The sequence below is a fragment of the Schistocerca gregaria genome, chromosome 2 (assembly GCF_023897955.1).
Source record: "Schistocerca gregaria isolate iqSchGreg1 chromosome 2, iqSchGreg1.2, whole genome shotgun sequence".
NCBI lineage: Eukaryota > Metazoa > Arthropoda > Insecta > Orthoptera > Acrididae > Schistocerca > Schistocerca gregaria.
In genome coordinates this window covers 657360693-657419525 of record NC_064921.1, presented here as the reverse complement: position 1 = coordinate 657419525, position 58833 = coordinate 657360693, and the positions used below count along the sequence as shown (strand labels likewise).

The window sequence follows — 58833 nt, the reverse complement described above, 5'->3', positions numbered from 1 at the left end:
GTGAACGCACTGCTAGGTGAAACTGGCTGTAAATCGTAGATCACGTCGGCTCGGCTTCAGAGGCCACCTTCCGCTCCTATCAGCGGTTTGCTGACATGGTGGAAGCACCCATCGTCGCATAAGGGGGAACAGGTTAAATAATTTGTAACATCGTACCCAGATGGGATCGTGCTCTTCTGGTTTGGAGCAAAGTGAAACGTTCAGTACAGATTCTGCGACGACATCAGACGCTAATTTCTCGACTACTGCTATCGTGTGAAAAGTCGTACAACCCTCCACCCTTATAAAATAGGTCAGTGGTGCACTACACGCAAGACGCGGTTAATAAGGTACCAGATTAGGTATGGCGCACATGAGGGTCTATTAGGTTAGAGAATCTCCCTTGGGATTAGTGATGAAATGCTTGCTGAAATCGCAGAGAGATCAGCCACATTATTCTCAGAGAATGTGTGTCCTCGCAGATCGGAAACAGAAATGGGTAATATGACTTTAATATACCGGAGATGCATTCGTGGTAGAGTCGTAGAGTTATTATTGCTTAATAAATGTAATAATTCTCAGTTGTTATCAAGAAGAGAAAGATTTTCAGTAACAGGAAGTACTGGCAAGAACATTTATCGCATGAACTGGTTAAACGTCAATGGCGACGCTGTATTTATTGTAGTGAAGAGTTCGATAATATCTAGTGAGATTCTCGGTGTAGTTAAGAACCAAAGGTGACTTAAAAATGACACCCTGGTGCTTTTACAAACCACTTGCGGCTGGAGCTGTACTGCTAGAGCGCTTCATGGAATACTTACGGAATTTCGTGAATAATTTCCCTGATCAAGCTGTTATAATACGGGGTACATCAACTTAACAGCTACAGAATAGGAGAGGCATGTGACAGAAATGGATGCTAGAGACAACTATTCGTGTAACATTATTCTGAATGTCTTGTGCAAAAATTACTTCGAGCAGCCAGAGAAGGAAATCTTGAGGAGACAGACTTAGGCTTCCTAGCATTAAACAGACCTAAAGTTTTTAAATCAGTACACTTAGAGAAGGGAATCAGAATCATAAGGCTGTTATAACATTAATGATGAAAGATTTTACACAGTCCTGTCTCATTAATATAACCATCTATAAAAAGCCGGAATAGCTGGCTTTGGCAGTGCAGACGTCCAGGAGAACAGACAATGAGGTTCTTGAAGGTACCGACTGCGATGTGTGTCATACTGACTGGAGTGACGTCGCCAGCTGCGCTAGGTTTTACGGATCCTTGGCGCGAACGGCCTAAAGCAAGCAAGCCATTACTTACTACATGTTCAGTAGCACAATGACCGTGGCTATTGGACTAAAATGTTCAAACAAATCGAACTCTAGGCTCTAAGTAATTATAACAAAAACTAGAGTTCATTACTAAAGATTCACATCATACAAGATAACGAGTAATAACTGCTTTAATGATTACGCACCACAGAGAAATATTTACTTAAATATTTAACTCATTCACAACTGAGAATTCCTATATTTCATAAATAATTGATTCTTTAGGATAAGCCGGCCGGGGTGGCCGAGTGGTTCTAGGCGCAGGTTCGAATCCTTCCTCGGGCATGGATGTGTGTGATGTCCTTAGGTTAGTTAGGTTTAAGTAGGTCTAAGTTCTAGGGGACTGATGACCTCAGAAGTTAAGTCCCATAGTGCTCAGAGCCATTTAAACTATCTTTAGGATATGATCCAAGGAGGTTTCTATGGTCGACACCAATTAGAGGAAGAAATCAGTAATACTTTATTTATTAAAGTATGAGATTACATGATACATTTCTTCATGAGCATCAGAACGATAGTAAGTCTGTTTCAAACAGGTCTTGATAGTATATCTCACAAGATTCAATATACTCCGAAAAGTTAACGTAGGGCCACAACAGTACATTCCATGAGTGTTGTATGTACGCGGCAAAGATTGTAACTACGTACTGTGTAACACTTTGCATTGCCTTTCAAGTAGATACCACCGTGTTGAGGGCAAACAAACTGCATGCAGGGGTAGAAAGGGTCCTCAACGATACATGCATACTTGTGGTGATGCACTGTGCCTCCCACATACCGAGACACCCAGGAAAAGCCACTAAGACATTCCCAAGGCCATACAAGTTCATACGATCATTGCAGGGCCGTACACTGAAACGGCCATCTGTGCGATGGAGCATAAAACCTTATTTATCTGTAAAGGCCACATTTCACCCCTCAGTGGATGTCAGGCTGCGGGACAGGCGTGCAAATTCCAGCCCTTGTTGTTGATGGACAGCACTCAGCACGGGTGCATAGACCATGCGTATGCCGCGGAGTCCCGTACACAGCAACCTCCGCTGTAGGTCGCTGAGAACACGCTGTTGGTAGTCACTTGGTTCATCTGGGCAATCAGTTGCTCAATACTTGCTCGTCTATTTGTCCGTACACATCATTCACTCCTGGCATCTACGGCCCTTGGTTCACCACCATTGCCTTAGCGCCGGTTTTGTAATAGCGTCATTTAGTCATGCAGGGTGTATTTTTACCACGGTTCCACGCAAACAGTTTACAAACTTGGCCCATTACCACATTACAAGTGCGACAGCACTGTTTACTGCGTCCCACGAGACGGTTTATAGAACCGCACTCCCTCCCCCCCCCCCCCCCCCCTCTCCCCCCTCCCTCACCCACTGCTAGTGTTACCACCTGCTGTCTGTGCGTTCGTGGTTATTGTATGTTTACGTCGAACACTGGCAGTGATCACATTAATGTGATTGGACCACGTATATGGACCGTTAAGAAAGGTAGGAAACTAGTCCTGCTTAGCAAAGGTGGCAGGATACAAATTGCAGGGTATCTGACAAGCCAGCACCAAAGTTTCAGTGCGGATGACACAGATGTGGAGCACAAACAGAAACAGATGAAAAGCATCTTTCAATAACGAGTAGACATGTATGTTCCGACCATAGTTTTAAGGGATAGGCAAGACCCACCGTCGTCTCACAGTCGTTTTAGAAGGGTAATACGTAAACAAAGAGAAGTTCATCCCGAACTTAAGGGAAGTCAAGAGATAGATGACAAAATAACAAACTGAAAAAGAGCGTAAAGGAGAGAACTATTCAATGACGTTGAAAACAAATTTTGACAACTGATCCGACGAAAAACCCTAAGAAATTTCCGTCTTATGTAAAATCACTAAGGGGATCGAAATAATCTATTCGGTGAAACTTCTGGCATAAGACCGGAAGATAACAGAAGGCCGAAACATGGTCCTCTGAAAAACGGCAGATACTGAGATAATTGATCGTGGAATAGAGAAGCAAATACAATGGCTTTGTAGTGGGAAGCTAATTGAACCAAATGAAGTACCAGTAAAATTGTACAATGAAATATGCGAAAGAAATTTTCTCCTTTCCAGGAGCAAATTGTCGTAGATCGCTAGATCAATGAAGCGTACTTAGTGTGTGGAAAAAAGCGCAGGCTATTCCCTTTCAAGAAGAGTAAGAGGACAGGTGCAGGTAATTATAGACTTATACCGCTGACGTCAATCAGATGTAGAATTATGGAGCACGTTTAATGCTCAGGCAGGCCTATTACAACGTTTTTTTGGAGAACGAAAATCTCTTCTGTGAAAATCAATATATATTCAGGAAACAGAGATTTTACGACATTCAAATCGTTCTATTACTTCACGAGAATCACACCATTGTAAACATTCGCTATCATACTGCTGCCGTGTTCCTTGACTCCACGAAGACATTTGTTATAATCCGGTACAGTCGTTTAGTGAAAGAAAGTACGAGCATGCCGAGTATCGGATAGGATTAAGGACGGGATTCATTTTTTTCCTGGAACTTGCGCGATAGTGTGCTAACTGTACTATTAATATTTGAAAAAAGCAAGTTTTTATGTGTTATGTCGGCAGGCGGCAGCATTCTCTTACCAGCAGGTTGGTAGTAATGTTCTCTTTTAAAGACACTCTTTGCCTTTCGCATAGCGAACGGTGGAGTTGAGGCGAGAGGAGCTGTACGGCGCAATAAAATTCTGTGTTCGCTTAAACCATACTGTTAAAAATGGTGGGCCAGATGCCTCGGCTTCTGCTATAACTGAAGTCAACGTAAACACAGTTGCTGTAATTTTTCGTGTGGAACGTCGGATAACATTACATAACCTCAGTGAAGGGTCTGTTGACTCCGAACAAAAGGCTGTGTGAATGGAGACAAGTCGTGCGGTGGTCCGTCTCTTTGCTGATGGAGGAGATGTGCTTCTGGAAACGATTATTACAGGGGATCAGTCATTGCTGCATAATTACGATCCCGGAGGAAAACGAGCCAGCACTGTGTGGAAGTCCCCAGGTTTTGCAACACCAATAAATGAGGAAGTAGTTGCATATGCAGTATGTCTGTTTCTCCATGTCAGTGCCTCATACGTTCAGATAGGATGGCTGCAGCCAGACAAGTTACTTAACCGGATACATTCTTCTCGGTTTCTAAGCCGCGTCAATTCCAATAAAATTCTCGAGTTTTCGATGGCTTGTTCCGCAGTCAAAAGCTTGAGAATTTTATTGGGACTGACACGGCTTGAAAACCGAAAACAATTTATTCAGTCATACCGCCGCGAAAGACTGCGACGACACAAGTCACTTAACCACCATAAGCTACGTCTACTTAACGGCTCCTTAGTGCGCATGCGTCACAATACCCCACAACAGATGTGCCCGTGGCCTTGCTCCGTTGAATACAACGGTTCTCTTCGTATCACCGAATTTAAGCAACGTCTGACCTAGTTATTACTTGAATGGGTAACCGCCTTCCATTTCTTGAGTACAATAACATAGATCGTTATGGTTTAATGCGTCTAAATGATGTACATCAAAACCCGAAGGTCTTCCTGAACATGCGAGTCACTAATGAGGCAACTACCCTCCTTAAAGCGATAAAATCATTTTCTTGCCTTGCTCTCTCCACTGGGATTATTCTCATACACGGTGAAAATGTTGTTAGCTGCCTCCATTGCTGTCACCCTTCTATTGATGTCAGGCTGAAGAATGTGTCGGAACTATACCGATTTCTCAACTTGGCAAAAAGCAATACTGCACTACAAATAAAAAATGACAATCGATAAACAAACCTGTAACAATCGGAATGGCAACATCCAAAACAAAAACACCACCAACTTATTCACCAACCTAATAACATAAATTTAATTATTTAATTCTGCATGCTGTGGTGCCCTGTGGTGTACCTTAAATAGCTGCACGACAGGGCATACAGTAGTTTTAATGACCCAGTACTTGGCTGTACAACATATGACGTGTTACACGTTAGAACGATGTGGTATATTCTGTCTGTTTCTTTTCTTCTTCGTGTGTGAATATCGTCTATAGATTGAAAGTTTTATGAACAATATTTTTTCTGTCTATTTTTAGATCTGAAGAGGACTGCATACATAGTCTAAACCGATCGTAACATTTGATATAGAGGGTGGGCCAAATGAAAGTGGGCCAGAGAACAGAGTTCCAGGATACAAATAAACACAGCAGAGGAAATGGAATACGGTACTAACTTGACTACAGCAGATGTTGAAAATGACAACATTTCACCTCCTTTCACTTTTGGAGCCTGGACTGCAAGTTGCTGAATGCGGATCGGGGCTGGACTGCTGGAATTCCTACAGTCTCATCCGAAACGTTCTGCTACTTTCATTGAAGACTATGAGGGTTGTTGCGCTACATCTGAAATTTGAGGGATCCCCACATAAAGCAGACGCACACTGACAGATATCAGGTGATATGGTGATCAGCTAGGACCGCGATCACACAGACCTCTACTAACAGCTCTGTCACGGGGCGAAGATTGTGTAGATGTCATCTAGGAGTCGGCCAGTTGTATGGGCAGTTTCTCACTCGTGTTGGAAGTAACTGTAGGTCTTTGTCTCCCCCGTTAATCCTGCCACAAGAGGTTTGAAAACGTCTGGGACACTTTATTTGCCCTACTCTGTACTTGAGATGGAGATAAGTTAAATTTATATCATACAACTCGCTTAAACTGTCCCCAGAAGAGCTCAAGCTGTCATAAAAGCTATGGGTGGACACTACCCACATTAACACTATCCATTAACAGGTGCACAGATTCTTCTAATCAGATAGTGTATAGCCAGGCGATTGAGCTGTAGATGGACCTCTGGAGCTTCCTGCAGGATTTCATGAGGTGAGAAAAAAAAACGAAGCAATACAGGGAGGATGCTTGAGCTTAGAAAACTTAAAAAACATGGAATAGAAACACCGATGCATATGCAACTGGGGACCACAGTGCCAGGGATTGTCTAGAGAATATTATAGCTTTATTTAATGTTTCCGGTCTCAGTTATTTCTGCAGTTGTGAACGATAATATAATGTCGTAAAATTTCTTTGATTGAGGATATATTTTTGGGTTGGCTGTTTATGGTATTTTTCAGAAAGGAGAATCAGCTTCACAATTAATTGAAATTGTGCTATGTTCGCAGGACGCATATGCCACATTCATGAAATTTTCTCTTCATATAATGGTGCTATATAAATATGTCTGCAATTTCAAACCAAATTAGTCACTTTCTCCCACAGTTTTGAAAACGTAATACTAATAATAAACTTTGGGTCTTTTGGTCGTTGACACAATTAAACAATTTTCATATAATTTTAATATGTATTACGTCGTAGAAATTATTGCCGTAGCATTAAATGCTAATAATATACTTACCATAGTTTTCTAAAACTGAGTTGTAAAGTTTTTCCTTCGTTGTTGTGCATGTACAGGGATCGGCACTACAGTCCTTTCCTTTGAAACTTCTCTGTTATATGACAAGTATCCAAAAAAAAGTCACCCCAATGCATCAAGACTTCCAATTTTGGTTTTGTTTGTATGTATTTCTTATGGTGACAGCTATATGCGTAAAATGGAGATGATATCTCGCCTGACAACATCTCATGCGGGTCTTACAGAATGGGAACTGATTAGACACTGTCATCGTTTGTATCATTAACCCATTTATTAAGTTACGGATGAAAAATTGTGAGATTTTTTATCTTACGTAAAGCGATTCTTCGTTTACTTGTTAGCTACAGACTGTATCGTGACATCGTAGTTCACTTTTGTTTGGAGCTATAACACTTCACTTTGATATTTTACATTCATGGGTCTCGGTATTCATAAGAAGAGTGCACTCTCTTCTGGCAAATGAAGACACGGACACACATGTAGATATAATTGATTACGTCATTAATTTTTTAATTATGTGCTTTTAAAATGCTGGAGGAGAGAATCCGATACATCTCAAAGCCTGACCTAAATATGAGATAGTTGAATGATAAAGAATATATCCACGCTGAATATCAATAACTGGAAGCATCAACAAAGAACGAAGAAGCAGGGAGCTAAAGCGGAACGGATTTTGTTGTTGTTCCAGAAATGGAACAGCATCCATCATAAGGAAAGTTTATGACTGTAACCAGTTGTTAATCAATTGGTAGTCATTCAGTATTTTGCCAGCAGAAGTCAAGTATTGAATGTTATATCGTGTAGAAGTTATACACAGTATTATACACTACGTAATCAAAAGTATCCGGACACCTAGTTGAAAATGATTTACAAGTTAGTGGCGCCCCCCAGCTGTTATGCTGGAATTCAATATGATGCTGGCAAAGCCTTAGCCTTGATGACAGCTTCCACTCTCGCAGGCACACGTTCAATCAAGTGCTGGAAGGTTTCTTGGGGAATGGCAGCCCTTTCTTCACGGAGTGCTGCTCTGAGGAGAGGTACCGATGTCGGTCGGGGAGGCCTGGCACGAAGTCGGCGTTCCAAAATATCCCAAAGATGTGCAATAGGATTGAAGTCAGGACTCTATGTAAGCCAGTCAATGAAAGGGGTGTTATTGTCGTGTAACCACTCCCCCACAGGCCGTGTATTATGGACAGGTGCTCGATCGTGTTGAGAGATGCAAACGCCATCCCCGAATTGCTCTTCAACAGTGGTAAGCAAGAAGGTGCTTGAAACATCAATGTAGGCCTGTGCTGTGATAGTACCACGCTAAACAACAAGGCGTGCAAGCCCCCTCCATGAAAAAGACTACCACACCATAACACCACCGCCTCCGAATTTTACTGTTGGCATTACACACGCTGGAAAATGACATTCACCGGGCATTCGCCATACTCGCACCCTGCCATCGGATCGCCACATTGTGTACCGTGATTCGTCACTTCACATGTTTTTCCACTGTTCAATCGACCATGTTTCAGCTCCTTACACCAAGCCAGGCGTCGTTTGGCATTTACCGACGTGCTGTGTGACTTATAGGCAGCTGCTCGACCATGAAATCCAAGTTTTCTCACCTCCCGCCTAACTGTCATAGTACTTTCAGTGGAGCCTGGTCCAGTTTAGAATTCCTGTATGATGTTCTCGATAGATGACTGCCCATTACGCATTACGACCCTCTTAAACTGTCGGCAGTCTCTGTCAGTCAACAGACGAGGTCGGCCTGTACGCTTTTGTGTTGTACGTGTCCAAACAGTGGACCTTGGGATGTTTAGGAGTGAGGAAATCTCTCGTACAGACGTGTGACACAATTTCGAAGTCCGTGAGTTCCGTGGAGCTAGCCATTCTGCTCTTTCACGACGTCTAATGACTACTGAGGTCGCTGATGTGGAGTACTCGGCAGTAGGTGGCAGCACAATGAACTTAATATGAAAAACGTATGCTTTAAGGGGTGTTCGGATACTTTCGATCACATAATGCATATTTTGCCCCAGTATAAAACAATGGAACTATTAGAAAACACGTAGGCCATAAGGTGCAAATATGTTTCACATTTCAGGCTCTATGACTTAAAATGTGGCAATGGCTTCTGTTTTGTTAGCAGATGGGAGATAGACTTTCCTCTACAACATTGTTATTAAAGTTAGGAGAAGAAGTATTGGCGAAAGCAACGCTGTGACGACGGGTCTCGAGTCGTGCTTGGGTATCTCAGTCGGTAGAGCACTTGTCCGAGGAAGACAAAGATCCTCAGTTCAAAATGGCTCTAAGAACTATGGGATTTAACATCTGAAGTCATCAGTCCCCTAGTCTTAGAGCTGCTTGAACCTAACTAACCTAAGGACATCACATATATCCATGCCTGAGGCAGGATTCGAACCTGCGACCGTAGCAGCAGCGCTGTTCCGGACTGAAGCGCCTAGAATCACTTGGCCACAGCGGCCGGCTCGAATCTCGGTCCGGCAAGCAAGCAGAAAGTAGTTTCATATGAGAGCACAGATTGCCGCTGATTGGAGCTGTCCTTCTAGGAACATCGTTTTTGTAGATAGGCTTTGAAGGAACTCCAAAGCAATGTATTAATACTTGTATCACAAATACTCCTGGAAATTGAAATAAGAACACCATGAATTCATTGTCCCAGGAAGGGGAAACTTTATTGACACATTCCTGGGGTCAGATACATCACATGATCACACTGACAGAACCACAGGCACATAGACACAGGCAACAGAGCATGCACAATGTCGGCACTAGTACAGTGTATATCCACCTTTCGCAGCAATGCAGGCTGCTATTCTCCCATGGAGACGATCGTAGATATGCTGGATGTAGTCCTGTGGAACGGCTTGCCATGCCATTTCCACCTGGCGCCTCAGCTGGACCAGCGTTCGTGCTGCACGTGCAGACCGCGTGAGACGACGCTTCATCCAGTCCCAAACATGCTCAATGGGGGACAGATCCGGAGATCTTGCTACCCAGGGTAGTTGACTTACACCTTCTAGAGCACGTTGGGTGGCACGGGATACATGCGGACGTGCATTGTCCTGTTGGAACAGCAAGTTCCCTTGCCGGTCTAGGAATGGTAGAACGATGGGTTCGATGACGGTTTGGATGTACCGTGCACTATTCAGTGTCCCCTCGACGATCACCAGAGGTGTACGGCCAGAGTAGGAGATCGCCCCGCACACCATGATGCCGGGTGTTGGCCCTGTGTGCCTCGGTCGTATGCAGTCCTGATTATGGCGCTCACCTGCACGGCGCCAAACACGCATACGACCATCATTGGCACCAAGGCAGAATCGACTCTCATCGCTGAAGACGACACGTCTCCATTCGTCCCTCCATTCACGCCTGTCGCGACACCACTGTAGGCGGGCTGCACGATGTTGGGGCGTGAGCGGAAGACGGCCTAACGGTGTGCGGGACCGTAGCCCAGCTTCATGGAGACGGTTGCGAATGGTCCTCGCCGATACCCCAGGAGCAACAGTGTCCCTAATTTGCTGGGAAGTGGCGGTGCGGTCCCCTACGGCACTGCGTAGAATCCTACGGTCTTGGCGTGCATCCGTGCGTCGCTGCGGTCCGGTCCCAGGTCGACGGGCACGTGCACCTTCCGCCGACCACTGGCGACAACATCGATGTACTGTTGAGACCTCACGCCCCACGTGTTGAGCAATTCGGCGGTACGTCCACCCGGCCTCCCGCATGCCCACTATACGCCCTCGCTCAAAGTCCGTCAACTGCACATACGGTTCACGTCCACGCTGTCGCGGCATGCTACCAGTGTTAAAGACTGCGATGGAGCTCCGTATGCCACGGCAAACTGGCTGACACTGGCGGCGGCGGTGCACAGATGCTGCGCAGCTAGCGCCATTCGACGGCCAACACCGCGGTTCCTGGTGTGTCCGCTGTGCCGTGCGTGTGATCATTGCTTGTACAGCCCTCTCGCAGTGTCCAGAGCAAGTATGGTGGGTCTGACACACCGGTGTCAATGTGTTCTTTTTTACTTTTCCAGGAGTGTAATTAATGCTATAATTGTTACAATCAAGTTTTACTGCCGGTGTTTAACGTCGCCGTAGATCTCTTACCCCTCTTCTGTAACTACTCTGACGCAGCTCTCCACGCTACTTTACCCTCGTAATTCTCCATCTTCGTCTCAGCCTAAACTGCCGCCTCTAATTCTTTGTTTGTATCATGCCCACTTTTTACATCCTTACCTTTTTACCTAAATATTCGATGTAAACCTGTTTAATTTGTTCATCAAAGTTGTTCTTGCTATTGTCAGTCTGAAATTTATATCATCTTTATTCCTTCTACCGTCATGTACATTGTTACCGAAATATAAAAAATCATAACCATTCAAGATACTGTTCATTCAGTTCCACTAATCTTCCAGATCTTTCGCTGTCTCTAACACAATTAGAATGTTTTTGAATATATCAAAATTTTTGCGTCTCCTCCAGCAACTGAACTGCAGGTTCAGAATTTCTCCCAGGTACGCTTTTACTGCCTGCTCAATATTCATATTGTTTGACATGGGGCATAGGCTGCAATCTTCTATCATTCTCAGTTACTGTTTCCCTCTCATATGCCTCAAGCCATAGAATTGCGGTCGAAGTCTTGTGTAGGCTACAGATAACTTTTCGCTTTATCATTTAAACTTGAAAGTTGCTTGTTACAGTAACAACTTTCAAAACTATTCTCTCTGTATATTAATCTGGATTGCAAGCATATTACAAAGATGTTCTATACCAAGTGATCTATTACTGAAGATATCACAGTCTTTGGCAGGTTGGAGAGGGGCGTCTGAATGGACATACATTGAGCAGTTGAAGTGGTAGCCAAAGGGAAGCCAGGATTTTCGCGTGATCTCTGCACGTGTGCCCGCTTGAACCACACAAAGCATTCTACTCGTTTCCAGTTGCCGTTTCCGGGTGGGTCTTGGGTGTTAATTTCACGGCTCTGCTATGGACGAGAGATGCAGTAAACTGCTCTAAGCTTGCTTTCTGACATTCATTCTCATGCAACAAGTCATAGAAAGCATGGTGGGATTACGGCTCACACGCCCGGCGTAATACTGTTTGCAGCATTTTCGGATCCTTGACGTACCTTTACTTGTGGTCAAACTTAACGTTAGTTCATCAGTTAGTATTCGATACACATGGTGCAGAATCGAGTTTTCAAAAATCCAGCCAGCCGCGCGGGATTAGCCGAGCGGTCTTAGGCGCTGCAGTCATGGACTGTGCGGCTGGTCCCGGCGCAGGTGCGAGTCCTCCCTCGGGCATGTGTGTGTGTGTTTGTCTTTAGGATAATTTAGGTTAAGAAGTGTGTAAGCTTAGGGACTGATGACCTTAGCAATTAAGTACCATAAATTTCACAAACATTATGAAAATACAAGTGAACAATTCTTTCGTTGAGTACAAAATACTCTCATTTATTTAAACGTCTCCAACATTTTCCAATGCATCTAAACCTTTTTTGTTAATTCATTCTTACGTGGTGATCCGATATGCCATGTATAACCTTGTTGCCGGCAGGACGTTAAACTGTACTCGTCCTTTTTCTTATACGACATAATTACTAACTGAATCGCTGCTTCTCTGATGTATTCAAGTTTCTGTGCTACTAATAAATTCATGTTGAATGATTGTATTACTTGTGTTTTAGGCTTCACGTAAAGTATGAATATTTATGCGTTCTCCGCCTTCAGAAGGAATGCTAGTGATAACGAAGTACGGTTGAAATCAATATGAACTTTTCAAAGAACAATTTGCAGGACTAATTTTGTATTCTTTGCATGCTTTCCAGGTTAGGAAGTAAGAGACAGCGTGTAGATTCCGTGACTGCTGGCTGTTTATCAATTCATCTTCGAAGAGACTGCTGTGAATGTTTATGTTTCAAGTTTTTAGTACAATAATGCACGGTTATCACACGGAGCCCATGTTTGTAAGGTGGGATACCTACACTTTTTCGAATCAGATTATGAACTTGATAGAAGTGACTGTGATCATAAAACCCACTTAAATATCCATTTATGGCCTCTTTCCGTTGCGCGAAGTGAACATTAACTACCTTTGAATTATAGTCAAAGAGCGTTATAAATCATTTATTGGGCCTAAAGATTGAGTAGAAAGGGGCATTTATTCAAAAATGGTTCAAATGGCTCTGAGCACTATGGGACTCAACGTCTGAGGTCATCAATCCCCTAGAACTTAGAACTACTTAAACCTAACTAACCTAAGGACATCACACACATCCATGCCCGGGGCAGGATTTGAACCTGTGACCGTAGCGGTTGCGCGATTCCGAACTGTAGCTCCTAGAACCGCTCGGCCACTCCGGCCGGCGGCATTTATTCAGAGGATTTTCTGAAGACTTATTTTCATTCATATAAGTAACAGTGGATGATGTAAGAGTGCTAGCTAACAATAATACAATGATAATAATTATATAGTACGTGTCAATGGCTTGCAGAATGTATTTCGCTTGGGCGGCACTTTGGCGAATTGAGTGACCTTGAGCCAAGGGAACCAGTGTTCCAAGGCAGTCACCTGACACAGCACTAACAGGGCCAGACGTTGCTTAACTTCCGTGAACCAGTGTATACAACATCGTAAGGCCGTTGGCTAGGTGTTACTATACGTGTGCGAGCTTCGAAGGAGTGTGTACCAGTCATATTTCGTACCTGACAACCAAAGCTTCTATGTGCTCTCTAACGATTCAGCAACATCTCACTAGGAGAGCGAAAGAGAGGCACTTGTGGTATAGAAGGAGGAAGTGGCTCCCTCGCAGAGCCAGCGACGCTAGTGAGTAGGCGGAATCTGTGACGTGTGACCGCGAGTGCGTCACAAGCAGTCCGGCACCGCTGCCAGACGTTGCAGAGCAGGGTCGCACAGTGAAGATGGCACCACGCTGCGCCTCGCAGCGTCGCACTGCAGAAGCCACGAGGTGAGTCTCCTCTCTTGTTAACCGCCGCGCTTGCCTGGCTGTGTCGCAACGCCGGCAGCTCATAAAGACAAACCGCTACCTTTAAGGTTATATTATGAGCCTACATGTAGGTCAGGTTCACAAGCCTATGGTCAGTTGAAACAGAGACCTGCATGGCGGGTAATACAAAAAACTGTTTTGATCTGTGTGTCGCCGGCAGAGGTGGTCGAGCGGTTCTAGGGGCTAAAGTCTGGAACAGCGCGACCGCTACAGTCGCAGGTTCCAATCCTGCCTCGGGCATGGATGTGTGTGCTGTCCTTAGGTTGGTTAGGTTTAAGTAGTTCTAAGTTCTAGGGGACTGATGACCTCAGAAGTTGAGTACCATACTGGTCAGAGCGATTTGAACTATTTTGATCTGTGTGTCGATTAAGTAGCAACGATAACGTATCTCCATAATGGAAAATGTATAATAATATGCCCATCACGTGAAGGTTGATCGAAAATTCCTTTAACCCTCAAGTAGCTACGCCTATATTTGTTCCTTTATTGCTAGCGTGGTATCCAAAAATTATGTAGTTGCGGTTATTTAAGGTTATTGTAGAAAGACAGTGAGTTTAGTTTGTAAAAAAAAAGGTTCAGGAAAGAAACTATACCATACCAGCCAAGTCTGCGAACTTCAGTGATATGGTAGGAGAATAGCCAAGGTAGAGCAACAAAGTTTCTCCAGAGAAAAAACAAACTGGAGAAATGGGTGTACGCAGAACAATAGCGTGAGTATTTAAGGATTAAGGAACTCCTTTGACGCTCTATGTTAAGTCATGTAAAGTAACGTGGTCGTCTCTTTCGCGCCTAGTAACTCAGGTCATTACTACATTTGTAGGCAACTAAGGAACGCGGTAGTGATTTCCAACGGCAATAGCTTTTCCACTATTGGAGCACAATGCTGACTATGAATGCTAATATGACACTTTAAATCATACATTTTGCTCGTCACCTGACTGTGGGAAATGGCATCACAATAGTTACTGGGCTACAAATAGACATAGTCGCAGTACAGTACACTCTCTCTTTCACCCATCAGTTTCAGGACAGGGACGCTTATTTTACGTCTTTAGTTTTATACTGTAGCAACCGTAGACCCTTGGACATGGATTCCTATTGAGACAATTACTGGTATTTACTCAGTCACCTGTAAAAGTTCAAGGACTTTGTACAAAGAGTTGACGATCACCCTGCGTGTTACTGTGTCCTCTCTCTTTGCTATTGGTCAGTGCGGTTCCCAGTCTGCTGCTGCCTTTAAAAATGTTTCAGTCAGTATACACGACATCTGATGAAACAGATCTGGACCAAATTTCAGGTTGGTTGATAGTGTTTACCAAAAGGTTTGAATCGCAGTCGAACTTTCTACCGGACATTATCACACAGTGGTTTGATGCTGCCTTCTGTGTTAGATAGCTCGCGTTTAAACTTGTTACGAACCAATGTTCCTCTTAGTACACCATCATCGGCTGTCTAGCCTTACGAAAGGTGCTGTACCCACCGAAAAGAAACAAAAACACAAATATATTTCAGAATAAACAAAGTCTTGTTTGCGAAATTACTTAATATCGCTGACACGTTCCACCTTTTTGGGGCCTTATCAATTTATGTAAAAGTAGCTCGACATGTAATCCACCCGACAGAAGATCATATAAAATGGAAAATGGACGCAACATTAACTGGAGTGCAATCCATCCGTCATCCAATGGATACATATCCAGTTACTGTAGCGTCCATTTTCCATTTTATGTGCTACTTTTACACAATCAGATGATTCCCCGAAAGGGCGAAAACGCGTCATTGATACTAAATAATTTTGCAGCCAAGACTGTTTTCTTCTGAAAGAACTCGAAACTGGTAGCAGTAGCACCCCGCCACAATGCAATGGAGTAATTTTTGGAGCACAAATGTACTTACCTCTTAATTGGCGGCGCGGTCTTGGGCGCCTTGTCACGGTCCGCGCGGCTCCCCCGTCGGAGGTTCTAGTCCTCCTTCGGGCATGGGTGTGTGCGTTGTCCTTAGTGTAAGTTAGATTAAGTAGTGGGTAACCTTATAGACCGACGATTTCAGCAGTTTGGTCCCATAAGACCATACCACAAATTTAAAAATTTCTTAATTGCACAGAGTCTTCAGTCTTTAGAAAGAAGGTGCCATAACGTGAACTGTGAACTTGTGGAATAGGTAATAAAAGTCTGAGTCCTTGATCTTGAAGCTCGTCCACTGGTAAGCTTAAAAACTTTGTGATATCCTGTGGATGCCTTGGGCAGATGGAGGGAATATTGCTCAATGTAGGTGAAAATACGATCAGCAGTGCTTCAGATTTCGAGGTAGAATGGGATAGGAATGACGATGGAAATAGGATCACGTTAGAGGAAGTGGAGAAAATGGTCAATAGATTGCAGTGCAATAAAGCAGCTGGGGTAGATGAAATTAAGTCGGAACTCATCAAATACAGTGGAATGTCAGGTCTTAAATGGCTACACAGGATAACTGAAATGGCCTGGGAGTCGGGACAGGTTCCATCAGACTGGACGAAAGCACTAATCACACCAATCTTTAAACATGGAAACAGAAAAGATTGTAACAACTACAGAGGTATCTCTTTAATCAGTGTTGTGGGTAAAATCTTCTTGTTGAAAGGAAAGTGCAGTTATTAGTTGAGGACCAATTGAATGAAAATCAGTGTGGGTTTAGGCCTCTTAGAGGTTGCCAGGACCAGATCTTTAGCTTACGGCAAATAATGGAGAAGTGTTATGAGTGGAACAGGGAACTGTATCTATGCTTTATAGATCTAGAAAAGAGATATGACCGGTTTCCTAGTAGGAAGTTATTGTCTGTTCTTTGGGATTATGGGATAGGAGGCAAACTTTTGCAAGCAATTAAAGGTCTTTACATGGATAGTCAGGCAGCAGTTAGAGTTGACGGTAAACTGAGAGCAGTTTGAGGGGTAAGACAAGGCTGCAACCTTTCTCCACTGTTGTTCATATTATTTATGGATCATATGTTGAAAACAGTAGACTGGCTGGGTGAGATTAAGATATGTGAACACAAAATAAGCAGTCTTGCATATGCGGATGACTTAGTTGTGATGGTAGATTCGATTGAAAGTTTGCAAAGTAATATTTCAGAGCTAGATCAGATATGTAAGAACTATGGTATGAAGATTAGCATCTCCAAAGCGAAAGTAATGTCAGTGGGAAAGAAATATAAACGGGTTGAGTGCCAAATAGGATGAACAAAGTTGGAACAGGTGGACGGTTTCAAGTACTTAGGATGCATATTCTCACAGGATGGCAACATAGTGAAAGAACTGGAAGCGAGGTGTAGCAAAGCTAATGCAATGAGCACTCAGCTACGATCTACTCTCTTCTGCAAGAACGAAGTCAGTACCAAGAGTAAGTTTTCTGTGCACCGTTCAATCTTTCGACCAATTTTGTTGTATGGGAGCGAAAGCTGGGTGGATTCAGGTTACCTTATCGACAAGGTTGAGGTTACGGTTATGAAAGTAGATAGGATGATTGCAGGTAATAGTAGATGGGAACAATGGCAGGAGGGTGTCCACAATGAGGAAATCAAAGAAAAACTGGGAATGAACTCTATAGATGTAGCAGTCAGGGCGAACAGGCTTAGATGGTGGGGTCATGTTACACACATGGGAGAAGCAAGGTTACCCAAGAGACTCATGGGTTCAGCAGTAGAGGGTAGGAGGAGTCGGGGCAGACCAAGGAGAAGGTACTTGGATTCGGTTAAGAATGATTTTGAAGTAATAGGTTTAACATCAGAAGAGGCACCAATGTTAGCACTGAATAGGTGATCATGGAGGAATTTTATAAGGAGGCTATGCTCCAGACTGAACGCTGAAAGGCATAATAAGTCTTAAATGATGATGATGATGATTAAAATTTGATTCCATCGGCATTTGTCAACGTTGATGAGCTGTTATTTCGTGATTACTTAATAACCTAATTATAAATTCCCAACAAAATAAATTATAGTAGGACAGTACTTTTAGTCCTTCACAGCCCATAGCGTGTAACCTAGATATTAAAAGATCAAATGTGGAAAAATTAATCATTTTTCCGTCAGCTACTGGCACTAAACACACACTGTAGTATAACGAACAGTAAAATGACAGTGAAGAACCACAGTAAAATGAAGTAACACACTTAATGAAAATTCTCGAAGAAACATTATACCTACCAATTTGTACAAAGGTGTTTATCACGTGGCATCTTAATTCCCGCTATTGCTAAAAGTATTGCCCCTGATCATGAAAAACATGGAACTTCGTGTTATGGGTTGCTGAGCGGAACTCAGGATTCATGAATCCACAAGCTGGCTGCACTGTTTCAGCTACTGTACTGTTATAGTTCAAGTAATTTCAGCAAAATGAACCAGCTGTAGTTATAGGTGGTAAATGTTACGTTACTGAAATACATCGATCACAACTTACCGTTTATGAGTGTAACACGATTTAATTGTAAGCTAATAAGTCAGTAGCATGCCAGTGATCGAAATAATCTCAAATGAAAATATATTAAATTAAAACAGTAGATATATGTGTACTAACATTTTGTCTATTGAGTTTCAAAATGTCTCATATCATTAAACAAATTAATTTTTTACATTCCCCTCTCCACCTTCGTGCTTTGTAGAACTGTACAGAGGTGGCTATTTCTCTGTTCAAAGCCTCGATCTGTGAATGAAGCAAGCAGACACTTTCATACATGGTACTTCAAAAAGAAGAAACACATTTTCTCTCACACACCTTCACAAGAAAAAATCGCATGGGGGATCATGCATGACGATCTTGGAAGCCAAGAATGCAGAGCAGTATCTCGGGGTCCCGTGTGCCTAATGCTGTTCATAGATGGCTTCGAAGTTGTCGTCTGATGATGTCCAATATATGCTCGACTTGAGACAGATGTGCTGATCCAACAGGTCAAGACAACCTGACGACACACTGCAGAGCATGAAGGGTTACGATAGCTGTGATATCCTGCTGGAAAACCTCCCCTGGAATGGTGTTCATGGATGGCAGTCGAATCACCAGACTGACGTACAAATTTGCAGTCAGAGAGCGTGGGATAACCAAGAGAGTGCTCCTGTTGTCATACTAAATCGCACTCCAGACCATAGCGTTATTTGTAGGTCGAGTGTCTCAAGCACGTAAAAAGGTTGGTTGCAGGTCCTCAACTGGTCTCTTTCCACCCTGCCCTCTAGTGAGTCCAACGTGACGCTATTGAAGTCACAAATGGCGTTGGATTGGGTTCAGCGGAATGCACGCTACAGGTCGCCCGGCACGTAGCTGTCCTTGAAGTAACCGAATTGTAAAAGTTCATTATGTCTCTGTGGTTCCAACTGCTGCTCCAGTTGCTGCTGCAGAAGCAGTACCATGCCCCAAAGCCATACACCGAACACGATAGTCTTGCCTCTCGATAGTGCTAGATGGCCGTACGGAGCCCAGTCTTCTTCTCACGGTACATCATCGTAACCAACGCTGCCGCCTATTGTGTACGGTGGTTGCATTCCTGCCAAGACTTTCTGCTTTTTACGACTTCTTTCAAATTATGGGATGCTGGTAATAGCGTCTTTGTCGCCTTAAAGGTAAGTATCGCCTACGACTCTTGCAAAGTCGTAGTGGCGCTACTAGGTCCACTCTTATACTACTGGCACTCAATGTGAACGGACATCATCTTTCAATTGTAGGATAGTACAACATGCAATGTGGGGTTTTTCATGAGCAATAAAAAGGGCGGAAATGGTGTTCTTTTTGATCTCTACTTCAATTTTATCAACAGTTTACTGAACTCTCGGAACCGAGGTGATGCAAAACTTTTTTTGATGTGTGTATTTACCGATGTAAATACATATTTAATAAAGTTTGAATACATTTTGAATTGTGAAAACGATGTAGTACAGCAGACTTTCCTTGTGTCCAGGAAAACCGCTGGTATCCGGTGGATGTCTTGGCTTCCTCTAGTGGCAGCCATTTCTCTGCCTCTTGCTGAAGGACGCCTCGACTGCACGTGCCGCGTCCGGGCTCAGAAGCACAGCGTGGTCCACATCATTTGCCCCAGCTTGCAGGTGAGCCGTGTTACGTTCTTCTCACATTGCCATCTTACAGTGTGCTGCACGCGGTTAATACGACATAAACTGGAATGTCGACTGAAATGACATACCACACACTGTTGTGGTGCCACGTACTTGAAAATGCTTTGTTTCTTTGCTTGTCCAGATTTCGCTATTGAATAGACAAGTGTTATCTCGGTTTTCAGAGCTGGAATAAGTGGAAGAGGAATAGATGTAAACGTCAATATTTGCGAAACAAATAGGAGAATTTTGATGGAGAAATGTTTTCCACGCCCGCTAAAAATTATACAATGCATGTGGGAAGTTGAAGGTATTTATGGTACTGGGAAGGTATGCACCTTTCACAGGCAGCGGACTGCCAGTTATCGCCAGACCACGTCCCACAGTTCCGAAGCCTAAACTGGTAATAAGTAAAAATACTTTATTTGCTATCCAGCGCAAAGATTTAACACGATACAAATTAGTATTAAATGTCCTTCACTGCAACCAAATCATACGGGATGACAATTAAGTATCAATGGAAGTATTGGCACAGTGATCCGTGTAGACTAAGGTAAAAGTTACTTAAGCCCTCTAATAGACGGTACCGTTACTAGCACACTTTCGAAATTACTTCGGTCTTATATGTAAAATGCTGTAAAAGTTACTGAACCGTTTGTTGTAAGGTAACATTACTTCGAGAGGTTCGTAAATAGAAGCTTCGAAAACACACTCCACTACACTGAGATTTCTTCCAGGAATATCCTAAGCGAGTATAGTTAAGATGAGGGATGTAAACGTACGGGGCGATACAAATATACACTATTTAGTACAAAAAACGGGTGTTGAATTCGATACAATGACCGTCTGACTGCTTCTTTGAAGGGACGTTTCCCTGTGGAAGTTTCCCTGTGGACACTGAAACAGCAAGGAAATAATGAGCACTTTAACAGGCTGTTTAGATATCCCTTTAATGAGGATGATAAGGCCCACATACGACACAGCTCTTATGGCAGAAAGTAAACAAAATTACTCTTGAATAAGATGAACAAGTATTTTACAACGCAGGTTCAAATGGTTCAAATGGCTCTAAGCACTATGTGACTTAACATCTGAGTCCGCTAGACTTAGAAGTACGTGAACCTAACTAACCTAAGGGCGTCGCACACATCATTGCCCGCGGCACGATTCGAACCTGCGACCGTAGCATCAGCGCGGTTCCGGACTAAAGCGCCTAGAACCGCTCGAACACAGCGGCCGGCTTCAAACGCAGGAAATGTGAACAATCATAGTGGACTTAACAAGGAAGAAAGTAGAACTAGACTAGCTTCAGTGGTATAAAATACCAGCACGGAATGGAAAAAGAATGTCCTGGATCCATACTAGAAGTGAAAGACGTTTTACAAGAGTGAAAAGTGTATGTTGGGAAATTCGGAAGGAAACAAGCTGAGAGAATTTTATAGGTGGTGCTACAGAAGATTGTTAAGAGCCATTTGAGATAAGCAAATACGTTCACGGAAGCTGAGTCCTGTTCGAAACTTTTCTCCAAAATTAGTAAGTACTTTCATTAACAGCACATACGAAGAAAACTTTGTAAGAGAGATCAGGGTTGGTTTCTTTATTTCGTGACCTAGTTGGTTGAATTAGGAAAACAATAGTAAGAAAGTCTTGAAGCTGTAACAAAGAGCATTTACTGAAAGACAACGATGAATCCCTTTTCCCCTACCCACGCCTTAATTTATCAGCACATATAGGGCCAATAGGCTGACACTGTAAAGAAGTAGTTGAGAACATGGTAAACTTTTGTGCCATCGTTGTCCACGAATTTCACCCTTTACAAAATGAAACAAGGGCACCAAAATGAAACAAGCGTACCAAACAGAACGTCTGCAGAGACTTCGATTAGATATTTCCTTCAAGTGAGACCGCTGAATGCAAATCACTTAAAAATGATTAAGTAAGCGGTAACTCGCTAGGTATAGAGTGCGGCTCGTCTAAGGTGCGGATAAGGCAGAGGAAGTCACGATAAGGGAAGCAGTGGGCTGCTGACAGAGGTAGAGCGGTTGGAAAAAGTATGATTTGGAGACGAGACAGGGAAGGATTAAACACTGGGTTTAATGTCCCGTCGACGTCGAGACCGTTAGAGAAGGAGCAGGTAGGGCCAGAGGAGGAGAAAACAGGCCGCATACAGAAATGAAAACATTGCAGGACCTCTACGTGCTTTATCATCACCATCGTTCTTCGTGTTGTTAGCTCATACTCAGTGGTCAGTATCTTGATAACTCCAGCAATGATGTTTCAGAGAAGCCATATTTGCTTCAATATTTGATGCAGCTAGAAACCCAAATTCAACTTACGTTGACCGTTTTCCTCCTGAGGCATTTCACTAAATATACGTATCCACGCAAATTAAAACTGTGTGCCGGACCGAAACTCGAACTCGGGGCCTTTGCCTTTTGCGAGCAAGTGCACTAGCAACTGAGCTACCCAAGCGCGACTCACGCCCCGTCCTCACAGCTTTACTTCTGACAGTACCTCGTCTCCTACCTTCCAAACATTACAGAAGCTCTCCTGCGAACGTTGCAGAACTAGCACTCCTGAAAGAAAGGATATTGCGGAGACATGGCTCCAAATCTGCCAGGAAGTTTCGTATCAGCGCACACTCTGCTGCAGAGTGAACATCTCATTCTGGAAACATCTCCCAGACTGTGGCTAACCCATGTCTCCGCAATATCATTCCTTTCAGGAGTGCTAGTTCTGCAAGGTTAGCAGGAGAGCTTCTGTACAGTTTGGAAGGTAGGAGACGAGGGACTGGCAGACATAAAGCTGTGAGGACGGGGCATGAGTCGTGCTTGGGGAGCTCAGTTGCTAGAGCACTTGCCGAGAAGGGCAAAGGTCACGAGTTTGAGTCTCCGTCCGGCACACAGTTTTAATCTGCCAGGAAGTTTCATATCAGCGCACACTCCGCTGCAGTGAGAAAATCTCATTCTATATGTATCCATTCTGCAACATACACGATAGCTCTGGATTAAACATCGACCTTGAACTCCCACCTAATTTAAAACCCAACAACTATGGTTGCAATGTTTGATTCTCCCCGCCACTAATGATCGATTCTAAACCACACCCGGACGAAGAGACGATAAGATGTAACGTGGAGAATTGTTCACTGCACGCTATTATAGGTGGTCTGATGGGCTTTGAAGGGACACCGACTGATTCGATCAGGGTGCGAGGTTTAAATACTAACCTGTAAATTCGTTTTGTACATAACTTACTTGTATATGTTACTACATAGGATAATAATGACAAACAGATAGCTTCCCTGCAACCCCCACATTGCTTTCAGCTACACCTGAAGTAATATCGGTATATTGGGAGGTACGAGGAGAACTTAGAGCTGCAACATGTGGAGGAAGAAATACACGACGACTCTCAGAAACTTAAGGAGGTTCATCTCGAAGTACAAAAATGTAGTACATAAAGCAAATTATTCCAAAATAAAACTGCATTATTTAGGCATCCGTAGGCGAAAAATTAGGTGAGTTTCCTTTGTTCGCTGCACGCCATACAGAGCTGACTTTTCACGCTCCAGGGAATACCCATTGTAATCTATTGACCTATAATTAGTTTCTCTTTTCGTTCTAAATATTTATCTGTACGGTACAATAAAATGCCAGAAACTTTCACACCCACTGGTGTTTCTCCAGTGGTACAGTTATTATCACTGTAGTCACCTCTTAAAATTTGCATCAGTATAAATACGTTTTTCGTGTGTATTTTACAAGTGAGTGTCGTTAATGATTTCAGACTGAACATTAATCTACGTGGTATATAATTAAGGTGGAAGTACGTAGACGTTCTTTCTCGACACTTGTCTTTCTGTCTGGAGCATTTCAAAATCCACAGCGAAATGTTACATGCAATAATTGACACAAATACGTATCATTTTCCACATCGTTCAGTATAAAACAGAAACAGTAGCATTAAGGTACAACTCAAGACTAACATTACATTATCTAATTTACATAGTCTACGACCTTGCCTTTAAGAAACATTCGCTCTTCTCTTTGAGAACATGCACATGCTAAATCTATTTTTATAGCAACTAGAAACTAGCACTAATTTAGATCGTTCTCCATTCTCAAAGAATGTGTATTGAATACTTCATTGTTTTATGATGAAGAATTGTGCTGCTTTTTACAATTGTTTTGTCTTTTTTTTCAGAATGGAAGTGCGGCCGACAGCTGCGTGACAGGTACTACTGAATAAGTGGAGTATTAAAATTAGAGCGTAGCTTTCACAGTAATTTTAGTGCGTCTTAGAAGACTAGTAATTGTTTCATAATGTGGGATGGCTCGTGACTGAAGTCAAAAACACCTCTCCTTGACAATACTCTTCCAATAAAATCACCCGAATACTCGTCAAGGACTGAGAGAGGCATCTCAGTGTTAATTCCTATCCATTTCTTGCCAACTAGAAGCAGGTTGTTCCAAGATGGTGAGGAAGCACAGTCCTTGAGAGTGTACAGTCTTAATATCGGCCCAACGAACAGTAAGAAATGCCTGAAGTTAGAAGTCTGAGTTACGTGAAAAAATCACGTGTTCCGATACCACCTCACGAATGGTTCCCGCCGTATGTATTATAGCGTACCAATATCACTGTTACTAGTACTGAAATATACCTACAGACCTCCATGAATGTTACACATACACACACACACACACACACACACACACACACACACACACGAACAGTTCCAGTCTCCCAGTCGGAGGACAATTTTGGGTAAGATTTCCTTTGTCTTAAGGTTAAAGACAGAACTGAAAAACCCTTCCAAACATTCCAAACTGCATTCTCTCTACCTCTTTGCCAACCTGTTGTGATATATGATTGTAAGGAACGAAGTTCTACAACAGCTCACCTTGCTCTCATGAGTTGGTAAAGAGATATAAAAAGGACACTGATCGACAGTGAAATTTTTCTCGTATTTTGTGTCTGCGGCTGTTGTTTTGAAACATCATTGGCATGGGTCATACTCGAGATATGTATGTTGACGTTTGAACTGAGTGCCCCTTTCTTAACTGTTGGAAAAGAAATGGCTAATTACTTATGGACAAATATGCCATTGGAAAAAAAAACGTCCAGATCAAAGAACTTCAATAACTTATTTATTTTGGTCACTCACATAATGTATCAACTGAAAATTGTCGCTATGTATTAAATTAAAATAAAATAAATAATGGAACTTATTTGTTCATAACACTAACAGTGCCACCACTTGACGGATATCAGCCGTATTTAATTCTGAGCAACAACTCAAAATGTTAAAGTCCTTTTGGGTACAGAAATCTTAGGTTAATGGTACCGAAAATTTGTGTAATAATGCGCTAAGTGTAACAAATAATGTGACTACTGCTACCAACATAAAAATAATTTATCTGTAAAAGTCACGTTATTTACACTTAGTCAGTATGGCCACAGTTAATTAAAGACTGTTATAATGGTATAGTATTTAATTGCAACCCACAGAATAAATTGTGCGTATGACCAATACTTATAAAATTCATATAATGAAAATTATTCCACAGATCAATTGTGCAACAATTAGCGGTATAAAAAGAACTAAATTCATGGCGGTCTTGCAGGCCGGAGTGGCCGTGCGGTTCTAGGCGCTACAGTCTGGAGCCCACCGACCGCCACGGTCGCAGGTTCGAATCCTGCCTCGGGCATGGATGTGTGTGATGTCCTTAGGTTAGTTAAGTGTAATTAGTTCTAGGCGACCGATGACCTCAGAAGTTAAGTCGCATAGTGCTCAGAGCCATTTGAACCATTTGAACCGTGCCGGTCTCTACGTCTGGTCGACAGTTTTCCCTCTTGCCACCATGTTACTGATTTTGTTAATTTGAACTTGAAACGGAGACAGAGCAAGAAAATTAACAATCAGTGGGAACACAGAATATCGTGGTAATTGAAGAAAATTTCACAAGTCAAGATAGATTAAAAAAACATTTTATTGGATGACTGTTTTCAGCAGAGCTATGGTGTCATCATCGGATCTGCAAGATGATGTACAGCAATTGATAGGAAAAATATTTCGTAATCATTATAACGTATACAGTATCGTATACAGTAGAAGAAGATTGGGTAGCTTTGAGAGATGAAATAGTAAAAGCAGCAGTGGATCAAGTACGTAAAAAGACGCGGGCTAGTAGAAATCCTTGGGTAACAGAAGATATATTGAATTTAACTGATGAAAGGAGAAAATATAAAAATGCAGTAAATGAAGCAGGCAAAAAGCAACACAAATTTCTCAAAAATGAGACTGACAGGAAGTGCAAAATGGCTAAGCAGGGATGGCTAGAGGACGAATGTAAGGGTGCAGAGGCATATATCAGTAGGGGTAAGATAGATACTGCCTACAGAAAAATTAAAGGGACCTTTGGAGAAAAGAGAACCACTTGTATGAATATCAAGAGCTCTGATGGAAACCCAGTTCTAAGGAAAGAAGGGAAATCAGAAAGGTGGAAGGAGTATATAGAGGGTCTACACAAGGGCGATATGATTAAGGACAATATTATGAAAGTGGAAGAGGATGTAGACAAAGATAAAATGGGAGAAATGATACTGCGTGAAGAGTTTGACAGAGCACTGAATGACCTGAGTCGAAACAAGGCCCCAGGAGAAGACAAAATTGCATTAGAACTACTGATAACCATGCCTGCAAAACTCTACCATCTGGTCAGCAAGAATTTGTGAGACAGGCGAAATAGCCTCAGACTTCAAGAAGAATATAATAATTTCAACCCCAAATAAAGCGGGTGTTGACAGATCTGAAAATTACCGAACAATCAGTTTAATAAGCCACGGTTGCAATATACTAACTTGAATTCTTGACACACGAATGGAAAAACTGGTAGAAACCGAACTCAGGGAAGATCAGTTTGGATTCCATAGAAATGTTGGAACACGTGAGGCAATACTGACCCTACGACTTATCTTAGAAGATAGATTAAGGAAAGGCAAACATACGTTTCTAGCATTTGTAGACTTAGAGAAAGCTTTTGACAATGTTGACTGGAGTGCACACTTACAAATCCTAAAGGTGGCAGGGGTAAAATACAGGTAGCGAAAGGCTATTTACAATTTGTACAGAAACCATATGCCAGTTATAAGAGTGGAGGGGCATGAACGGGAAGTAGTGGTTGGGAAGGGAGTTAGACAGGGTTGTAGCCTATCCCCGATGTTATTCTACATGTATATTGAGCAAGCGGTAAAGGAAACAGAAGAAAAATTCGGAGTAGGAATTAAAATCCATGGAGGAGAAATAAAAACTTTGAAGTTCACCGATGAAATTGTAATTCTGTCAGAGACAGCAAACGACCTCGAAGAGCAGTTGAACGGAATGGATAGTGTCTTGAAAGGAGGATATAAGATGATCATCAACAAAACGTGTATAATGGAATGTAGTCGAATTAAGTCGGGTGATCCTGAGGGAACTAGATTAGGAAGTAGGGCACTTAAAGTAGTACATGAGTTTTGCTATTTGGGGAGCAAAATAACTGACGATGGTCGAAGTAGAAAGTATATAAAATGTTGACTGGCAATGGCATGGAAAGCATTTCTGAAGAAGACAAATTTGTTGTTATCGAGTATAGATTCAAGTGTCAGGAAGTCGTTTCTGAAAGTGTTTGTATGAAGTGTAGCCATGTATGGAAATGAAACATGAACGATAAATAGTTTGGACAAGAAGAGAGTAGGAGCTTTCTAAATGTGGTGCTACAGAAGAATGCTGAAGATTAGGTGGGTATATCACGTAACTAATGAGGACGTATTGAATAGAATTGTGAAGAAGAGAAATTTGTGGAACAACCTGACTAGAAGAAGGGATCGGTTGGTAGGACGTGTTCTGAGGCATTAAGGGACCACCAATTTAGTATTGAAGGGCAGCGTGGAGGATAAAAATCGTAGAGGGAGACCAAGAGATGAATACACTAAGCAGATTCAGAAGGATGTAGGTTTCAGTAGGTGCTGGGAGATGAAGAAGCTTGCACAGGATAGAGCAGCATGGAGAGCTGCATCAAAGCAGTCTCTGGACTGAAGACCACAACAACAACAACAGTATTGTAACTCAATAAATTGTCTTGTAACATAACTTACGCGATCGTAACATACCTCATACTTTAAAATATTAGAGCATGTTGTCTATCAGTGTTGCAAGTTACTTCACATTGCATATACATTTCGTAATGTCATGACGATCGCTGTAAATTGACATGTCAAATGTAAAATTACTATGTACTAGCATAAACACAACAGTATTGCGCCGATTACGCGTGTTCATGTTGACCACCAGCTGTCGACAGACAAAAAATTGGTGGAAAGACAATGAGCTCCACGTCTGTCCATCAGATGCTAGTGTAGTGGTTGACCAGATAATCATCTTGTACACAGTATAAAGAATAGGTACATAACTCCATATGCTTTTTATTGCATTATTAAGAATCATTTTATTTAAATTAACATATAATCCTAATTAGAGAAATATATAAACTGAATGTATAATTAAGGTGTATAACTTTGAAAAATTTTGCAAAACAACAATATTTTTGACATTTATTAAAGAATGGAGAAATCATTACTCTTGCAATATGTTAAGTGTAAGGCGAGAACCTGAAAAGAAAGTTTTCTTCAAGTTTGTATATAAATGATAATGTGCAATTTGTGTCATGTTTATAACATACATCTGAGTACCCATAGTTAAGTTTCGAATATCTCATCATGATAGCTATAGAGTATTTTTTTATATATTTTGAAAAGCTGTACACTACACACAATTTTGTAAACACATCTATGTCAAAAAATAGCAACGAAATTCATATTATGTAGAAATATTTTGTATATGTATTGTTATACAGCTGTAATTAATGTTAGGAACCAGACTGTGCAATACACAGCTGTAACGTTATGTTTACTTACGGGCAATCCAATTTGGTCTATTCTCAGACCACCATCTGGTCCAAAAACCATTTCAACTTTGCATCTGCGTAATTATAGTACCAATTATCAGATGCACAATGTTTCTTCATTGCTGTTAGCTGTATATGCATAATACTGTGTCCATTTGCCCTCATAGCCGTTATTTAAAGGTTATGAGGTTTTACCGCGTAATGCAATTCATAATATGATACACTGAAGCACCAAAGCAACGGGTAGAAGCATGCGTATTCGAATACAGAGATATGTAAACAGGCAGAAAACGGAGCTACGTTCGGCAACGGCTATATAAGACAAGAAGTCTCTGGCGCAGTTGTTATATCGGTTACTGCTACAATGTCACATTATAGAGATTTAAGTGAGTTTGAAAGTGGTGTTATAATTGGAGCAGAAGTGATGGGACACACCATTTGCGAGGTAACGATGAAGTGGAGATTCCCCCATACGACCATTTCACGAGCGTACCTTGAATATCAAGAATCTGGTAAAACTTCAAATCTCGGACATCCCCGTGCGACCATTTCACGAGTATACCGTGAATATCAAGAATCCGGTAAAACTTCAAATCTCCGTCATCGCTGTGACCGGAAAAATATCCTGCAAGAACAGGACAAGTGACAACTGAAGAGAATCGTTCAACATGACAGAAGTGCAACCCTTCCGCAAATAGCTGCAGATTTCTGTGCTGGGCAGTCGACAAGTGTCAGCGTGCTAACCATTCAACGAAACGCCATCGATATGGGCTTTCGAAGCCGTCGGCCCGCTCGTGTACCCTTGATGAGGACACGCCTGACTCCGTCAACGCCGACGTTTGACGGATGGTGACTGGAAGCATGTTGCCGAGTCTCGTTTCAAATTGTATCGAGCGGATGTACGTGTATGGATCCGAAGACAACCTCATGAATCCATGGATCCTGCATGTCAGCAGGGACTGTTCAAGCTGTTGGAAGCTCTGTAATGGCGCGGGGCGTGTGCAGTTGGTGTGATACATCTATATATGGCTCTGACGGGTGACACGTATGTAAGCATCCTGTCTGATCACCTGCATCCATTCATGTCCACTGTGCATACCGACGGACTTGGGCAATTATAACAGGACAATGCGACACCTCACACGTCCAGAAGTGCTACAGAGTGGCTTCAGGAACACTCTTCTGAGCTTAAGCACTTCCACTGGCCACCAAACTCTCCAGACATGGCTATTTTTGAGGACATCTGAGATGCCTCCCAACGTGCTGTTCACAAGAGATCTCCGCCACCTTGTACTCTTACGGATTTATGGACAGCTCTGTTGGGTTCATGGTATCAGTTACCTCCAGCAGTACGTCAGACATTAGTCGAGTCTGTGCCACGTCGTGTTGTAGCATTTCTGCATGCTCGTGGGAGGCCTACATGATATTAGGCAGTCGCGAGTAGTGGCCGCGCGTTTGGATGCGTGATGTCACTGATTGCGCAACCCCTTCCGCCAGAGGTTCGAGTCCTCCCTCGGGCATGGGTGTGTCTGTGTTGTTCTTATCGAAAGGTAATTCAAGTAGTATGCAAGCCTAGGGACCGATGACCTCAGCAGTTTGGTCCCTTAGGAATTCAGACACATCTGAATATTTGATAATAGGGACGTGTACCAGTTTCTTAATAATTTCAGCCATAGGAATACGATGTTCATCTACATTGCAACATTGCATACATCGTCCCATGTCTAGGTTACTCAGTTGAGTTTCTGTCCAATAGCAATCACTTAATTCCACCTACATCTTGTGCAACTTATTCATATATAATGAGAAACACAGGTGTGCTACATAAATCATTAAGTCCCTTCTTTGCACAAGATGATTTCTCTTGCATTTAAGACGTAAATGAAGAGGGCAATCGTAAGTTTCTATTGATTTCAATTATATCGTTAGAAGACCTGTAACATATCTACGACCCTACTGTTTTTTGAAAAATATGCCGTAATTGTTTGGAATTATTGACTTTGATAAATTAAATATATTAAACGGTCTTTGAAACCCTGTAATGAAGGACAATGTAATCTTTTGAAGGATTCCATTTTTCTTACTATATCTCCTGTATTTTGATATACTACCTAGGTTTATGTTTTTTCTGTGTAAATTATGAGTAAACACAATTTCAATTTTTCTGTTTTTATGGGGCATATCTTGATCATTGTCGTTCAACTCAACTCAGTTTCGCACTGAGTAACGTAGACATCGGAAGACGTATGCGATTTAGATGAACATCGTATTACTATGGTTAAAATTATATGACTCGTTACTGTTGTTTAATGTCGATCTGTTTATAATATTTTATCTTTAGCATGTTTTTTCAAATAAAAAACCTATATTGCCTAGCCATTGTGTTGAAAAAAACCCGAAACATAGCTATGGGCATTCATACGTAAATTACAAACACAGATTACACCATAATAATGATATCCAAACTTGAAGATAGCTTCCTTTTAAGTTCTTGTCTACAATTAACACTATGAGAGTTTAATAATTTCCTCGTTCACTAATATATGTCATAAATACTTTCCCCCTGCAGAGTTTCTCAAAATTATACACTTTCATTGTACATAGAATTTCTTTATTTCTCTGATTTCGATTATATATCAACGTAAATGAAAGTCGTTCTTAAGAACGTATTAACAATTATATGGTATTATGTACCTATGCTTTATACTGTGTACAACATGATAAACCGGTCAATCGCCACAACAACCAGTCAGCCATGTGGTGAACAGACTTGGCGGTCGTTGTGTTTACACCATTTCTCTGTCACTCGCCAGCTGGCTATGTTTATTTCTGTATAGAGATTTTACATTCGAACTGCCATTTTGTAGGGATCTTCATGATAATGAGAAGTGTATATGCAATGTGAAGTGACTTGCAACACTGTTGAACAGTACGTTATAAAATTTTGTAGCAAGAAGTGTATTATAATTCCATAGGTTGTAATACAAGACAATAACTCCAAAATATTTTTCCTTTTAATTTCTGTTCATCCTCTTGCAGATCCGATGATGACAGCGTAGCTCTGTCAAAGGTAATCATCCAATAAAATGCTTTTTTACCGATCTTGGCTTGTGAAGTTGCAAATCGTCCCCATACTGACAATGTCATTATTGGGACTTAATGGCCTGTTACCTCTTGAATCGTGCTGGGGTCTTCGTGATTCAAGTCCAGATTAGTAGCACACAATCTGCATTGACGCTAGTTGCCATATGCCCTTCAGTTGGTGAGCACATTCTGTTAAACTTCGTTACTGCAATCCTAGACGAGTTCTTCCTCTAAGTGTAGTTAAAATTAGCAGACGTTTTATCAGATTTCCCCTTTGACAGATTAAATTAAATTGCGCACTATAAAATGACTCATTTGAAAGTACTTGACAACTTGTCAATTTTATATGTAGTTATTTTTCAGTGGATAATATCGAGAAAAGTCATAGCAACGGAGAAACACTGTCATAACCATTTTAGCTATTTTGCTAGTTGGGAACTTAAGGTTACAGAGCCGCTGTACTTACTAAGACAGCATCAATTTGTTTCTCTCAGGATTAGCGCTCGGTATATGGGACTTATACCCAATTTAACATGATAGGTGCAAAGTAATAAAAAAAATCTACGAACTACCGTCACTATACACAAATATGAATTTCAAGTCTTTAGGAAACATTGCATCGGCCTTAAACGAAAGGCAAAGTTGTGTTTTTCGGGCTTCATTAGGGCATTTAGTTCGTAAGCACACCACGTCCCAGAAGAAATCACTTAACACCATGTAACAACCCCTCTAGCTTTGATAATAGCGGCAGTTCGATGAGGAAGAGAGTCCACAAGTTTTCTCAAATAAGCCCTAGCCATATGAGATCTCCCACTGATGATTTGATCAAGCAGAACTAACGAACTGCGGAGATGTCAAATTTTATGTTTCAGTCTCTATTTCAAACAGTCCCACACGCTTTCAGTGGGATTCATTAATGGTGAGGACGTGGGCACGCCCCTATGTAGGTGGGCGTCAGCAAAATATTTTCGCATTCGGAGGAGAAAGTTGCTGACTGGAATTTCGTGAGAATATTCCTCCGCCATAAAAAACGCCTTTGTTTTAATCCATCCTAAATCCTGTATCATTTCAGTGACACTCCCTCCCATATTTCACGACGATACAAAACGCGCTGCTCTTCTTTTAACTTTTCGATGCACTCCGTCAGTCCTGTCTAGTAAGTATTCCACAACGCGCAGCAGTATTCTAAAAGAGGACGGACAAGCGTAGTGTAGGCTGTCTCTTTCGTACTATTAAATTTTCTAAGTGTCCTGCCAATAAAACACAGTCTTTGGTTAGCCTTCCTCACAACATTTTCTGTGTGTTCCTTGCAATTTAAGTTGTTTGTAATTGTAATTCCTAGGTATTTAGTTGAATTTATAGCCTTTAGATTTGACTGATTTATCGTGTAACCGAAGTTTAGCAGATTCATTTGAGCACTCATGTGAAAGACCTCACACTTTAAATTATTTAGGGCCAATTGCCAACTTTCGCAACACACAGTTATCTTTTCTAAACCGTTTTGCAATTTTTCTAGATCTTCCGATGACTTTACTAGTCGATAAACGACAGCGTCATATGCAAACAACCTAAGAAGGCTGTTCAGATTGTCTCCCAAATCATTTATATAAATAAAGAACAGCAAAGGGCTTATAACACTATATCCAGGAACGCCAGGAATCACTGTTTTACTCGATGACTTTCCGTCACTTACTACGAAGTGTGACCTCTCCGACAGCAAACCACGGAGCCCGTCACATAACTGAGACAATATTCCACAAGCACGTAGTTCCACTACAACCTGCTTGTGTTTGATTTCAGTACGACGGAGTCGCCACGAATTTCAGCAGACAAGTGAGTGCACAATGTAATCAACATTTCCCGGCCGCTGGATTGGTCACGGTGGGGCAGTCTGATGGCCACAACGATCACCCGTCTGACCTAATCGATATTTTCTTGTGGGTGTATCTGAAGGACCTTGTGTATGAAATACCTGTTACATAGATGGAGGACGTGGTGGGCAGAAATTGGTAGAAGAATGTGTTCGAGACACATCAAGTATCTTTGAGAGGGTGGGCCTTTCAATGCAGCGTCAATATCAGCTGTGTGTCGATGGATCTGGACTAAACTTCAAAGCATTTGCTGTAATGGCCAACTATTTGTAGCATGAGACCAAATAACTGCAACGACATTTAGTAGCTCGAGACTGCCTTTGCGATCCACAATTCCTGAGTGATTACTGATCATTATCCTTACCGTATGCTCGATGTGACATGGCTGATTGTAAACGTTTTTTTGAATCACCTTAAACTGCAAATTATATTTCTCGCTTGCTTGTACAGAATTTGTCAGTAATCATCATCGTCAACCGTGACAAGTGGCTACGAATGGAATAAAAATTCACTGAGTAACTCGCTACGATCACATTTAATGCTTTTATTGGCTATGCTATTCACAGCAGAGTGCTGAGAACACTACTGAACACTCGCTGGCTGTCGGAGAAAGCTTGACGTAGATGTGTGGAAGTCTAAACTTCACCGCCATCGTTCGTGACTCCAACTATAGTACCGGCTATTGTATTTGCGGGTTTATTGTGGTTTTGATGAGATGGAGAATGTTGTTACGTTTCTAGTAGAGTGTATGGTAACCACAACGATGTGATGTCCGCAGCAGGGAGCGACAGCGGCCTGACAGCTCGGAGATACGACAGCGACGGCTTCCAGTTCCTGCCTCCACGCTCTCTGGTCAGGTTTTCCCGAGCCTGCCAGTCGTGGCACCAGGCCCGCAACGCCTGCGAGGCTTTCGACGCCACCTTGTTCGTGTCCATCGACGAAGAGAGTGTCAATCTGCTCACCAAGAGCCCCTTTAAAGAGCGTTACGTCGACCAGTATTTCATTGGACTCACTGATGTGGTTTCTGAAGGAATCTTCGTGGACATAGAAGGTCAGTCTTTCTCCAATCTCCTTTTCAGAGTCTTATATTTGAATTTAAAATATTTGAATCGGCACATGCTAACTTCAGTCAGGAAATACAATACATGGAATTAAGCCCATTGACGTGCCGCTGAAGAATAGCTCCGTCTTTTAATACTAAACGTCCCTCAATCAGGTGCTTGGTTATGGTAGGAAAGATGTTACAGGACTCATGTTACTTCAAACAATACGGCATATTGTCAAATGGGAGACAATCAGTCAGTTGTAAGAGGTCGTATCAATTAAACTAAATGACAATATTGTGACTGACAGTTTGCAAGTTGCGAGTACTTCTGACAGTCACTTCGAAAATGTAGCAGCAAATTAGATTTAAATGGTTCAGTTGATGAAGAAAGAGAATATATTAAAAAGTCATTCCACAAAGTTTTAAGTAACTGGAAGCACCACCATCATCCTTCACTGAAATTAGTAGAAGTAAAAAAATTCTAAAAAAAGCCCTCATATAGTGTTGATCGAATTTCAAACAGAACTCTGAAAAGTTACTCTAACACAATAAGTAATATCCTTTGTGATATATCTAATGCACCACTGGTACAGGAAATTTTTCCCGACAGTTTAAAATATGCAGGTGTTAAATCTCTTTACAGGAAAGGTACAAAGAAAGACTTAAATAATTATCGTCCAGTTTCCTTACTGTCATTTTTTCCAAAGTATTCGGAAAAGTAATGTACGCAGGAGACTTCTCTTAAATAGGAACACTTTACTTAGCATACCATGGTTGGGATTCGAAAAGCAGTGCTCGACTGAGAATGTTATTTATACATTCATTCGCCAAATATTACAAGCTTTAAAATAGTTAAAAGTTGCCAGCTGTTTGCGATCTTTCCAAGGCGTTTAATTGTGTATATCATGTTACACTCTTAGAAAAATTGAAGGTTAATGTAATTGATAGCTCTATGCACAACTGGTTTGATTCGCACTTTTAGAATGCATTATGATCTGAATAATATGTACATTTTTGTAAGGGTAGTATATTTTATATACTGCGGTGAAATCACAAAGGGACGCTCCTCAGGGCTCAGTTTTGGGTTCAATCGGTCACACACACATGACATTTATTATAAGATTGGTATCGTCTCCAATTGCACCAATTGCTTCATGCTTCATTGATGGTACGTTTTTGAAGGTCATTCTCTCTCATATATATATATATATATATATATATATATATATATATATATATATATATATATATATATATATAGAGAGAGAGAGAGAGAGAGAGAGAGAGAGAGAGAGAGAATGACCTTCAAAAACTTACCATCCAACAAGCAGAACTGATGAAATTGAAGGCAATACTAATCCTATAATAAATCATAGAGAAAGCAACAGAAGAAATTCTTAATGCTGTTCGCCAAAGAATTATGAAGTAATCCTTAAAAAATGGACAGTCAGCTAGATTTTGAAAAAGAAAACACGCTCAATTCAGTTCTGTTCACAGATAGTCATACCAAAAATTGATGTAGAAGGCAGTAGTCAGTAAATAAGGTAAAATGGCTCAAATTGTTTGATATACATATTGATGAAAACTTGAACAGGACTTACATTACTGAGCTTTTCAAATAGTTAAGTTCAGCTACTTTAGCTCCTAGTAAAGCTGTTATTTTTGGAAAGAAACTAATTAACCGCCTGACATATTTTTCATATTTCCACTCAATAATGTCTTATGGAATATTATTGCGGGATAACTCACCACTTAGAAAGAAAGTACTGATTGCTTACAAGTGGGCAATAAGAATAAAATGTGGTGTTCACCCGTTATGCAGGTACCTCTTCAAGGAGTTAAGCTTTTTAACTGCACCGTCCGAATACATAGAAAATCGCCATAAACAGTCCACAAGAACTAAAATACTATAGGAAAAATTACCGTTATTACATATTATTGAAACTATCAGCGTCTCACAAAAATAGTTCAGTGTGTAGGAGAACAAACGGTTGATCATTTTCCCGATAACATAACATGTCCGATAGGTAGTAAAGCACGTTTTAAATGTACACTGAAATCATTTCTAGTTGATAACTGCTTGTGTTTCATGGATGAATTTCTGTTTACTAGGGAAAACCCGTGGAAAAAAATCCTCGTTTATAAATGTAGCAGCATGAATAGGACTAAAAACTAATGTATTCATTGATGTTGACACTAAACATGTATACGTATCCTGTAACTGACTCGTTCCACATCATTTAAACAAAAGGATTGTTTAAACGATCAGTGGAACATGTTGCTAACTAACTAACTTAACCATCTGCCCCTGCGGTAACCTTCCAATTTTACTTAGCTCACGGCTGCATTCACCAACGTCTGTTCAAGGTTAAGCAAAATATTGCTGACCCTGTAACTATTTTTGTTTGTTACTGAGCAGAAACAGTACATTCTTGAGTACTTCTTAACGTCGGATGATGCTTTTTGATTTGGCTTTTACCTGATAGATTAAGACTTGAATTTGTAAAACTAGGCCTGAAGACCGCACACTGCATGTATATTTGTTAGGGCCAGCAAGTAGGTCGCGGGCCGTAGTTTGACGACCAGTGATGTAAGTATACTGCCTGAGAAAAAAAGAAACTCCCCGTAAGAGATGGTCGTATGCCTACGTAAATTTGTACGCGTACACAGTATGTAAATGTCTACATATGAAATTCTATAGGATACGCAACTACCGAGCGCATTAGTATTGTTCGTGTTTAGTGCTCTTCTTAGGCCTAGTGAGACGTGACCAGCGTTAGACATTGATCGATTACTGTGAAGGACGCGGAGACGCCACACACATATGTGAGACGGCATAATCAGCACTTGACAAGAAGCGGACTCCACTTGGCCAGCTGGTCGAATCGTGCAATATACAGATTTGAGGGGCATTTCAGTGTGTGAGTGTCGTGACTTGGGACTGCATGCGAAAGCGAGATGAGACATATTCGCCAAGTTTCCAGTCGACCACGAGAGAAGGTCGTCGTGTTTTGCTCACAGCACATCGTAACCCCAGCAGATGTGTGCCTGCCAACAAGTAATGGATTCTCTGCAACGTTCTGTGTCATCGCGCATCATTAATTTGCGGGAAACAGCAGCCTCACTCTCGAAGTGAGGAACTGTAGAGAAACTGTAGAGAAATGCAAAGACTGGAACACTTCCAACAAATAACTGAGGACACAGGCTGCAAGTGACACTGTGATGTAAAAGGTTGCTACAAGAGAGTGATTCGCGGAGGGCTGCTTCAGACAAATCAGAAGAGTGATCATCTCCCCCTCCCAATACAAAAGAAAATTGTACTAACAATTTTCATGATAATAGTAATACATTAAAGCGCCACAGAATCTGGTACAGGTATGCGTATTCAAATACAGAGACATGTAGACAGGCAGAATACTTCGCTACGGTACGCAACGCCTAAGTAAGACAACTGGTGTCTGGCGCTGTTGTTAGATCGGTTACTGATGCTACAGTGGCAGGTTATCAAGATGTGAGTGAGTCCCAACATGGTCTTATTGCCAGCGACGAAGTGCGGATTTTCCCGTACGACCATTTCACGAATGTACAGTGAATATCAAGAAGTCGGTAAAACTTCAAATCTCCGACATCGCTGCTGCTGGAAAAAGATCCTGCAAGAACGGGACCAACGACGACAAAAGAATCGTTCAACGTGACAGAAGTGCAACCCTTCCGCAAACTGCTGCAGATTTAAATGTTAATCCATCACCAAGTGACACCGTGGGAACCATTCAACGAGACATCTTCAATATGAACTTTCGTATCCGAAAGCCAACAATGTACCCTGGATAACTGCACGACGCATAGCTTTACACGTCGTCAGGGCCCATCAACACCGACATTGGAGTCATGAGGACTGGAAACATATTGCCTGGGCGGACGAGCCTAGTTTCATATTGTATCGAACAGATGAACGTGTACGGGTATGATGACAAACTCATTATCGATGGATCTAGCATGTTATCAGGGGGCTGTTCAAGCTGGTGGAGACTCTATAACGGTGCGGGGCGTGTGCAATTGGTGTGGTATGGTACTCTGATAGGTCTCATTACGACTCTAACGGGTGACACGTACGTAAACATCCTGTCTGATCACCTTCGTCAGCCGGCCGCTGTGGCCGAGCGGTTCTAGGCGATACAGACCGAAACCACGCTTCTGCTACAGTCCCAGGTTCGAATCCTGCCTCGGGCATGGATGTGTGTGATATCCTTGGGTCAGTTAGGTTTCAGTAGTTCTAAGTCTAGGGGACTGATAACCTCAGATGTCAAGTCCCATAGTACTTAGAGCCATTTGAACCATTTCACCTGCATCCATTCATGTCCATTATGCATTCCGCCAAACTTAGGCAATTCCAGAAGGACAATGCAACACCCCACACGTCCAGGATTGCTACAGAATGGCTCCAGGAACACTCCTGTGTTTAAAGACTTCCACTGCCCAACAACTTCCCAGACATTAACATCACTGAGCATATCTGGGATGCCTTGCGATGCGTTGTTCAGAAGAGATCTCCACCCCCTCCCACTCTTACGTATTTGTGGACAGTTCTGCAGGATATACGGTGTGAATTCCCTCCAGCACTACTTCAGACATTAGTCGAGTCCTTGCCACTTGGTGTTGAGTGCTAGTGGGGGCCCTAAACGATATTAGGCAGGTGTATCAGTTTGTTTAGCTCTTCAGGGTATATGCTTCGTGGTGTAACACTTCCTTTATGAAAATGTTCTAAAGCCAAGACCACACAGATACTCGTATTTCTTTATTTTCAACAACCGGATTTGACAGGCTTTCGCCGGCCGTGATGGCTGAGCTATTCTAGACGCATCAGTCCGGCACCGCGTGACTGCTATGGTAGCAGGTTCGAATCCTGCTTCGGGCATGGATGTGTGTGATGTCCTTATGTTAGTTAGATTTAAGTAGTTCTAAGTTCTAAGTTCAAAGGGACTGATGACCTCAGTTGTTAAGTACCATAGTGCTCAGTCATTTGAACCATTTGACAGGCTTTGCTCCCATCTGCATGTCTTCAAAAATTTTCGTTTTATGTCGAGTTATAACTTCATACTTGGTTCGCATGTTAGTGGATGAAACGTAGCTCATCACACAAAGATTTCTCATAAAAAAAAATCATCATGTGTGCAGACCATGTCTATAAATGCAGCGCTCACAGGTAATTGTTACGTCATAAAAATCACAGTACACAATAAAAGGCACTGCAGCACATCTGTGTTCATTAGCAGGACATGTTCTAATTCAAGATCCACCTTAAACAGCTTGTATCGTCCTTTTGATAGTTTTTGTCAAGTGAACACATCGCTCCGTCTCATTTCTCAGCATGAGAGAGATGAGTCATGTAACAAATGGCTCTGACCACTGTGGAACTTACCTTCTGAGGTCATCAGTCCCATAGAACGTAGAAGTACTTAAACCTAACTAACCTAAGGACATCACACACATCCATGTCCGAGGCAGGATTCGAACCTGCGACCGTAGCGGTCACGAGGTTCCAGAATGTAGGGACTAGAACCGCTCGGCCACCCCGGCCGGCAGTCATGTAACACTTTCTGTTTCTTTCAATGCGTACAACACATGAATAAGCATAAGCTACTGATAATAGAAAACTAATAAAATGTCGGTTTTAACGGAATCTGTCATCGTGCCTTCCTGAGCAGGGCATCCAGCGCAATACCTGAACTGGAGCAGCGGTGAGCCGAACGACGTGGGGGGTAAAGAAAACTGCGTGACGCTGAACGCCAACGGCCAGATGAACGACCTGGGCTGCGACGTGGACGCGCCGTTCCTGTGCGAGCGGCGGCTGCGCTCGGCGCCGCCCCCCGGCTACACGCACCTGCCCGCGGCCGGCTCCTTCGTGCGGCTCAGCGGCGCCGGGGACCTGCGGTGGCGCGCCGCCGCCGCCGCCGCCTGCGCCGCCCAGGGGGCGCGCCTCTTCGTGCCGGACACCGCGGCCGCCACAGAGGCGCTGCTGCGCCACGTGCCCGTCGACGCCGGCCAAATGCTGGTCGGCCTCTCCGACGCACACACCGAGGGAGTCTTTGTCACCGATGCGGGTATGCGTCGATGGAACTTAACGCACCTCTGAATGGGTCTGATCGAAAGTACTCCGGCAGCAGTTAGTCTGGCATTAATGTGGGTTGTGTCCATCCTTTGCCTGAAGTTGGCTTGAACTCTGTTAGGGCAGTTTCAGTCAGCTGTGTGAATGTCTGTGTAGCAGTGGCACTTGTTCTTTCTCAAGAGCCGAACTAGAGAGGGTTGGGAGCTTGTGTCTGGAGCGAAGTCTGTTTATCACCCCAAACGAGCTTCATTGAGTCAGGACTGTTGACAGGGCAGACTATCTGAGGGATCCAGAATGAGATTTTCACTCTGCAGCGGAGTGTGCGTCTCGAGTTCGAGTTTCGGTCCGACACACAGTTTTCATCTGCCAGGAAGTTTCATATCAGTGCACACTCCGCTGCAGAATGAACATCTCATTCTGGAAACATCCCCCACGCTGCGTCTAAGCCATGTCTCCGCCATATCCTTTCTTTCAGGAGTGCTAGTTGTGCAATGTTCGCAGTAGAGCTTCTGTAAAGTTTGGAAAGTAGGAGACAAGGCACTGGCAGAAGTAAAGCTGTAAGAACGGGGCGTGAGTCGTGCTTGGGTGGCTGAGATGGTGGAGCACTTGCCCGCGTAAGGCAAAGGTCCCGAGTTCGAGTCTCGGTCCGGCACACATTTTCATTCTGCCAGGAAGTTTCAAATCTGAGGGATGTTCTTATCCAGAAACCGTTTCCCAGCAGATGGTGATTTGTGACATGCCATCATGATCTACGAAACGCTTCTCTACTGTATGCAGTACACAATGCTGAAAAATTTGTTGATATCCTTCCGCTTTTAGCGCAATAAAGATGATGATGATGATGTTTGTTATTTGGGGGCACAACATCGTGGTCAGCAGCGCCCGTACAACTTCCAGATATTTCCATTTCCAGTGTTGCCACTTCACGAAATGATGATAAGATTTTAGCAATAGACAACACTCTAACCATACCCCTATACCGTAACACCATCTTCTTAGTACTTCACTGTTGGCGCTCACTACATATCATGGCAGCTTACGTTCTCCAGTCATTCGAAAAACCGAAACCCTTCCACGTGATTTCCACAGCGTATGGCGTGAATAATCACTCCAAATCGTCTCCAGTCATACACAGCCTAAAGACGTAGCTCATACACCACGTCAACTCTCGACTAAAACAGACTAGAGCAACGCGAGGCATACGACAAGCTACACGACCATCCTACCCTGTTCTTTGCAAGTCGCTACAGACTATCATTTCGCTAGCTGTACTGTTAGTAGCACTCGCGAATTCACCTGTGATTCCTTTCACTGACTTCACGCGACTTTCCACAGCTTCCCTCTGCAGTTCTCGACGGTCCCTGTCTGTCTGGATATGAGGTCTGCTTGGTCTTGTTTCAGATCTGGTTGCTCCCTTGCGTTTCGACTTCAAAATCACATCATCGACAGCTGACTTGGGCAGCATTACAAGCATTCAAATATCTCTGATGAAACGTTACTGAGGCGACTAGCCCACATTCGAAGTTGCTGAGCTCTCTTGACCGACGCGATCTGCTGTTACTGCAACTCTACTGACAACAAAATATTCCCACCTTTCATGACGTCTACTGCATTATATCGGAGTATGCGGATCCTTCGGCCCAGAGAGTGTACATCTGGCATACACACTATGTTTTTTCGGACACACCCAGAAACATACGTTTTTCATATTAGATGCAGTGTGCTGCCACCTATTGCCACGAACTCCATACCAGCGACCCCAGTAGTCATCAGACGTCGTGAGAGAGCAGAATGGGGCGCTCCGCGATACTAGCAGACTTCGGACGTCGTAAGGTGACTGGCAGTCACTTGTGTCATACGTCTGTACATGAGATTTCCACAGTCCTAAACATCCCTAGGTTCACTTCTTCCGATGTGATGGTGAAGTGGAAACATGAAGGGACTCGTACAGCACAAAAGCGTACAGGCCGAACTCGTCTGTTGACTGACAGACTAATGACCACAGCAGTTGAGTCCCATAGTGCTCAGAGCCATTTTGTTCACTGACAGAGACCGCCGACAGTCGAAGAGGGTCATAATGTCTAATAGGCAGATTTCTATCCAGACCATCGCACAGGAATTCCAAACTGCATTAGGCTCAACTGCAAGTACTATGACAGTTATGCGGGAGGTGAGAAAACCTGGATTTCATGTTCGAGCGGCTGCTCATAAGCCACATATCACGCCAGTAAATGCCAAACGACGCCTCGCTTGGTGTAAGGAGTGTAAACATTGGACGATTGAAAAGTGGAAAAACGTTGTGTGGAGTGACGAATCACGGTACACAATGTGGCGATCCGATGGCAAGGTGTGGGTATAGCATATGTCCGGTGACCGTCATCTGCCTGCGTGTGTAGTGCCAACAGTAAAATTCGGAGACGGGGGTGTTATGGTTTGGTCGTGTTTTTCACGGAGGGGGTTGCACCCCTTGTTGTTTTGCGTGGCACTATCACAGCACAGGCATACACAGATGTTTTAAGCACCTTCGTGTTCCCCACTGTTGTAGAGAAATTCTGGGATGGCGAATGCATCATCCAACAAGAAACCTGTCCATAATGCACGGCTTGTGGCGGAGTGGCTACACGACCATTCCCCAAGAAACCTTCCAGCATCTGACTGAGCGTAGGCCTGCGAGAGTGGCAGCTCGTATCAAGGTTAAGGTTGGGCCAACATCATATTCAATTCCAGCATTACCGATGGAGAGCGCCACGAATTTGTTGGTCATTTTCAGCCAGGTGTTGGGATACTATGTCAACAGTCAACAGACTGTTGTACAACTGACAGCTGTGTATTACAGGAAGTAATGTGGAAAAGAAGAATCAGAAGGCACTTAGGAAAAATTGTGTAGCAGTAATGTGAGATTTGTCTCCAGAATAAGTTGAATAAATCCTTAAAGAACAAAAATAATGTTTAGTACTCTTAAAAGTAGCACCACTGGACATCAATACACTTTTTCCAACGATCCTGTTAGCTTTGGTAGGCTGCCCTGGAACACGTTGACGGGAACGTCCTTCAAACACCTCGTCACTGTGGCTTTCGCGGCATCTACCGTCCCAAACTGACGGCCCTTTAACCTTCTCTTTATTCAAGGATATAAAAAGAATTCTACTGATGCCAGTTCGGAACTGTATGATGTCTGGGGCAGCGTTGCCATACAGTGCCTGGCCAGGAACTCACTAACGATGGAGGCGATATGGACTAGCCACTTTCCACTGATCTCCTCCCTGACGTGAAGCCCCCGGTTTCGCAGCCTTTCAACTACTTCCAAGTGAATCTGTCTGTTGACTGTTTGTCAGTATGACACAAATTTCGATTGGACAATGCCTTGCCTTCTTTTGGCTTCGGAAAAGCCTTCGTGTGCCACTATGCAATTTGTTTTTATGATTTAATGGCATATCGGTGTTCAGTGACCCGTGCCGTTTTGATTTACCCGATACTTTACTCGAACAAAGTACACACTACGAACAATCCCCACTGGGCAAGGGCCAGTCGACAACCGGTAAGTAACGTAATGCTTCCCAAGACCACTTACCAACTTTTTCCTCACCGGTCGAAGCCATCTGAGAGCTCTTACTGGTTAATGGCCTTCTCTACACTTCAACTGAAGTTGCTGTTGTTGTTGTCTTCTGTCCAAAGACTGGTGTGATGCAGCTCTCCACGCTTCTCTATCCTGTGCAAGCCTCTTCATCTCCGAGTAACTACTGCAACCTACATCCTATTGCATCTGCTTACTGTATTCATCTCTTGGTCTCCCTCTACTATTTTTACCCCCCACGCTTCCCTCCAGTACTAAATTGGTGATTCCTTGATGCCTCAGAATAAGTACCGATCCTTTCTTCTAGTCACGTTGTGCCACAAATTTCTCTTCTTGCCAATTCTACTCAATACCTCCTCATTAGTTATGTGATCTACCCATCTGATCTTCAGCATTCTTCTGTAGCACCACATTTCGAAAGATTCTATTCTCCTCTTTTCCCAACTATTTATCGTCCGTGTTTCGCTTCCATACATGGCTACACTCCATACTACTTTCAGAAAGGACGTCCTGACAAATCTATACTCTATGTCAACAAATTTATCTTCCTTAGAAACGCTTTTCCTGTCATCGCCCGTCTGCATCTTATATCCTTCCTGTTTCGACCATCATCAGTTATTTTGCTTCCCAAATAGAAAACTCGTCTGCTACTTTAAGAGCCACATTTCCTAGGCAGATACCCTCAGCATCACCTGATTTAATTCGAATACATTCCTTTATTCTCGTTTTCCCTTAGTCTATGTTCATCTTATATCCTCTTTTCAAGACACTGCAAATTCCGTTCAGCTGCTCTTCCATGCCCTTTGCTCTTTCTGAGAGAATTAAAACGTCATCAGTGAATCTCAAACTTTTTATTTCTTCTCCCTGGACTTTAATTCCCACTCCGAATTGTTCTTTTCTTTCCTTTACTGCTTGCTCAGTATGCAGACCGAATAACATCGGAGGTAGGCTACAAACCTCTCTCACTCAGTTCTTAACTGCTGTTTGCCTTTCGTGCCCTTCATCTACATCTTCATCTACGTTATTACACTGCTGTTCACAATAAAATGCCTGGCAGTGGATTCAGTGAACCACCTCCAAGCTGTCTCTCTACCGTTCCACTCTAGAACGGCGCGCGGGAAAAACCAGCACTTAAATTTTTCTGTGCGAGCCCTGATTTCTCGTATTTTATCGTGATGATCATTACTTCCTATGTAAGTGGGCGCCAACAGAAAGTTTTCGCAATCGGAGGAGAAAACTGGTGATTGAATTTTCATAAGATGATCCTGTTTCAACGAAACGTTTCTTTGTTTTAATGATTAATGATTCACGTATCATGTTTGTGGCACTATCTCCCCTATTTCGTGATAACACAATACGAGCTGTCCTTCTTTGATCTTTTTCGATGTCATCCGTCAGTCCCACTTGATGCGGATCCCACATTGCACAGCAATACTGCAGAACAGGATGAACAAGCGTGGTGTAAGCAGTGTCTTTAGTAGACCGGTTGCACCTTGTAAGTGTTCTGCCAATGAATCGCAGTCTTCGGTTTGCTCTACCCACAACATCATCTATGTGATCGTTCCAGTTAAGGTAATTTGTAATTGTAATTCCTAAGTATTTAGTTCCATTTACAGCCTTCAGATTTGTGTCAGTTGTCGCGTAATCGACATTTAGCGGATTTCTTTTAGTACTCATGTGATTAACTTCACACTCTTCTTTACTCAGGGTCAATTGCCACTTTTCGCATCATAGAGATATCGTATCTAAATCATTTTGCAATTCGTTTTGGTCATCTTTGACTTCACAAGACCGTAAATTAAAGCACATCTGCTACTGAGATTGTCTCCTGCGACGTTAATATAGATGAGCAGCAATAGAAGGTCTGTAAATCTTGCTTGGGGAACGCGAGATATTACTTCCGTTTTATTCGATGACTTTCCATCTGCTACTATGAACTGTGAACTTTCTGACAGGAAATCACGAATCCAGTCGCACAGCTGAGGCGATTTTCCATAGGCACGCAGTTTGGGTAGAAGACGCTTGTTAGGAATGGTGTCAAAAGCCTTCTGGAAATCTAAAAATATGGAATAAATTTGACATCTTCTGTCGATAGCACTGACTACTTCATGAGTATAAAGAGCTAGTTGTGTTTCACAAGTACGATATTTTCTGGATCCGTGCTATGTGTCAATAAATCGTTTTCTTCGAGGTAATTCATAATGTTCGAACACAGTATATATTCCAAAACCCTACCGCAAATAGACGTTGGTCATATGGGCCTGTAATTCAGCGGATTACTCCTATTTCCCAGTATTGGTATCGGCGTGACTTGAGCCATTTTCCAGTCGTTAGGTACAGATCTTTCTGTGAGCGAGCGGTTTTATATAGTCGTTAAATGTGGAGCTATTTTATCAGCATACTACTCTTAAAGAAAGGTGAGTGGTATACAATCTGGACCGGAGACCTTGCCTTTATTAAATGATTTACGCTGCTTTGCTATTCCGAGGATGTCTACTTCTATGTGTCTCATCTTGGCAGTTGTTCTTCATTGGAATTCGGTAATATTAACTTCGTCTTCTTTGGCGAAGTAGTCTCGGAAAACAGTGTTTAATAACTCTGCCTTAGTGGCACTGTCATCAGAAACTACACGGTTGTAGTTAGGTATAGGTTGCGCCTTGCCACTAATGTGCTTTATGTATGACCACAACCTCTTTGGGTTATCTACCAGATTCCGAGGCAGAGTTTTTGGTGTGGAAATTCTTAAAAGCATCAAGCTATTTTTCTAACTGCTGCAAAACTTTACCAATCTCGGGGATTTTGTGTTCTTCTAAATTTGGCACAGTTGTTCGTTGCTTCTGCAATAGCGATCTGACCCGTTTTGTGTACCGTGAGCGATCAGTGCCATCACATATTAATTTATGTGGCATATGTCTCTCAACTGCCATCGATACTATCTCTTTAAAATGATTCCACAACTTTACTACGCTTACATGATCAGATCGGAAGGAGTGGAGCATTTTTGTCAGCTTTTTAAATAGATATACTTTGCGTTTCTTGTTGATGGTTGTGGGTGTTACGGTTTTCAGTGTAGCAGCAACTGCCTTGTGGTGGCTAATCCCTGTATTGGTCATGATACTCCGTATTTGTCCAGAATTATTTGTTGCTAAGAGGCCAAGTGAGCTTTCGCTACCGTTTACGCTTTGAGTGGGCTCGTGAACTAATTGTTCAAGATAACTTTTTGAGAAAGGATTCAGTACAATTTTGGATGACGTTTTATTCCTGCCGCCTGCTTTAAATGTATAATTTTTCTAGTATATCTAGAGTATATGGAAGTCACCACCGACTATAATTGTATGAGTGGGGCACCTATTTGGAATGAGACTCAAGTTTTCTTTGAATTGTTCAGCAACTATGTCTTCTGCGTCGGGGGTCGCTAAAACGATCCAATTAATAGTTTAGTCCGATTGTCAAGTGTAATCTCTACCCATAATATTTCGCAGGATATATCTACTTCAGTTTCACTAGAAGATAACTAATTCTGATAGCAACTGTGTTTAATCTGTCCTTTCTAAATACTGTTAGGTCATTTGATTAAAATTCGGCTGAACTTATTTCCGACTTTAGCCAGCTTTCCGTACCTATAACTATTTGAGCTTCAGTGCTTTCTATTAGGCTTGGAGCTCTGGTTCTTTGCCAACTACAATACCGATCGTTTCTACAACTACTTTACTATGTTTTACCTGCCCCCTTTTAGATGGTCGCTCTTTCTATGATTTCCTCAGACTCTTTAACCTAGAAAAACTGCCCAGTCCCTTCCACACAGACCCCCTATACGTGTAGCCACTTCCTGTATGTATTTGACTTCTGCCCGATTATGCGGAACACGGAAACCGACCGCCCGATGGTTCAAGTCAAGGAATCTACAGCCTACACAGTCACAGAACCACCTGGTCTAATTCGGACCCACCACTCGGCTCTCCACCATAGGACCACAGTCGATTCTATCGACGATGCTGCAGATGGTGAGATCCACCTTAATCTCGCAAGCAAGACTGGAGGCCTTTACCACATCCGCGAATCGCCCGAAACCAGAGAGAATCTTCTCCGATCCAAAGCGACACACATCATTACTACCGACATGAGCAGCCACCTGCCGTTGCCTGCACCCTGTACTCTTCCTGGCATCTGGAAGCATCCTTTTCACATCCAGAATGGCTCCCCCCAGTATGCACACGGAGTGCACATTGGCTTCCTTCGCCTTCTTGGCAGCCATGTTCCTAAGGGACCCCATTACGTGCCTAACGTTGGAACTCCCAACTACCAGCACACCCACCCTCTGTGAATGCTCAGGCCTTGTGGTCCGGGAAGCTTCCTCTGGAACAGGGTAAACGACTGTATTCAGCCACAGATAACGCCCGAAACCTATTCGTCGACAAACTGGGGAGTCAGTCAGTCAGATTTAGGAATAATCTCCCACTCGACAATGTGTGAGGGGTCAACCACAGTGCTGGCAGTACCCGGAGCGGCCACAGCAGTGGACAGAGGTGGGGAGGGGGACACGTGAAACGTGCTTTACGTCCCTCACGTTTGGCCCCCCTGCAGCCTCAAGCTGTGTGACGGTATCCAACACAGCCTGGAGCTGTGAGCGAAGGGTCACCAACTCAGCACTCATCTGTACACAGCAGTCACATTTCCTACACATTACTGAAGTCGCTCGTGTTTGAAGCTCGTAGGAATATGTAACAAACGAATTCTGTAATCAGCTTATTAACAGCAGTAACTCGAAGTGCTCTCTCACTGATGGTCTAACTGACACTGAGCTACACGAACTAAAACAAACAAAATCCAGTACGATACGAGGGTCGATACAAGCGTCGCTGAGAACGGCGTTACCATACGCTACATTGCAATTAAAACAAAAGGCTGTGCCTAGTAAGCACTCAGACATACAAAAAATTATAAAAAGAAATTGGTATCTGCATAGATAACTGAAAATAAGTCGCTTCTGTTTGAAGCTCGTAAAAATATATAACAAAGGAAGGATGTTCTCACCTTATTAGCACCAGGAACTCGATCTGGTTTCTGTACAAGTGTAAATAGTCTTCCAATACCTGTATTTTACCCCTGCCTGCTTTAGAATTTGAAACGGAGTATTCCACTCAACAATGTCACAAGCTTTCTCTAAGTCTAACAGAGCTGTAAACATAGTATTGCCTTTCCTTAACCTATCTATGAGAAATCGTAGGGTCAGTACTGTCTCCCGTGTTCCAACATTTCTGCGGAATTCAAACTGATCTTCTGTAAGGTCGGCTTCTACCAACTTTTCCATTCTTCCGCGAAGAATTCGGGTTAGTATTTTGCAATCGTGACTTATCAAAATGATAGTTCAATAGTTTTCACAACTGTCAGTAGTTGCTTTCCTTGGAAATGTGATTATTATATTTTTCTTGAAGACTGAGGGTATTTCGCCTGTCTCATACACCTTGCTCAGCAGATCGAAGTGTTTGTCATGTCTGGCTCCTCCAAGGCTAATGCTATTTCTAATGGGATGATGTTTGCTCCCGGGGCCATGTTTCGACTTAGGTCTTTCAATGCTCTGTCGAATTCTTCATGCAGCATTATCAGCTTTCCCCATCTTTGCTTAGGACTGACAAGAGGAAGGCCTCAGACACGTCCAACCGATTTGGCTCAGATTTGGAAGGTCGCTTGTGTACAACCTAAAACGAAGGAATCTATGATATTTTGGGCCAACACCCCGCGTTTTTGAGAAAATCACTCCTAAAGGTTATGACGAGCGATCAACTCAAAGCTGGAGGGATCGATAGATAATTGTAAATAGAGCATTTTTCATCACCAGGTATGGAGTCAGAAAATGCATACTTTTCCAGAAATCGAGGTAAGAAACTTTTACAACTGCCGCGTCTGTGCCCACATGGTTAACGCCTGTCGCCGACAGCGCCGATAGCGCAACGGCCAAGGTAACTGACTGCGAATCTCGAAGAAACGTAGTGGATGTTATTCTTTTGGTTTGTATTTTCCAATATCTCAATTGACATGGATAGGAGGGCTAATAAGGTAAATAAATCAACAAGGAATGATAATAAGGAAGGAAAATAAATTTCTCAAACCTGTTTGGATAGTAAACAACTAAAATGTTACTCCATGTCACTTTACAATGGCTCTTCCCGTCACTGTTACGTGTCCTCACTTTTCTTCGAACAACTAGATGGATGGTACTTGCCATATAAACATTCGAAACAAATATACTCAGGGCACCAAGAGCATCTAATGAATGCAATCTTTCGACACTGTTCCTTCCGTACAATATGACGAAGAGGCATCCGGGACAACGTAACTTTCCCCGATTGCATTCTATCCCGTGCCTCGATGTAAACAAGCGTCGGACGGTTGGCTATCTGTGATCCCTCGTGAGGAAGTCGCAGCACTTTTACTCGGAGTTGTTTTCATGTGACAAGGCTTAAGAGTTTAATACTTTACTAACTCACGGCGCTTGGGAAATTAGTTTGCCTGCCTTATTATTGTCATTCCTAATTGATTTACTTACCTTGTTAATCGTCCTATCCCTATCAATTGAGATATGGAAAATACAGACGAGGAGAACAACATCCGCTAGGTTTCTTCGAGATTCGAACCCGTGTTTTCCGGTTCCCAGCCAGTTACCTTGGCCGTTGCGCTATTTTTTTTTCCTTTTTCTGAATTTTATTTTTATTTTTATTAGTTTATTTATTTATTTACTTTTTGTTTAATTTTGTTGTGGAATTGATCAGAGGCCTTCTGCGCCCCGCCGGTAATATGTTGAGTCACGTCTTCTCAAAATTCATATGTTACGTTCAGTTGTTCAAAAATGTTCATTGGTTCAAACAGGAAACCTTCTTCTCTCTTGGCTTAATTGGTTGATTTGCTTACCATTGACAGTTAGGTACCAGACAGACTGAAGTTCGTCGTTGATCCATTAACTCAGTATTTTTATTACAGCGGGCAGCAAACCCTCTGACCGAACACGCTACGTTACCGTGCCGGCATCTATCGATGCTGTCGGCGACAGGCGTTAACCATCTTAGTACAGACGCGGCAGTTGTAAGAGTTTCTTATCTCGATTTCTAGAAAAGTATGCGTTTTCGGACCCCATACCTGGTGATGAAATATGCTCTATTTACAGTTATCTATCGATCCCGCCAACTTTGAGTTGATCGCTCGTCATAACCTTTAGGAATGATTTTCTCAAAAACGTGGGGTTGTTGGCCCAAAATATCTTAGATTGCGTCGTTTTAGGTTGTACTCAAGCGACCTGCCAAATCTGAGCCGAATCGGTTGGCCGTCTCTGAGGCCTTCCTCTTCATACAGGTGGTTCTCTTTCTTCCACAGGTCTCTTTAATTTTCTTGTAGGCAGTATCTATCTTACCCCTAGTGATATATGCCTCTACATCCTTACATTTGCACTCTAGTGAGTCCTGCTTAGACATTTTGCATTTCCTGTCGATCTTATTTTTAAAACGTTTGTATTCCAATTTGCATGCTTCATTTATCGCATTTTTATATTTTCTCCTTCCATCGATTAAATTCAGTATCTCTTGTATCCCCAAGAATTTATACTAACTCTCGTCTTTTTCACCTACTTGATCCCCTGCTGCCTTTACTATTTCATCTCTCAAAGCTACCCATTCTTCTTCTACTGTATTCGTTTCCCTTGTTTCTGTCGGTCGTTTCATAATGTTCCCTCTGAAACTCTCTACAACCTCCTGTTCTTTTAGATAAGTCGCATAGTGCTCAGAGCCATTTGAACCATTTGTAGTTCTGCGAACTGGCAGGACAGATACACGGTTGTTCAGCAGCACCTACCACTGGGTTTTATGCAACGCGCAAAGCCTTATACCGTGTGCAAGCTTTTCATATTCCGTCGCTCGCTACGCGCGAACTTCTAGTCCTGCAGAAAAAACGAACGCTGCCTTTTCGTAGGAAGTTTAGTGGAGTTAAATTTTGTATTGGGATCCACTTTCGCTAGAGGCCTTAATCAAGAAATACGTACAAAAGTGACCTTTTAAACGCGTTTTTCTTCCATAACTCGAAGACTGTGGCCTCCAGCGAAAACGAACCCAGCTACGAAGTGTAACTACATTAAATTTCCTACAAACAGGCCCTGTTCATTTTTCTGTAGGACTAATAGTTTGCGCATAGCGAGCGAGAGAATACGAAAACCTGGCCTGTTGGCCTGCAGTATTTCAAGGTGTTGCGGGCTCCATAATAGCTAGAGAGGGGGGAAACTGAATCACACTGTAAGTTGACAACGTTCTTAGTAAAGAAACACAACATAGATTTAGGTGATACGACAGCGGAATCTTCTCATAATGAGGCCTATGATGTCATGTTGAATGAACGGGATCTTTGCCGGGTGCTCGCGTCGTTGAAGCACGATATTTCGACGGCGTAACTCGCTGTGTTCTTGGTGCTACCCGAGAGTGGTCCTTGGGTGGATCGAGTCCAGTATTTATGTCTGAACGATATTGGGAGCTTCACCGTGTCAACAGATAGCCTGAAGAATTACTTGTCTACGTTGTGTTTTTCTGTACAAGGAAGGAGTCACAGCTCTCTGCTAGGATTAGATGTGAGCTGGGGAGTATTAGTCCCGAACTGCGGTTTTCTGATATTTTCTACACCTCCGAGGTCTTTTCAGAACGCCGTTTCTTGCAGGTGACCGCCTGTCGGACATGGAGTTCCACGAGTGGCTGCCCGGGCAGCCGGACGATGGGGGCGGCGGGGGCGGCGCCGGCGAGGACTGCGTGGCGCTTCACTCGCACGGCTTCCTGGCCGACGTGTCCTGCGAGCTGCCGCTGCGCTACGTCTGCGAGTGGCTGCCCTGACCGCTGCGCCCGCTTCGTCACCAGCCAGACACCGCCTCTCACGGCCTCGCACAAGCGAGCTCTCTGGACGGACCTACACCTCTCTCACGAAGGAAGGGTCTTCGGTTTATCCAACGTATTTCGGTGAAGAAACAACGTACTGTTCGAAATAGTCTTACAGATAAATAACACGCAAGAAATCTCAGCGTTTAGCCGAGCTGTAAATAATTAAAACGTATGAACTCTAGAACCACTAGTCAAGTAAGGCCCCCTTACACACAAACATACGCACTCGTGCGCAAAGCAGAGATAAGGAGTGGGCGTACGGTGGAGTCAGTCGGAGATCAAGGTAGAAATAAAGTGTGTGGAGGTATGAAAAGACAATGTAATAATCTCTTACCTCGAAATGCTGCTTTCGCATCTCAAAAAATCCAAAATTTAAAGTAAGAAAACAACTGTCCTGTCACGAATTTTCGCCCTAGTCACGCAGCAGAACACTGCGAGAGCTTAATACAACTTATTAGCTGCCTCAACACACGTCATTAAAGCTATGTGGGAGGTAACATCTCGAGGATGTTGAAACCAGTTTCACCTTTAGATTGAGAAATAAGAAAGAAGAAACCGATACCCCCACAAATATTCATTAATTAATTTTATAAGTAATCCATGACACAAGATCTTGTAATTTTCTTGTAATTATAAGTTGCGGCCTAATTATTCCATCTTCAGGCTGAAAATGCGCAGAGGATGGTAAGCATAAAAGACGTCAACGAGGTGGTGTCCAGGTGCACCAGCCAATGCTTGTTGTAGCTCTCATGCTTTGCACATTTTCTATCTGCAGATGGCCTAACTCAGATGAAACCCTAATTTCAATAAAAATATTTTATCTACACTGCACTTTGTTCATAAATTCATAAAAAATCATAGCTTTTTCTTCTCGCGACAAAGCACCGAGATTCCGTTAATTAATTGTTGTTTCTCTGGTGACTTTATCGCAAACGGCTCTTCGTCAGTCAGAGCCTTGTATCAACTTCTAATAGAATCGAACTGTTGATCCTTTTGAGAAATGAACATACCACCATTTCACCGTATTTTTGTTTACTTAATTACGACCTAGAATCCGGCCTTTTTGCCATTTTCCAATGACTATGTTTATGTCATTAACATATACTGCGGGACATCAAGCTCAAAATTGGGCAAAAATTAAGGAAATATTGGCTCCCCACGAATTTTTTTTAATATTATTAATAATTTTCTTAATTTATGGCCAATTTTGAGCTTGATGACCTGTAATATTTGTTAATGACATAAACTCAATCACTTGAAAATGGCATAAAAGGCAGAAACGTAGGTCCTAATTCAAATAGACAAGAGTATAGTGAAATGGCGATGTGTTCATTCAGGAATTATCGTTTGACTGTTCCTCATCAACATCAAGAACTGTTTATCGTTTATTATCCGAGTCACAGTTATTTGTTACAGAAGAGAAACGATTTTACGCAAAAACTATATAGAAAATCATTGTACATTAGCTACTAATGTTTTCACATTACCTGCACAACACTGTCTCAAGTATCATGAAAATAAAATACTAGTAGACTAAGTATAGCTCCTACAGAGAGATAGAAGTAGCCACTCTCAAAAACACTCTACCACTGAATAGGATCGAAAAAACTTGTAACACAAGTCACAGTAAATATCATCTCTGCCACGCTCTGAACAGTGAAATTAATTTTGCAGCCGTAAATACCTACTTAGACGAAAAATTATACTCTGTGTAGACGTGTCGAAAATTACATCTGTATGCTATTTGAGCCGGTACTTCGTCAATCATTATCATATCATAGCGAATGCCTTACTGTCGAATAATTTATGTTTGCTCACTAGCAATACCTAGTTTTGTAAGAGTATTGTAACGATACATACTAGACACCACACTAGAAACAGCTCAAACCTTTGCAGACCTACGGAGTATCTTGGTTAACATTCATTGAATAGTATCCTGAACGCCACACATACCTATTTTTACCTTTATCTGAATTTCGTAAGCAAATCAGAAAGACATATGCACTTAAAAATATGTTCTATATAAAATACTACCACTGCCCACCTATTGCACGCGAGAATTATAAATACAGTTACACAGAATTGATTATTACTTGAAAATTGTGTAATTAGTGAAAATAACAATACAATAAAGAGGGAAGGCCATCACGACATATGAAGCTAGAATTACGACTCTTCTCTAGGTCACAGTAGTGGTTCAGATTTTCACTTTCATATGATATTCAGCATTTTATCCTCTTTCACTGCAATGGTTTGATGTTGCGCGATTGCAATTTTGTATGTCTCAAGTCAATTATTAAAACAAAGAAGTAGCCTTCACAAGAGTGAGTTTTCATTTACAATTTCTTTACGTAATCAGGATCCAGCAACTGTCGTAGATAACAGCCGAATAATATTATTAATTAGAAAATAACCGTTATTTCTCTAACAGATGCTTCTGTTATTTGCCCTGCTATTTTTGCAGGTGGACGATGAAGTAGTCTACATACGTTTCTACATCTGCATCTACATCTACATGATTACTCTGCAATTCACATTTAAGTGCTTGGAAGAGGGTTCATCGAACCACAATCATACTATCTCCCTACCATTCCACTCCCGAACAGCGCGCGGGAAAACGAACACCTCAATCTTTCTGTTCGAGCTCTGATTTCTCTTATTTTATTTTGGTGATCATTCCTACCTATGTAGGTTGGGCTCAACAAAATATTTTCGCATTCGGAAGAGAAAGTTGGTGACTGAAATTTCGTAAAAAGATCTCGCCGCGACGAAAAACGTTTTTTCTGTAATGACTTCCACCCCAATTCGCGTATCATATCTGCCACACTCTCTCCCCTCTTACGTGATAATACGAAACAAGCTGCCCTTTTTTGCACCCTTTCGATGTCCTACGTCAATCCCACCTGGTAAGGATCCCACACCGCGCAGCAATATTCTAACAGAGGACGAACGAGTGTAGTGTAAGCTGTCTCTTTAGTGGACTTGTTGCATCTTCTAAGTGTCCTGCCAATGAAACGCAACCTTTGGCTCGGCTTCCACACAATATTATCTATGTGGTCTTTCCAACTGAAGTTGTTCATAATTTTAACACCCAGATACTTAGTTGAATTGACAGCCTTGAGAATTGTACTATTTATCGAGTAATCGAATTCCAACGGATTTCTTTTGGATCTCGTGTGAATCACCTAACACTTTTCGTTATTTAGCGTCAACTGCCACCTGCCACACCATACAGCAATCTTTTCTAAATCGCTTTGCAACTGATACTGGTCTTCGGATGACCTTACTAGACGGTAAATTACAGCATCATCTGCGAAAAATGTAAGAGAACTGTTCAGATTGTCACCCAGGTCATTTACATACATCAAGTACAGCAGAGGTCCCAGGACGCTTCCATGAGGAACACCTGAGATCACTTCAGTTTTACTCGATGATTTGCCGTCTATTACTATGAACTGCCACCTTCCCGACATCACGAATCCAGTCGCACAACTGAGACCATACCTTACGCATTTATATATTTCACTATTTATTCCTAATATTTAACAGAATTTTGTGATGCAGCAATCATTAATATGACGCAATTGTTCACACAATTTGCACTGTGAAATTCAAAGCTTATATCAAAGAAAAATCTGTTTATTAAAAAGGGGAGTCTAGTCGCATCTAAAGTATACTAGCGACAATACATAATCAAAACTTTCATTGCTCTGTGGCAAAGTTAACACTATCGAAGACAGCGCAACCAAACTGGACATAGTTTGCAGAAAATCCTTTACCTTAAAAGATGCACAAAAAATTCCTGAATTCGAATCAAAAAAGAGCTGCCATTATAAGTAGCTTACAAGTAGCTATCGTAAGGTATAGTGAAGCAACTTAAGTCAGTTCATAAATGCAAGTGTTACATATCAGATTATATATCAATTTGTGATCCTTTCAGAGTACGCTGATGAAAGGGTTCAATGTTTAGCAGTCTTATACAACTGCTTGCTTCATGAATAATCCGTACACAAAGACAGGAATGTTGGGCAGATAACAACAGTCCACAAGAAAGGAAGTAGGATAATCCGTTGTTGTTATAGACATATGTCACTTACATTGATTTGCGGTACGGTTTTGGAATATGTACTGTGTTCTGATATTATTGAATGCCTCAAAGAGAACGAACTATTGACACAAAGCCAGCATGAGTGCAGAAAACATCCTCAAATGAAGTAATGAGTGCTACCGAAAGGCCATCTGAAGTTGATTCCATATTTCTAGATTTCCAATAGGCTTTCGACACCATTCTTCCCAAGTAGCTTCATATCGAACTTTGTGTGTGTGTGTGTGTGTGTGTGTGTGGAGTAGTTTTGCTACTGAGTTCGTGATGCCCTGTCTAAATCGTCATAGTTCGTAGCAATTTACTGGAAGTCGTCGAGTGAAACAAATTGCACCACCAGTTGCAGCCATGGTTTCGAGACCAGGTCATGACAGCCGCTGCCTGCACTGAGTCTCCTTTGAGTGTTGGTGCCACAGCGCCACAGACCTGCTGTCTGTGCGTGTCGTCGTCACATACCTGCCAGAGGGCAGCGGGTCATGTACCGTGCACGATAGTCTCCAACTGCCTCTGCTGTGGACGCGTTCGGGGTCTGAGTCACAAGTGTGGCCGTTCACAGAGGAACGCCGACGCAGCTGAAGTAGGAGAACGCCGCTGCTCGGCCTGATGTTAGTATCGCAGGGTGCCTGTGTGCTTCTCTCCAACAGTGTGGAAGCAGCTGCCTGTCAGCCGTCACCAGCCACGATCACAGGAATGGGCCGTGTCTGCCGCGCATTGCTAACAATATGATCCTTATTTAAAGTTGAATAAAAAGTGTATCTCGCTCAGCAGTGTCTCTGGGCCCACCAGCACGTCACCACCACCACTCACCTTAACAAATGTCGTCTATACTTTACAAATCTGATATCTGCTGTTCCCATAGGACCTCTGTTATTCCTAAACTTTATAAACGATTGAGAAGGTAATCGGAGTATCTCTCTTGCATTGTTTACAGATTACCGACTAGTAAGTTCATCAGAATATTATAATGAGCTGCAAAATGATTTAGACAATTTATCTCAGAGGTGAGAAAATTTATAATTGACCATAAACGATTAAAAGTGTAGATCCTCCACACGAGTACTAAAACAAAACCATTAAGTTTCGATTACACGACAAACCACATAAATTTAAAGTTTGTTGATTCAATTAAATACCTTAGGCTCATGAATATGAACAACGGAGACTAGAAGCATCTGACAGACAATGTTGTGTGGAAAGTTGATCAACGACTGTACATAATTGGCAGAACACATAGAACCCGTAAACAAATATACTAATATACTCCCTAAACTATGATTTAAAAAAAATTCAGACAATAGTCAACAACAGAAATATATTGTAGTAAATACATGACTCAGTGCTGTTCTGTATATTCGTGT

General features: G+C 42.4%; 1 protein-coding gene across 2 annotated transcripts; it reads left to right on the top strand.

Moving 5' to 3' along the window:
- Positions 1-13648: 13648 nt before the first annotated feature.
- On the top strand, positions 13649-53573 carry LOC126334697 (macrophage mannose receptor 1-like). 2 transcript variants are annotated; one of them, XM_049997199.1, is made up of 6 exons: positions 13649-13728; positions 19689-19833; positions 24046-24076; positions 34524-34793; positions 40493-40888; positions 53159-53573. In XM_049997199.1, the coding sequence occupies exons 1-6, from the start codon at positions 13682-13684 to the stop codon at positions 53326-53328; spliced, it is 1059 nt and encodes a 352-aa protein (XP_049853156.1). In that variant the 5' UTR covers positions 13649-13681; the 3' UTR covers positions 53329-53573. The 2 variants fall into 2 exon arrangements, with proteins under 2 accessions (XP_049853156.1, XP_049853154.1); XM_049997197.1 differs by having other exon boundaries at positions 34521-34793.
- The last annotated feature ends 5260 nt before the right edge of the window (positions 53574-58833 follow it).

Coding starts and splice junctions, on each gene's coding strand:
- LOC126334697 (XM_049997197.1), top strand. CDS start 13,682: ATGGCACCACGCTGCGCCTCGCAGCGTCGCACTGCAGAAGCCACGAG. Junction 24,077..34,520: donor GGCCGACAGCTGCGTGACAG/GTACTACTGAAT, acceptor TGATGTCCGCAG/CAGGGAGCGACAGCGGCCTG. Junction 34,794..40,492: donor AATCTTCGTGGACATAGAAG/GTCAGTCTTTCT, acceptor CTTCCTGAGCAG/GGCATCCAGCGCAATACCTG.